The sequence below is a fragment of the Mesoplodon densirostris genome, chromosome 12 (genome assembly GCF_025265405.1).
Source record: "Mesoplodon densirostris isolate mMesDen1 chromosome 12, mMesDen1 primary haplotype, whole genome shotgun sequence".
NCBI classification, from domain to species: Eukaryota; Metazoa; Chordata; class Mammalia; order Artiodactyla; family Ziphiidae; genus Mesoplodon; species Mesoplodon densirostris.
Genome location: NC_082672.1, coordinates 43,605,416 through 43,666,363, shown reverse-complemented (window position 1 = coordinate 43,666,363; position 60,948 = coordinate 43,605,416). Strand labels below are relative to the sequence as shown.

Below are 60,948 nucleotides of genomic sequence, written 5' to 3'. Positions count from 1 at the left end.
TTTTCCCTACAAACACCTTGAATTTCACAAAGTATAATACGGCTGAACATTTAAGTCAAGTCTCTGAAGCTTTGTGACTGTAACAATTAGATCCTCAGCCTGAATCTCGGCTGTTTCAATCCTTCCATTGCAGGAGAAAAGGCCTCCTTATAAGCTCCCCAGAGGTCTTTTGGCTCTCACATTTCAGTATTAACAGCTTGATAACATCCCTCAGTCTCTCATTATCCTTCTCTAGGTCATCAATACAACCAAGCAGTAACCAGCCAATTCTGCTGTTTTTGTAGACACTGTCCTTTCTGTATTTATCAAACGCCTGCCTCATTGAACTTCTAGAGAATTCCTCTCCATGGGGATATTTGCCTAAGTTACCACCTGTTTCTGGGGTCTCTAAGACTGCCCCCAGGTTGAGTGACTTGCTAGAAGGGCCCACAGGACTAAGCATAGACCTGTACTCACAACTGTGATTTATTACAGAGAAAGAACACCAAGCAAAATCAGCAAAGGAAAAAGGCACATGAACAAAGTCCAGATGAAATGAGCATGAGCTCCAGGAGTCTTCTCCCAATGGAGTCACACAGGATGAGCTTAATTCCTCCAGCAATGATGTATAATATGTATAAAGTACTGTCCACCAGGAAGCTGGCCTGAGCCTGGGCATAGGAGGAGTCCAGGGTTTTTATTGTGCCGTCAAGTAGGCACTCTTTGCCTAGCATGTACCAAATTCATGATTCCCAGAAGGAAAGCAGGTGTTCAACATAAACCCTATTGTCTGTACAAACATTTCAGGCACAGTAAACCACTCTTATCAATTAGGGAATGGGGGGAACACCCGTGAAATCCAAACTGCTGGACAGTAGCCACAGGTGAACCTCAAAAGCAGGCCTTTCTAAGGATAACAGGTTCAGGCCTGCTTTGGTAACTCTTTTCTGCACACCATCTGTGAAATATCTAGTAATTGAGCCATAACCTTGTGCCAAGGCCTATATGTATACCACTTACCAGCCAGGATGTCATCCTCTTCATCCTTTGGGAGGGAGATGAACCATCTCCTAAAATCCTATTAACCTGTTTTCTCAGATCTCACTCCTGGTCCACTTGTGATAGTCTGGGTCCTCCAAGAAGCAGACACCAAGACCAAGAAGGGATCAGCTACAGAACAGACTTACTAGGGGCAGTGCTGGTGAGGAAAAGCAGGGTGAGAGCTGGGGTTGGTGGGAGGCTGGGAGGCAACCAGCCCCTGATGCAGGCATGACCCCAGGTAAATGAAAGAAGGAAGGTTGGGTGAAAGTGACTTAGAGACTATAACGCAATCCTAAAGGAGTCTGGCAAGACCGTCAGGTAGTCTTCAAGCCCAAGTGAAGGAGTCAACTCTCTGCCATGCTCAGTCCCTGGTTGGCAGCAGCATGAGGCAGAGCCTGTGCATTAATGTGGGGATGACCAGAGTGCAGAGGCCGGAGAGCCTTCAGTCCCTTATGTTCCTTCCTGCTGGAGAGCTGAGGGGAGCATTTTCCTGGCTGCCACGACCATGACTGTAGCTCTCAAAATACACCTGAAAAAGATTTGTGATCAGACAAATATTCAGCACCAACAACACATGGTAATTTGCAATAATACCTTTCAGCTAAAAACTTTTTAAAAAGGTTAATTATAAAACCCCTTAAATAAAATAATCTTTTTAATTTAATAAAAAGAACAATATCCTATGTGGGTGAATTCTGGGGAAAAGACTTTTCCAAATTGCTTGGTGAATTGGAAGCTGACACACAGCATATTGTATTAGGACTAAATCAAAGTTACTCAATGACAAAAAAATAAATACTTCTAACTGTTCATAACTCAAGTAATTTTCTGAAATATGGTTTACATTAATTAATACTTAGAGTAAAATACCATTTGTGAGTTCTTCCTCCTGACTGACCTCAGATACCCTTGATAAAGAAAAAGCATTCCTACACATTCTACACCTAGTTCTTAGGTTGACTATAAATGGCCACATGTAGAACTTCTGAGGCAAACAAACTGAACAATGTTTATAGATATTTCTAAAATTATTTTATATACAATTTGGGAACTTCTAAATCATATATGCTTAGGTGATAAAATGGATAAATACCTTCTTACATAGTATCTAATAGGATTTGTTTTCTAATTTTTATCAATGTTATCCTCAAAGGCAACATTCACCATCAATATTTGTAACATAAAACTCACCCAAGTAGACTAGAGTTTTTGCATCTGCTACGATTCGACAGAAAACTGGCCCCACAGCTGCTCTGGCAGCTCCTTCCAACCAATATGCTTTTAACTAATTCAGATTAAATAGTTCCTAAAATCAAACAGTTAATTCCTACTAAAAAAAAACTGTTCCACCATAGTAACTAGATTCAGCCTTTGCATGGACTTTATGACTTGCTGGTACAAATAACAGAAGCTACTAGAAATAAATAATAAGTAAAATATATAACATGAAAGAATTGCAAAATGTTTATTTTTTTAATGCAATTAATACCATTTTAATGTAGGAGAGGCCATCTTTATTTACAGGCTAATAAAAAAATACTAAATTCATCACAACTAGATATAATACATTTGTCAAAAATCCTATAGATTTGAGGCGGACCCTATGTGGAAGACTGGATAGGTGGGATAGTGATTACGTAATAAGGATGTCAGAAATGTGCAACTTACACATGAAATCAATATACTGTTTCTAAACATGAAAACAAAATAAGTCCACGGTGGAGGGAACAGAACCAGCACCAATGACAAGCTGGGCTAACTTCTGACAACTGTTCAGCTAAAACCATTCAGTTATATTACCAAGGATCAAAAAATTATCATCTCTTTTCCATCTGTTTTAAGTCTCATAACCCAAATGTTGTCTGCCATCATATTCACAACAGACACTTAGAATTTTAGAAGTTAAATGTAAATATATACACACATACATACAACCCTCACACTCTTGAAAATTTTTTCTCAGCTATTCTGTTTGTGTGTGCATATGTATATTCTTCTTTTTCCTTTTTAATTGTAATGGCTTTGCAACAGTTCTCTCCTTATCTGTTTGGTTTTGTCCTTGAAACTCGTTATGAGTTTCTTTCCTGTAAATGTGAAAACATAAAAACTTTCTCATTCAGTCCTTTGGGAAAAGTCTGTAATTCTTAGTTCATCCCCCAAAGACTACATATTCTAAAATGAACTTTTAACTGAGTACTTTCTAAACACCTGATGGGAATCTCATAGTAGCATCTGAGCAACAGTGCTCTCACATAGGCCTGCAAAACCAAGGTGAGGCAGGAATGAAATGGGAACTGACCTTTGTAATTTTAAACTACCTGGGAAGTTTTTCATTCTGCTTATCAGCCCAAGAAAGTTTGTATCACAACCATCTCATACAATTCTTCATATTACACGGCGTCCTCATAGAAATGCCAATTCAAGGCTCTAAAAAAAAAAAACCCTTTATAGACATATTAGTTCTTGAAAATCAAAAGGTGTTAGCTAATATTTCCTAAGGAATCAGTCTTAGTAGATAAAGGATACTCTCTGAAAAACTGCCATGGCCATCCTATCCCAGGCTGTGTTTTAAGAAGGTAAGATAACATGGTTTCAAGTCAAAACAAAAAGTTTTCATGTACGTGACAATGGAAATTTTTTTGACTAAATGAATAAATACACTGGCTAAAATCCAGTTTGCAGATCTCATGTCATGCATGGGGGCATGTGTTAAGAGTAGGGGATGCATAAGGAGAAGACTTTTTTTCTTTTAAGAGGCCTAGCCTGCCAGGAGCAAACAATAACATGTAGCTTGCTTATTCAATTATACAATTAAATACTAGCTTCTGCTTAGAGGCAACGCTATGCTACAAGGTATTTTAATATCAGTAACCATATATACTATGAAGTGCATTTCTATTACAAATTAACATGGTGATATACAGATGAACAAAACCACCCAAAACAAACCATAAATGAGCAACAGTTAAAACATAAAGTTTATAAATAGCAAAACCACCAAATAAAGTATATACATTTTATAGATTTACCTATGAACAAATATACAGTGCATCTAGGAAAGATAAAAGAACATGTTTTATATCACATAACATTTGAATATTAGAAAGAGATACTGATAACACTCTAAAAGCCTTCTCCCAATCAATATTCCCTTCAACGTATGTCCTTTAAAACAATGATACTGGCAAAACTATCATCTCTTTAAATGCAATGTTTTCACTTTCCCCTGCCCAGTACAGTGGCCTGCGGAACAGTAAATAAGAGAGCAGGCACTCCATGCTTATTCCTGGGATAAGCAAAGTAGCAAATCTAGTTTGCATATGAAAAGCACTTTAGTCAAACAAACACAAACAAGAAAAGCCAACCAAAACAATTACCATATCAAAACATTTTCACCTTATCTTACCCTCCAGTGCCTCAGCTTTTTGGATGATTGGCAAATCAGTTAGGTACTTTCAGAGAAAACTGCTTTGGAATGTATCTCATTGACATGGTAATAAATTTGAGCTTTTACTGACAGAAAAGATGTATCTTTAAGGCCAGGACTATCATAAGACAAACATTATGAACAACTCAAAATGCATAAAACTGTCTTGTGGATTCCAGAAAAAAAGCATTTGTGACTAAACATTAATAACGTAATACTCCAATACCATGCACACAAGATCAACATAATTGAGAACAGATATTTTACACTCATCTGCATTTCTTCTAAAAAACCTAAAATGTACAATGTACAATAACTTTTCTGAAACTATTTCTAGTGCAGCATTGATTGATAAAGGATGCTTAAAGAAAACTATTTTGTACTGAATGAATAACACTGAAAAGCAAACTCATAATAAATGATCATTAAGAACTGATTTAGATATCAGGAAGCATATTAAATTAAAAAAAAGAAAACACTAAAACCATTCTTTCAGTTAAAAAAAAAAGTTAAGTCAAGCCTACGTTTCTGCAATTCAAGTTCTGTCCTTTGAAACACACTTAACATTCTGGAATATACAATATGAATTCATTTATTCTCTTATATTTAAAGGCTATTTCTTAAAAAAATTCCAGTTAGCACTGTCCTTCTACTAAATGGAAAAGGAATCAAATAAAACAGTAGTGCTTCATTTAGTACTTAAGAGCCTAGTACTATCCTTTTGGGAAACACATGCTTTGGTGCTTTACAATATTAAGAAAATCAAAATTACTTTACATGCAATAGCTAATTATGGTATACCACAGAAAATAGGGAGTTTTATGCATTTATAATTGTTCATGTGAAGCCCTGAGGTACCTGCCTTTCATTTAGGCAACAGCCTCCCTTGATCTTGTACAGTCTTTGTCACCGTCTTCCCTAGTGCCCCAAATTCAGAATAGTCTGATTAACAATCTTGTCTGGAGATAGTCAGTTTAGTAAGATTTTTTATGATACAGACTGTGCAGATCATCTAATTTAGAAGCACCATCTTCGAGTGGAGTTTCACTTGAAGTTCCTAGGTCTCCATTTTCATGTCCATCAGTTACTGCTTTCTTATTAAATCCTGAAAGAAAGAGAAAAAAAACAGATACTTTCTAGTTAAAAAAAAAAAAGTCATACTTTTATTGAGCTATAACAAAGGAATGCCCACTGTAATTAATAATAATAATATGGAGCAAATAATGGGACCCTAGATTAATCAAGTCAGCAATCTCTGACAAAGGAATTCTTCCTTCTTATAGCAGATATCAAACACTGTACAGATTTTTTAATATTATCTATTGGATCTATCTAAAAATTATATAAAATTTCCTACCAAATTTTCTATGAAACTTAGAACTGATACACACAATCCCAAAATTCAGTAAGTTCTACTCACACAAATACCTGTTGAACTGTAAAGTGTATTTTTCTTTTACATTTTGCTTTCATATTATTTAACTTCAGTTCACTGAGGCACATACTAGTTTATCATTACATCTAATTTGTCCAATGTCCAGATAAAATTTAAAACTAATTTTGGTTAATCTACATTTGAGTCACATTTTAAGTGGTTTGCAATTTACACAGGTGATAGAGAACCTTTTAGCCTCAGCTGCAAAAAGAAAGGGACAAGACCTCTAATCCTGACAAAAAATAGAAGAAAGGGTGAAAGACAACAAAAGCAAAGGAAAAGCAGCTCAACAGCGCAAGGTTTTGACATGGTGCCACAATCGTTTTGTTCAAGATGCACGGGGAGAACGACACTGGGGAGACAGCTACTGCTGTCTTTGTATAGATAATTCACAACATATAGATTTACCAAAAGGGCAACAGTTCATCAGTTCACTATAAAACTCTATGCCAGAAGTTCTCAAACTTTTTGGTCTCAGGATGCCTTTACACTCTTAATAAGTACTGAGAATTGCAAAGAGCTTTTGTTCATGTGGGTTATTAATGTTATGTGAGGTACTGAGGTTTACCATATTAGTGATTAAAACTGAGAAATCTAAAAAAAAATTACCACTTTATTAAATATGATAAACTCCATAAATGTTAACATAAATAACATATTTGCTAAGTGGAAATAATTCTACTTTCCAAAAAATTTAGTCAGAAGAATATCATTATTTTACAATTTTGCAAATATCCTTAATGTCTGGCTTTACAGCAGATAGCTGGATTCTCATATTTGCTTCTACTCAATGAGTTACAAGTATATGAAGAAAGTTCACCCTCACATAGATATATAGTTAGAAGAGGGAAGAGTAACTTAGCTTTTTCAGATAACTGTCAATATTCTTCTTTGATCATATACCAAAATTTTACAGTATAGAATCTAAAACCATATCAATGAACTTTCACACTCTGCTACATTAAAATCATTTGTCTATCTTGCACTTTGAATGGCTCTTTTACCCATGCAGGATTTAGTAACATCACGCACTGGTCATTTGAAAACTATTAGATCACTGAGTTATGTAGCAATTGCAAAAGCTGACACACTTCATTTTACTATATCAAAAAAATCACATTCGTTAATACCACCACCAATCTTATTAGAAAAGTTCTTTAAGTGTCAGGAAGCTGTTGAGCTCATGGTGGTTGATGCGTGTTTTACAAAATTCTAATTTTCACTTGAAAGCTCACGTTTTATCACTGGCAATAAATAGTCAGTTGTTCTCTTTGAAGTGATGGATTCACTTTGTTCATTTTAAAGAAAATGGCTGCCAAATAGTCTGAACAACCATAATTTGTCAGTCATTCTCTCAAGTAAAAATTGTCATGTTGTCATCCATGAAAAAAATGACTAGTTCAGCTAGCAAATTAATCATTTAAGTACTTTTCCTCAAGACCAGCATCTTTGTTCAGCATACACTCAGTAATACAATGCATACTTCCCATTTCATCACACAGAGTATTAAAAAGTCATATACTCAAGATTTAATAAAATTAGCAGTTTTTACTATTTCATCAAGGATATTCTTAAGAGAAACTGGCATTTTCTTCTTCTTCTTTTTCATTCTGAGTGGATGGCAAGGGAGAACACAGTGATCACTAGTAAAGTGGTGCTACTGCTTTGACTTGCACTAAACTATCAATAGTTTTACCCCCATTGCTTTTGTACCATCAGCGCAAATATCAACACAGCAAAAAAAGACAACAATGCCTTAGTATTATTATGAAAAGTTTTGACCTCAAGAACCCCTTGAGGGCCTCCCTGGTGGCGCAGTGGTTGGGAGTCCGCCTGCCGATGCAGGGGATACGGGTTCGTGCCCCGGTCTGGGAGGATCCCATATGCCGCGGAGCGGCTGGGCCCGTGAGCCATGGCCGCTGGGCCTGTGCGTCCGGAGCCTGTGCTCCGCAACGGGAGAGGCCACAACAGTGAGAGGCCCACATACCGCAAAAAGAAAAAAAAAAAAAAAAAAAAAGAACCCCTTGAAAGGTCTCAGGGTCCCCCAAAGATCCATGTATCACAATTTAAGAACCACTGCTCCATATAAAAGAAAGTGCTAGAATTTTTCTTCAAAATATGTATAAATGATAGCAAAGGAACTAAACCAAAAATCCTCAAGATCACATACCCTATTCTATTAATAACAACCATAAGATAACAGTCTAATCACTTATTCATATTTAGCCTGTAAAATCATTGCATTATGAGAGAAGAAAGCACATTAAAACAGCAAGATGGGGCCTCCCTGGTGGCGCAAGTGGTTGAGAGTCCGCCTGCCGATGCAGGGGATACGGGTTCGTGCCCCGGTCTGGGAGGATCCCATATGCCGCGGAGCGGCTGGGCCCGTGGGCCATGGCCGCTGAGCCTGCGCGTCCGGAGCCTGCGCGTCCGGAGCCTGTGCTCCGCAACGGGGGAGGCCACAACAGTGAGAGGCCCGCATACCGCAAAAAAAAAAAAAAAAAAAACAGCAAGATGACATTAAGATTTATCTACTCTAAAAGGCATGTTGGTCTTTGTCTGAGTCTAGAAAACTTGAATTTTATTTATCTTTCAAGGATCAGTTATAGTTTAGTAATTGGTCACGTACTTGTCCAAGATGACTCCAGAACAACTTACATGTAAATAAAATTTTGGCATAGTTACTGGTGTACAATAAAACTATAATTTAGCAAGGGAAAGCTATCTATTTTGTTAATGATGGTTTCCCCATCATTAAAACAGTGTTACTAAAGAACAGCTAAGGCTTTTATATTTTTAAAGTTTATTAATAATAAATACATTAATTATAACTTTTAGAGTAATTTTTACCTTGTAACACTTTGATTTCCCCACTTGTGTCTTTGCAACTAGCACCAGGATTACTACTTCCCTCTAACTCATCAAGGTACAAACGGTAACGATGTCCACTCTCATCTTCATATTCCACATTTTCATCATCAGAATCCACTTCAGGAGCCACATAAACTACTTCAAATTCAATCTCTCCTCTCTAAAATGGGGAAAGAAAATGAGGAAACCAAGTTACTGTAATTATCATTTTAAAAGATTTCCAAATTCTTTGGGGTGAGAAGTAGTAGTTGGACCTCAGATGTATCTCCTTTCAAGGCAACAAATAATGAAATTATAGAATCTCAAGAGGTAAAAGTAATTTCCTTTTAATATTATAGATGTTTCTACTGATCAAAATATTTTCGTTAACAGACCTAAAATAAAAAAGGATGTTTATTCAATTTACAGAATTTTGGAACAAATGTTCAGTTTAAAAGTCATTTTGCCATTTTATACTTTCCATAATAGCAATTCAGCAAATCCATCTAAATAGTCAGATATTAAAGTTGCACCTAAGGGTACCACACAAACTTTTCTCTAATTCAAGAAACCTCTACACAATGATTTCTTGTTTCTTACTGAATAGGTCTTGAGCCTTTCCTTAACTTTCACCCAGTGCCAAAGTGTTAAGGTATTCTGTTCAGTAGTAATAGTAATTACTGTATTTATTGTACAAAATTATTATCTTTCAATCCTCAAAATAACACTATTATAGTCCCTTGTACATGAATGAGAAACCTGAGTTAGTCCTGGAGAGAGCAGGTAACTCTCTCAATAAGATGAACAAGTAAAACAGAAAAACAGAAATTTGACTCCAAAGTCCTTGCTCTTTCTACTATACTAGACTAAATGTGTAGTATTTATATTGTAATTCTTTAATAACAACTTTATGTTCAGGTAAAAAGTTACAGATTATTTCATGTTAAAAAAATTACAAGCTACAACTGTCATTTAATAAGAGACTACAATCACTATACCCAAGTCTGGTATTTATAATTCTCTGAAAATTATAGCCTGCCTTTGCTCAAAAGAAAGCATGCCATTTTTTTTTTTATTGCTACTCACTAAGTTAGTCTCTGCTGCTCCTCTTTCCCAGCAGTTTAAGGTTATACTTCAGAATTTCAACATGCGCTTAGTGTTTCCATACAACTTTGTATCTCATGAACTGCATCTCATGAACTGCCTGTTTACATCTCCTTTACCACAGCTGCTGTTCATCTCACTCTTATGCTACTGGATGACAGCCAAGTTGGGCTGAGAAAACACCAACTTAAAGAGACTAGCACTGCATTCTTAGATCTCCCTCATCAGGCAATGCTTTAAAAATACCATTTTGGGGGAGATGGTAAATGCAGTGGCCTTCAGTAAAGTTCTCTAGATGACAGAATCCGGTCTGTGGGTAGCTGTCATGAAGAAACAGATTTTGCGCTTAATATGAGGAAGAGCTTTCTAAAAATCAGCAACGTACAACAATGAAATGGACTGTTTTATCACCAACAAATCCTCCCTTTAATACAATTATTTAATTAGTGATATTGTAGATATTTATGCATCATGTAAAGTTAAACTAAATGAGCTATAAATTCACTTGCAACTCTTGAGATTCAATTCTACCCTGGCATACTACGCTGATGATCCAACAAATATCTCAACGTACTAACCAACACCTCTCTAATTCCCTCAACCTTATTCTTGAAGGAAAAAAACAAAATAAAACAAAACAAAAAAACATTGTTAAGTACTCTGGATAACAAATATGACTCCTGGATATGACTCTCAACTCTTTATATGTTCTGCAACCTTAAGCAAATCATTTAATTTCTAAGAACCTTAGTTCACTCATTTTAAATAAGGGGGTTGGGCTAAATGATTTCTAAGGACCCTTGAGTGCTAATATTTATGACTGTAAAATCAATCCACTTCTAACATTGTTTTTTCTATAGTACTTCATATTTGTATAGCGTTTTAGTCATGAATAATGTTTTGCCTTCTAAGAGCCAAGTCCTGTTCTGAACACTTTATATGTATTAACATACTTAATCCTTACAGCTCTCAGATGAGGACACTGCAGCATAAAGGACTTAAGTAACTTGCTCAAAACTATACAGCTGTGAAGAAGAGCAAATCTTTTTCAGTAAATCTGGCTGAATGTCTTCTATAATAGGAAACTATATATATATATACACTTTACTACTTGAGAAACCTCCTAGGGAAGTATAAAATATTCAACAGATTCAAAAAGGAACAATCAACAGATCCAATTTTAGTTACATAAGGGGAACTTACCTGCTGGGAAAGAATGGTTACAGCTTCTTTATGCTTTGTGTCCCTTAGGTTAACTCCATTAACAGCCAGAATAGCGTCTCCAACATGCAGCCCTCCACATCTATCAGCAGGTTGCCCTGGGTGGATCTCAGAAATGAGGATTGGAACACCATGTTCCTTTCCACCCTAACCGAAAAAAGCAGTAAATTAGTTTACCTTTGTATAGTCACAGACTATTCTACTGGTATTTTCCTAAAAACATTTCAGTAAGCACCTGTACTATCTCTTATTATAAATACTGAGTGAAATCTTATTTGCTATTATATTTAGGTAATGGTAAATCAAATTATTATGAGTATCAAAGTTACTTCTAAATAAAACAATTAATAATATACATGTGCTTTTTCTTTTTCTTTTTCTTTTTTTTTTTGCAGCACGCGGGCCTCTCACTGTGGTGGCCTCTCCCACTGCAGAGCACAGGCTCTGGACGCGCAGGCTCAGTGGCCATGGCTCACAGGCCCAGCCACTCCACGGCACGTGGGATCCTCCCAGACCGGGGCACGATCCCGTGTCCCCTGCATCGGCAGGCAGACTCTCAACCACTGCGCCACCAGGGAAGCCCTACATGTGCTTTTTAAAACGCATTCCAGAGCCAAAAAAAAAAAAAAAAAAGAACCCTAAAAAACCAAAAAAACAACAATTAGCTACTCTCATAAATAAATAAATAAATAAATAAAAATATTTTATGTATTAGTAGTCCACAGCACTATTAGATTTTATCAAATCAGAGTCACCATGAACAGTAAGACAAACCATTATTTTATGTTCCACAAAAATAATTATAAGATGAATCTCAATTTCACAGATGTTAAAATGTGAAAAAATATGCAACACAAAGTTGATGAAATGCAATATTTGGTACATTTCACCTTCTAGCTTTTAATCATAATTGTGTGTGTGCTGTTACCCATGGGGATAAATTTAGTTATTTAGAAAATATATTCAGAATACTTTATTTCCCAATGATGTCCAACAAAGGAGGATGATTATACTAGACAACTGTAGAAAAGAAGACTGGAAGCACTACTTCTTACTGTAATTGAAATGCCAAGGCCTTCATGATCTTCCTTAAGGAGGAGAACTTTTCTAATTGGACCAACACCTTGGCTTTTCTTTAAAGAGTCTTGATCCTTATTGAAGGAAAAAAAGAAGAAAAATTAGTACTACTTAAATAATATACCATATAGAATAAACCCATACTATTATAACTTGCTTTTAGGAATCTTTATTAGTTGCCTGTAATGGATACACAGTATAGTGTTAAGAAACTAATTAATAAATAGATAAAATGGGAAAGCAAAAATAGCTCTTCTGTTAACATGGTGAAATACAGATGATTTTTCTCACGCTCTTATTAACTTCTTTAATACATCTGGTACATCTCTTTTTAAATTGTAGGAGATTACAAAAGAAATCACTGCCAGGAATTGATAAACAAATATCTTCAAAAAATGAAAGGAGGTACCTTTATCTTAACTGGAAAAATACCTTAAAGATCTATATCCACTTTAACTGATTTGTAGAACTGAAAAACATAATGCCAACTGGATCATTAATTACTTTTTCATTTCTTTGCGTTCTGGAGTCTACCTCTTAACTAAAGGACCTTGTTCCATTAATAATTCTTTTTCTGGTACCTTTACTCTTTCCCTCTCTCTACAAGCTCCTTCCCTAATTCAGCACATGAAAAAACTCCAGGTCTCATCCAGCTTTAAAATACTGACCATGTACAAACACAAAACAACACAGATAAAAACCCTTCAATCACCCACTATCTTCTTTACCTACTATCCTCCCTCCACCTTTCCTGAACCAGCACACACAGTTAATCCTAACTGTAGTTACTTCCTTGCCTCCTACATTCAGTACTCCAACCACCATAATTAGGGTTTTGCCCCCACTTGCTCCAATGAAACTGTCTTCTCTACAGTCACTGGTAACGAATGTGGCTACTTCCAATGAATACGTTTGTTAGTCACTGCCCTTCTGAGCCTTGCAGAAAGTTGATACTGTTCACTATCCCCTCCTTGAAACCTTCTCTTTTCTTTGTTGTCTATTATACTAGTACTTTCCTAGATGGCCTATATCTGACAGCTCCACCTCAGGCTCCTTCCTTTGGTGATCCATTTCCGTCCCTCACTCCATAAAAGTCTCCTTCCATCTTTTTACTTTCTATATATTTTCCCTGGGTGACTTAATCAATTCCATGGTTCAAAGGATGATTTACCTAATAATCTTCAACTCAGAATTCTCTCTATAATTCCAGAGCCATATGTCTAATTGGATATAACTTGGCCGTCCCACTGGCACCTCAAACACTACATGTCTAAAACTGATCTCGTCATCTTTCTGCCAATATCTTCCTTTCCCTCTATTTGCTTTATCAATGCATGCCATCTCACTCAGTTTCCCAAACCAAAAATCCACACTTCCTTCTCACCTACTTAACCAAAAGCAGTTAGTCACCAAATCCTCTTGACTGTACTTCTCTCAAACCTGTTCTTCCTCTAACCACTTTCTCCTTATTTTATTATCTTTCTAAATGTAACTCTCCAACTTCAATTAGGCCCTCTTCCAATATATCCTCTTCACTATACCAAAGTAATTGTCAAACAAATATTAAATCTTATTAGTCCACTATTTTATTGAAAAACCTCATGATTATCAGGTTAAGGTTCAAATTCCTTTATTTAGCATAAAATAACATTTATGATCTGGCCACTGCCTAGAAGTTAATGGGGACCAACAGTGTCCCAAAGAAGACAATGGTATAAGTGCTTATTGCAATCGCCACTCCTCTCCCACCAACTAGACGTACATATCAATTTTTCTTGCAGTAATCTTTTCAGAGGCAACAAATAATTTTACTATTCAAGGTCAGGCTTTATGTGATACTAAGATATGTGATCCACTGGGTAGGAGTTAGATATGATTTTATTATATTAAGGTTTCTATCATTAGGCTGCTGTTGTAGTGAAATTTAATAAATTTTTATCCAGGTAGAAAGAAAACCTCCTGTACGGTGGTGGCTACAGAAGCAGATAGTTGGACACAGATCTCAAATTCCATCTTAATGCAAGACCAAACTGTTATAAATGTTAGTTCAGAAACTACAAATAAATCTAGTTACTAAAAGTCCCCCTGAAAAGAACTATCTAAAAATATTTGCCAATTTATCAATAGAATCACACACTCTCTGCTTAGCTTAAAATATTTGTAAACATGCCTAATCAAGATTCAGGAAAATTCTGAAATATGAGCCAAAGCAACATGCATTTGCTAGCAATAGTTCACTGTCTTCAGAAATATCATTTTCGGGCATTAGTAAATCTGTAAAGAGCTATATGGGTTGCTGAAACTTTAAATATGTACCTATTTTAAATAAGTTTAATTCACTTCTAAATAAAGGTTTTAAATACTAGTAGAATTTTTTTAAATGCAAAGGACTTGTGATTAAAGAAAGGGCAAGGTTGAGTGAGAAACAGCAGCGAAGCAAACATACATGGCCTGGTGGTGCATGCATTGGTCGCTTCAGGTCATTACGCCCTCTACAGGCTCTGATAACAGTTTTGTGACGATGCAAATGTATTTCAGCTTCCAACTGGTTCCAAAGCTTATCATGAGCAGGTCCCTTCATATCTCGTCCTAGTAATTGTATTTGTTGGACCCTTCATATTGGGAAAAGAATTAATTCAGTTAGTTTTTCATTATACATACTATAGAAAGAATTCAGAAGAATTACTGAACACAAGTAGTTTTTGCATAAATCTAATTCAGTAATAAAACTAATACTCAGGAACCTCCTGATGTGTCTCAGATTTAGAGACATGAAAATTCTGAAAGAGACAGGTGTCTTCAAGGGAAAAGCAGTTTTAAAAAAAAAAAGGATGACTGAGACCTTCTTTAGTCACATACTTAATTTATATACATCTTAGAAACAATTTATGAGACTAATGTCAATTAACATGCTTCATGTCTTGCATGCAATCACACTAGCCTTTAGGTGAGGCTAACCATACAAAACATTTTTTCCAATGACAGTATCTTTTTACAAAATGATTATTTCTTTAAATGTGGTAAAATTATTAGAAAATGTGCACTTCAAGATGATATAAATTATTTTTATTTGTTCCACATCAGTCCTTAATATGACATTAGAACAATAAGCAGAAAATTATTTAGTAATAATGAATCACCAAAGTTTGTGAATAATTTACCATAAAAAATTAATGCAAGCAGAACTCTGTATTATTATGATAAAATCACTGTCATTCCAACATGTTTTTGAGGGGCAAGAAAGACTGGGTTTCAATGATTACAGAAAGAATTCCAACGGAAGTCCTGCCGTACATGGGAACATCATCTGTTACGGTGTCAAGGCAGGAAATGGTAAAAAGTGCAGCTCTAAAAGTTGTTAGCATTTCACAGTAATTTACTAGCAGTGTGTGTGTGTAAACTGGAAATACTTATTTAGTATAGCTAAATAAATCTGCAATATGTAATGCTATCAATATTAAGTTAACAGTAAGCTACAGTCAATGATAAAATCACTCTTAGGACAAAGACTAATATTTCATTTACCAAAAGAGATAAGAGTCAACCTCTTTAACTATGCAGTTGGTCACCTAAGAGCACAGGGGTACCCATTTTCCACGCACCTTCCTGCCAGTTCCTTATCCAAGTACTTGGCAGCTAGTCTTGCCCCATAAACTTCAGCCTGGAGAACAGCTATATGTCTACGAAGGGCTTCATTCTCTTTTCTCAGCAACTTCACTTCAGCTTCAAGTTGAGCTTCTTTCATTTTCTCTTTTTTGTTTGCTTCAAGCTCTCTTTCCTGTTGCAATTTAAAAAATAATAATAATGCAATGAATACATTTTTAAGACTCTTTAGCAATAGACCATCTTCCTTAAAATACACAAAAGCACACAATCTATGATACCAACAATGAAAGCATATGATAAAAATTACCACTTCGTTTCTATAAAATGGAACACAAAGATTTGGATCCAGTTTTTTTTAACTAGTACCAGAAGGTGTTGAAACCACTTCTAGGTAAGATAATAACATGGCTTGGGGCACCTTGATCCTGAGGATACGAAGATTAGTAGCCTTCTCTAAGCTCATGTTATCACATACTAATAGTAACAGCTTCAATGGATAATTAAATCTACTCCCTACTTCCTAAAAATGACTCTAAAACTAGACCAAGGTAATCACTCTGGTGGTTGTGCCAAAACATTTAATGAACTTTAATGCAGCAATTCTATAAACAGGTCAAAGCCATTCAGTGACACAGAGATACATTCTATGACCAATTTATCTTACAGCATTGTAAGAAACTGACAATGCTTAAATTAGAACAGATATCCCAATTCTTTTAAAACATTTTATGATCATGGAGAAATGCTGGTAACAACTGCATTAAAATATTTACACATTAAAAAATGTCTAATCAGAGAACAGACTTGTGGTTGCCAAGTGGGAGGGAGGGAGAGGGATGGAATGGGAGTTTGGGGTTAGTAGATGCAAACTATCATGTACAGGATGGATAAACAACAAGGTCCTACTGCAGAGCACAGGGAACTATATCCAATCTCCTGGGATAAACCATAATGGAAAAGAATATAAAAAAAGAAGATATATGTGTATATAAGTGAGTCACTTTGCTGTACACCAGAAATTAGCACATTGTAAATCAACTATACTTCAATTAAAAAAATATGGCTTATGGTAAAAAATATCTATAGCATAGATATCTATAGTATAGTATCTATGTATATATATCTATGGTACAGATTATCACTGAACTTTGGGATCTGGATCATCTATTTGTCCGTATGTTAAAGTGACTGAAGAACTGTTTTCTGAGGAAAAATACTGGCCTCACTTGCCTACTATGAGGTTGGATGGATATCCATTTTTACTCTCGAAAAAGGATGCCATCCTATGCTCCACTTGATAACCCATATATATGAATTTATAGGTGTTAGCCAGAGAATATAATATAACTTTAAGATCTTTGCCATCAAATTTTTATTACCAGCTCAAATGTGAGAGAAATAATTTTCAATATACCTTCAAAGTGTAAAGTACAGTGTACCTATACATCAAGGGTTACAAATGTAAATACCTTTGGAATTCAAGCACAGAACAGACAGGCAGATACAAGACAAAGTGGAGGTGAAAACAGAAGGTACAAAATCCTGCCTAAAGGGAGTCAAATTCAAATTCAAACACACACACACACACACACACACACACACACACACACACACACACACACTGTGTGGCAAAATAAAACCCTTCTGAGAGTTGGACAAGGGTCCTGAAAGATCTTTTAAGTGTTATTTTTGGATCAAGAGAACCACCCCAGGTTTGAATGGAAGTGTTTTTACTGACTTAGAGAACTGCTTTTACTGACTCACTAATTTACAGAATCTATAAATCCTGTGAAAATACAGTTATATTTATTGATGAGATGTGGATGACACTGTTCACTACACCATGTCCCCTTCAGGAGATTTAAATAAAGATCTACATCTCAGCACAAGAAGAATGTTTCTCTTGAGTGAATGGCAAATGATATTGTTTCTAATGTATGAGTAGTGATTATTATAATTATTTCCCTTTTTATCGTGACTATTAAGCTGAGAAACAAATGTAAGCAAACTTTTAACAATTAATGGAATGTATTTGGTAGTAATTTCAATGTCTGCTTTGATCTACTGTTTTGACAACAGCATATCAATATACGACATATTTAAACATCAATATATGATATACTCAAATACAAGGCAGTGAGTACCACAATCGTAAAAACAATAACAAAAAAAATACAAACCAAAATGAATGATAACTACCAAATGTTGAATATATTTATCACTTCCTTGATTAAAATATCTGTCATTATATATGTGATAAACAAAAGGAAGATTAATTAGCACACTTTTTCAACTTCTGTAAAAAAACAAATATAACCATTAGAACACAATTTGTAGATTTTTTTTTTTTTTTTTTTTTTTTTTTTTTTTTGCCGTATGCGGGCCTCTCACTGTTGTGGCCTCCCCCGTTGTGGAGCACAGGCTCCGGACGCACAGGCTCCGGACGCGTAGGCTCAGCGGCCATGGCTCAAGGGCCCAGCTGCTCCGCGGCATATGGGATCCTCCCAGACCGGGGCACGAACCCGTATCCCCTGCATCGGCAGGCGGACTCTCAACCACTTGCGCCACCAGGGAGGCCCAATTTGTAGATTTTTTAAACAATTATTTTATTTTACTTTTTTTGGCTGCAACCCACAGCCTGTGGGATCTCAGTGCCCCGACCAGGGATCGAACCCATGCCCCCTGCACTGGAAGCACGGAGTCTTAACCACTGGACTACCAGGGAAGTCCCTAGATTTTTTTTTTTTTTAATCTGAAGAACTAATCATCTAGAATCCTCTTTTTACAACAACTTTGGAATTCTTAACTTCTCAATTTACTTCAGAATCTCTTTCCTAAAAGGGCAGGTATCAGTTCCAAAAGAAACCACAGTTTGGACAACATGAACAAAAATCCTTTTTTATGACATTTACTGGGGTTAATGCTGTTTGTTTCATAAAAAGAGTTCCTAGAAGACCAAGAATTTTTTCTTTATGGGCTAAATAAATTTTATGTTGAGGATTATCTACTTACAATCACTTTAATGAGCTATTTATATAATATTTATGAAATCTGAGAAACATATTAAGACACTACTTTGCTTTAATGATTTAAACCCCTAATGAATCTGACAAACTTGCAGACCTGAAATTAACAGATGCAAGCAAGAATAGGACTAAGAACACTGAAGTTAATCACTTTTAGATTTTTTTTTTTTTTTTGCAGTACGCGGGCCTCTCACCGCTGCGGCCTCTCCCGTTGCGGAGCACAGGCTCCGGACACGCAGGCTCAGCGGCTATGGCTCACGGGCCCAGCCGCTCCGCGGCATGTGGGATCTTCCCGGACCGGGGAATGAACCCATGTCCCCTGCATGAGCAGGCGGACCCTCAACCACTACGCCACCAGGGAAGCCCTCACTTTTAGATTTAAAGGAAAAAACCTTTTTGTTTTAGTTAACCTGTTCATCATTAGGTAACAACAAAGAAGTTAATTTTGTATTCCGATATCCAAACAGCGTATTTCCAAAGAAGAAAAGTCATATGACAACTTAGAACCTGATTAGGTTGAGGTAGTGGGAAAAATATTAAGAATTTATATATTGTTATTTTCCAAAATAAATTCTAATAAAGGGTTTCAAAATTCAATTGTTTCAAAGGCCACACAATTATTCTCAAGACTGATGAAAAGTTATAACACATGCAGTGGATAAATAAGAAACCAACATGCACATTCTTTCTCTGGGAATAAATTCAAACAGAAAAGGAGGAAAGAGCTAGGCCTGCATAAGGAAAACCAATTGTTCTTTTGAAGTAGCGTGTGAGCAAGTTACAAAGCTCAGAAGCTGTCAAACACTGATGGGTTCTGCAAATAATGGCAACAAATCACAAACAAAAGAAAAATCTTTTAACAGCACAAGGTGAGAAAAGAGCAATGGGCTACTCACTGAACTCTTCACGTATTGGCACATTAAAAAATTACCATCATAATATCACTTTCAAATACATACAAAGTGACAACATGTACTATGCAAATAAAGCACTAAGAACATTTCAGCATAACATATTAAAGCAAAACGGAAATGGCATACTTACCAGCTCCTCCACAGAGGGGACAGACTTAAGATATAAGAAAAAAGTTGTATAATTAGAAAAACATCAAACAAATGAATTTATTTAGTGGTACAATCATTACAAGGAAAATTCCCATATGTTGAATATCACTTGGGTAAAGTTCATTAGAACAAATATATTTGCAAATCCATAAGCAATAGTAACTGCACAGGATTAGATTAAAAATGTTTGTTTTATCCAAATTAGTTAACACACCTGGTTCAGTGCCTTTCCACTACAGCACCATGTTTCAAATCTAATGTTAAAATGTCAGGTGAATTCTTTTCTAGTGAAAATGTACATTGTTTCTCAATGTTAGTATCAAACATTCCAAAGAAGCAGTTATGAATCTGACTCATTTCAGTTAAATAAAACAACACTAATAATTTATATTTATAGAATTTCAGAAATTAAAAGGACTTTAGGAGAATGTAAATATTCATTTAAATAAATTCTAACATATCCATATTAGAAACTAACCAATCAAACAGAATTAACTGAAAAGGAGTAAAACTTTGAACTGTATTACTCTCATCATCAACATCATTTCATCTTCTGCCTCTCCCAAACTTTATCTGTCTTATTTACTGCTGTGTCCCCTATAGTTAACAAAGTACCTGGTACATAGTACACAATACATATGAGGTTAAACAGAAATGAGACTTAAAAAAAATTCTATTTAAACAACCTACATTGATTAAGAGGTCAATAGTTAATTATGGAACATTTATACAATGAACATTATGCAAACATGACAAAGCACTCAGTGGCAGGGAAAATACTTATATTAAGAGCAAAAGAAAAAATGTGCCACCGGTTGGCACCTCATTCCATTTTCCTCTTCTTCCTTATTAACAGAACTCCAATTTTACTGGAGGTGGTCATGTGACCAACTAAGGGCCTGACATGCAGCTAGGAATAGCCAGTGAGACGGCTAAATGATTGGCAAAAAGCTGAGGAGGATTTCGTGAAAAGGTCTTTAAAGAAAACTAATGCAGCTGGGAAGCATCGTTTTGCCCTTAGATCTTCCTTCTTCCTACCTGGAATGCAGATATGAAGAAGTCCTGAAGACAGAAACCATGAGCTAAAGACGGCAGAGCAGAACAACAAAAGGAAACTGGATCCCTGATATCTGTGGAGCTGCCATATCAGCTCTGAATGCCTGTCTCAGGGCTTCTTTAACTAGGAGAAAATAATTTGTACTATTTAAGAACAATTCCAGTGTTACTTGGGATTTCTGTTACATGTAACTGAACTTAATCTTAACTGATACAGTAGGGCAAAAAAAATGTTTATATGTTATAATCACGAGTATCTTTTAAGTGTATTTATATAGATCTTTTTAAATAGGAAGAAGATCCTATTCTAAGTACCAACTGGTTATTGATGTTATCACTGACCATCTCCAGGTGATAAGATTGTGGATGATTATGATGACCTTCACATTTCCTGTATTTTCTAAATTTCCCAGGAGCACATATTAATTTTTATAATTAAAAAGACTCATTAAAGATTGTCCTTTTCACCTTCTAAAACACATATAAATATATGTTACCCTCTAAACTACTTACCAATTTTGCCTTAATGGTACCAGAGTCAACACTTTGACCAGTTTTAGCATGAAGCTGAAGCTGAATAGAGTGCAATTGTAAAAGCTGATCATGTACTTCTTTCTCCAATACAACTTTCTCTGCTTGGGTCTCTGTCAGTTCAGATTTCAGATCCACCAACTGTGCCTTATAAAAACAGCAACAATAGCAGAAATTAACACAGCGTTGTAAATCAACTATACATCAATAAAAAAATTTTTTTAATAAAACAGCTACAATAAAAAACATTAAGCATGCTTAATTTTCTTTATTTTGACTCTAATAATTATTATTCAAGAATGACATAGGTTATCTTTGAAATGAATAGATGAACACTAGAAGTCCATTATTAAACTGTAAGCTACAGCTAACTGTTACACTGTAGCAGAACAGCTCATCAGAGCCACTCAGCCATTCAATCTGAAGCTTTTCATTTTTCACAATCAATACATTGTTTTACAATTGCAAACAGGACATATCCCTTGTGTGTTTGATCTTCCCAACTAACAAGTGGGTTAAAGACCAAGGCAAGGTCTTAGTTTTCTACTGAACATAATTTTACTAATAAGCATCTATGGAGCCAACAAGTATGCTGGTTCAATGAGGGGGAAAAAATTGTGGAGAATAGTTTCTAAATTATAGGTGATAATTATTTATGCCCTTGAGAAGCTTTCTTATCAACTGAGGTAATAAATATGCATTCGAACCAACTAAAGAAAAATGTGTGGCAAGTTACAGATATATTTAGAATTGGTCAGGTCCCAAGAAATTCAAAGTAAAGGAAGGTTTAAAGAAGGTTAGTGAGGAAAAGAGAGTTTAGAAGGGCTTTGAAGTTAAATGACAACAAGGACAAATAGGAGCAGTAAAGCAGTCAAGAGATGAGAAGACTAGCAAGGGCAGACAGAGCCTAGAAGCAACGTAGGTAAATTCCTTGAGTAGAGAGACCAGAGAATTAGAATCTACCTAAATCTCCCAACTGCACCAACTAGTGCCTACTACATAAAAGATTCTCAATAAGTATCTTGAAGTTGAAACAAATTCTAATACTAGCCCTGTGATTCCAGATAAATCACTCTGTGTCCATTCAAGTTTCCCTGATTTTAAAATAGGATAGTATCTACCAGGTATAAAATAAATAAGATACAAGGATGTAATATACAGCAACAAGGAATATAGATAATATTTTATAACTTCATATGGAGTATAATCTATAAAAATATCAAGTCACTCTGTTGTTCATCTGAAATTAATGTAATGTTGTAAGTCAACTATACTTCAAATAAGATTTTTTAAATAAATAAAATAGGGATAATACCCATGGCTTTGACTATTTTCATTATTAATCTTATATATGAAAGCACTTACTAGAATATGAAGATGTTATTAGCAAGGAGATTAGACTACTGAGAGGGGCTGTACATTGACAGACTGCACAAGACTGGATAGGAAAGTGAGGCTAGATACAACAAATGGCTTTGGATGATAAACCAAAACTGAGATTAAATCTGGTAGGAAATCACTACATGCTCTCAATGACATTTTTGTTTTTGTTTTTAATAACAGCTTTATTGAGATATAATTCACATACCATTAAAATTCACTCTTTGAAAGTGTACCGTTCAGTGACTTTTAGTATAATCATAGAATTGTGCAACCACCAACACCATATAACCGTGGAACATTTTCTCTCAATGACATTTTAGCCACATGATATGTGCAGGTAAGGAGGTGAAGACAGGTATACTAGCAACACCCTACATAGCTTTCTATGGAATACAGTTCTGGTGAGCATATATCTAGGAAGGAAACTTCTGGTTTACAGAGTATATGTTAAACCTCAGCAGAAAAGGCCAGTTTTCCAAATGATTGTAGCAACCAACATGCCCACCATATATGAGAACTCTGATCGTTTCACAACCTTGCCTTCATTTGGTATTGTGAGTTTTTTAAATTTTAGCCATTCTGGTAGGAATGTAGTGGCATTTCATTGTGGTTTTTTTTTTTTTTCTTTTTGCGGTATGTGGGCCTCTCACTGTTGTGGCCTCTCCCGTTGCGGAGCACAGGCTCCGGATGCGCAGGCCCAGCGGCCATGGCTCACGGGCCCAGCCGCTCCGCGGCATATGGGATCCTCCCAGACCGGGGCACGAACCCGTATCCCCTGCATCGGCAGGCGGACTCTTAACCACTTGCGCCACCAGGGAGGCCCCTCATTGTGGTTTTAATGAAAACTTCTTGATTACTAATAAGGTTGTCCATCTTTTCATATGTTTATTGACCATTTGGATATTCTCTTTTGTGAACTGCCTATTCAAGTCTCTTGCCTATTTTTCTACAGCATTATATACATTTTTTCTTATTGATTTATAGTTCTCTCTCTCTCTCGACACACACATACACACACAGATATACACACATATTATTATGAATATAAAGTCCTTTATTGGGTATGAGTTACAATTGCTTTCTTCCATTCTGTGGCTTGTCTTTTAACTTTCTGAAAGGTGTCTTTTGATGAACAGAGTGCTTAACTTCAATGTAGCTCAGTGTTTCCTCCCCCCACATTAAATGCTTTTTGACCTGAATTCTACCTTATCTGTTATCAAGTTTGCAACTCCTACTTTCATTTTATTTGCATTTACCTGGTATAATTTTGTCTATTTTAACCTTTTATCATATTTTTCATTTTATAGTTGTAAACAGCACATACACATGTAAGGTCTTAACTGCTCATTGCTAGATTTTAAAATATATATATTTTTTAGTATTCTGGAAGCTCTGTAACTTTGTTTTAATAATTACTTTTAGATAATATCCTTAATTTCCTCTTTAGATTATATTTAAAATAACATCCTTGCTATGAACAGTCACGAAACTATTAGCATTTTCTTCCCCCTTTTCTTACTCTTCTCCAGCATCTTAATAAAGCGTTATCTTGCTATTTCAGCTAATAACTATGAGCAATCATCAAGCTTATACTACTTTCAAGATACTCTTTTCTCCCATTTTCGGTACTTGCACTATATTTATATTGCAGAGCATACAATATGTAATGTTTAAATATTTTCTCATCCTTAACACTGATAGTCTTAGTTCCACTATTAAATAAATTCTATACTGACCCCTTGACCTTTTACCAGAGCTGCTCCTATGAATTCAACTCATTCTCTAGCCTTGTAGATTTCTCAGAAAGCTCTCATAACAGTATTCCCTGATTTCTGGCATGTTCATAACTATTTATTTGTGGTCTTTATATCTGAAGTCAGTTTAGCTGGATACAAAATCTTTGGCTCATATTTTCTTTCCTTGAGTATTTTAAATATGTTGCTCCTTTGGCTTCTGGTATGAAACACTTCTATTCAAATGTCCAAAATCCTAATCTTTTCTGTCTCTTATAAGTGACTTGATCTTGTGTCTGCTTTATTTTTAGTCCCATATTTTACTAAAATGTTGCATGGTGTTAATCATTCTAGGTCCATGTGTACTCTTCTCAACATGCAGATTCAATGCTCTGTTATAGTTTTTAAGAGTGAATTGGTTGGTAATTTGTTTTTTATTGAGGCAAAATTCATATAACATTAAATTAACCATTTCAAGTGAACAATTCAGTGGCATTTATTATAATCACAATGTTGTGCAGTCACCATCTGTATCTAGTTCCAAAACATTTTCATCACGCCCAAAGAAAGCCTCGTACCTGTTAAGCAGTCACTCCCCACTCTCTCTGTCCCCAGCTTCTGGAAACCACCAATCCACATTTTGTCTCTATGGATTTAACTATTCCAGATATTTCATATAAATGAAAGCATTCAATATGCGACCTTTTGTGTCTGCCTTCTTTCACTCGGCATGTTTTCAAGGTTTATCCATATTATAGCATGTATCAGTATTTCTTCACTCCTTTTTAGAGCTGAATAATATATTTAACTATAAAAATTCAGCTATAATATATTCAGCTATATAGTCAGTCCACTGTATGTATATACCACAACTTGTTTATCCATTCGTCAGTTGATGGACATTGGGCTATTTCCATCTTTTGGCAATTATGTTCAGTGCTGCTATGAACATATGTGTACATATATTTGTTTGTGTATGTGTGTTCAATTCTTTTCGGTATATACCTAGGAGTGGAATTGCTGAGTCATATGATAATTCTATGTTTAACTTTTTAAGGAACCATCAAACAGTTTTCCACAATGGCTGAACCATTTTACATTCCTACCAGCAATAAATGAGAGATTGGTGATAGAAGTTTTAAATATTTGTTTTGTTTCATGCTTCTTCAGGGACTCCAATTATACTAATATTAATTATTCTTTCCCTATCTTTTATATTCGCAATTTCTTCTCAAATCCTTTGTTTTCCCCTTGTATATCCTCTTTCTCTTGCTGTACTTACTGCATTGCCTATTTTTTATGCTTCCTCCAAATTAGGCTCCATTCTGAAATGATTTTTTTCCTATTTTTTCCCCAAAGTTCTGCAAATATTCTTTTTATTTTTACTTATTATTCTATTTCTGAGTTTTCCTATCTCCGAATTATTCTGTTTTATTCAGAGGTGAATAACATTATTAATTTCCTTTATTTTATAATACAGTTTACAGTTTCCAACTGCTTTGCAGCCTTATTTTTCTGATATGCCTTCGTTGTCTGTTGTCACATTATTCTATTAATTTTTACCTTTTCTGATTACAGTACATTTATATGGAGTTTAAATGAAATCCTTTTCTGTTACTCATGTTTAAATGAAATGGGTTTTCATGTAGTACATGTTAGGTAGGAGGAGACTTCCATGGAGGGGTTTGAGGTGAGCATAGGGAGCTTTCCTAGCTTCAGGCTAGCGGGCTCCCACCCCTGGCCTTAAACTGAACTATTTAAAACAATGGCCTGTCTGTAGGCAGAACTACTGTTTTGCAATCAACCTCCTATGTATGTATTCCTCCCCTATCTTGAATACAAACTCTCCTCACTTCAAACTTCATGTTTCTACCCTGCTGAATTTGGATTCTATTTCTAGCGGTGTTTCTTTAGAATTGGACTGTCTTTCTCAAAAGCAGTTTTGTTAGAAATTTCTGAGATTCTGAAAGTCCACCCCCAGTACTTTCTAATCTTCCTGCTGCTGCTTAGTGTGTCCCCATGGTTGTTTTGCATTCTCCTGCAACCTGGCGGCAGTTTTGCCAGTTGTTCTTAGATTGCTTGCTCGTTTCCCATCCAAAGTGATGTCTTCTCCTTTGGGGCTCTGTTAGTGATTTCTGTGCCTGGGTCCCCTTGTTATTATTTATTTCTTCTGCCCCGCAGGTGCTCATCCACATGCAATCTGTGTTGGTCCTGCTACCCTGACCAACCCATGTTCTGGGGTGAGGATATGCCCTCCTCATCTAGTTTTGCTGAAGAGGCTATCACTGGGTTTTGTGGGGTGTTTTTGTTATTCTAGTTTTTCTGTTTTTACAAAAGATTTTTTAAAATTTAAAACTATCAATCCACTGTGATCCTTCTCAGACCAGAAATCCTCAGCTCATGTTTTCATTGCAATAGAAAAGCTGTGATATTCTAGTATAGCGCTCTGCCTAACAGAAATTCAATATGAACCACATATGTAACTAAAAATTTTCTAGTAGCCACATTTTATTTATTTATTATTTTATTTTGCTTTATTGTTTTGGCTGTGCCACGCAGCATGCAGAATCTTAGTTTCCCCACCAGGGACTGAACCCATGCCCCCTGCAATGGAAGCACAGAGACTTAACCACTGGACCTCCAGGGAAGTCCCCTAGCAGCCACATTTTAAAAAGTTAAATTAGGGACCTCCCTGGTGGTCCAGTGGTTAAGACTCCGTGCTCCCAATGCAGGGGAACTGGGTTCAATCCCTGGTCAGTCCTGCATGCCACAGCTGAAGATCCCGCACACCACAAAAAGATCCCGCCTGCTGCAACTAAGACTTGGCACAGCCAAATAAATAAATAAATATTTTTAAAGTGAAATTAAACAGGTGAAATCAATTTTTATAATATATTCTACTTAAGCCAACACATCTAAAATATCATTCAAGCATATAATAATATAAAACAATGATTAAAATATTACATTCTTTTTTTGATACTCAGGCTTCAAACCCATTATGTATATTACACATACAGCACATCTGAATTTGGACCAGCCATATTTCAAACACACAATAGCCACATAAGGCTAGTAGCTGATGTATTGGGCTGGCCCTTTTATTATGAATCTGAAGCAGTAACAAATTTCATTAAGATTTAAATGCTAAAATAAATAATAATACTAGTACTTGACTCTGTTCTTTAAATATAATAAACATATGCAAGAGATTAAATAAAGTAGAACTTCACTTCTATTGCCTTCCAGAAAAGAATGTTAGTTTAACAGTTTTTACACATCTTTCACAAATACTCCTAACCAAAAACCTTAGGAAAAAAAAAAAAGTTACATGTATGATAAAAATGTATTATAGACATGCATCAATTTAACAAATTGCCCACCAAAAAAAAATTATAAAAATTTAAAATCACCTATTACTAGAATGTTCAGTATTCCCTGAAGACTGCACCTTTAAAGTACAAATGAGCCTGGTCTAGACAGTCCTTCTTAGTCAAAAAAACACCTATTGAGTTTTATAATCTTTGAAATAAAATAATCACAAAAGGAAAATACATATTTGAATAATATGTACTTTTTGAGCAATATGAAGCTTATACTAAAGTAAACCTACCCAGAAATAGTTTAAAATAAGCCATTTAATCTATAACAACCCTTATCTTTTTTTTTCATTACATTGACTTTCATTCTGTATCTGTCTTACTGTTTCTTTGTAGTGTTGTCTAATATATTCCTCTATTCCTTATATTTCCTATAAACTAGAAGTAGATCTAAAGGTTTAGTTAGATTTACAGTCAGCCCCTCCATACCTATGCAATCTGCATCCACAGATTCAACCAACTGTGGATCAAAAATATTCAGAAGAGAAAACTCCAGAAAGTTCCAAAAGGCAAAACTTAATTTGCCTCACGCTGGCAACTATTTACATAGCATTTACATTGTATTAGGTATTATAAGTTATCTAGGGATGATTTAAAATATACGGGAAGACGTTTGTTGCTTATATGCAAACACTACGCCATTTTATAAAGGGGACTTTAGCTTCCATGGATTTTGGCATCTGCAGGGGTATGGGTGGGGAGGCCCAGAACCAATCCCCTGCAAATACTGAGGAACTATGGTACTTAAATGTCTGTGGCAAGAAGTACACTGTGTGTTTCAAGAGGTATATATTGTCTGGTTGTCCCACTATGATTTATGTTTCAAACCAAAAATCTCATGATTTACTTACTAATAACTGAGTAAAACTGGCACTAAGAAAGATGCTAAAGAGGCACAAGTGGTATTCATTAATTAATTTGGCAGACTAATATTCAAATCAGAAGTGACTGTATTCTAAAAAGGCAAGGAGGGCCTCCCTGGTGGCGCAAGTGGTTGAGAGTCCGCCTGCCGATGCAGGGGATACGGGTTCGTGCCCCGGTCTGGGAGGATCCCATATGCCGCGGAGCGGCTGGGCCCGTGAGCCATGGCCGCTGAGCCTGCGCGTCCGGAGCCTGCGCGTCCGGAGCCTGTGCTCCGCAACGGGGGAGGCCACGACAGTGAGAGGCCCGCATACCGCAAAAAAAAAAAAAAAAAAAAAAAAAAAAAAAAGGCAAGGAAAAACAGGGTAGTATGGAGGTTTTCTGAAAGTGGCCTACTAGAAACAGGGACTCTTCATTAAGTGAAATGATTTCTCAAGAGGTCGCTCAAATTTTAAAAACTTAAGTAAAAATTCTTTACAAAGCAAGGATGCAGGTATCAAAATTCAAAGCCCAATTTAGTTATTTTGGAACAAAACAAGTGTTTCAAGTTTACTCTAAACTTCATAATATTTAAATAACTCTTTTCTTGTCTATGATATAAGCAGTTTAGCTGCTAAGAAAAGTTAGTTAATGGTAAATTTTATGTGAAGATTAGAAATTTCCATATTTTATTCAATGGATAACCTCCTAATATCACAGAATTTTATAATCAAAGAGATCTTAGAGAACATAAAAACTATGATTATGACGATTACTATTTAGATAATAAAACCAAGGCCCATCAAAGCTGCTTTTATTTCTAGGGCTATGCAAATGGTCAGTAGCAAAACAGCACTTTGAACCCAATTCTTACTCCCAGGGCAAGGTAGTAAAAGTATTATCAAGCAGTTAGCCATAAGGAAAAATGTGTTTCTACAGCTACAATACCTATGTTTGACTTACTAGCAATATTCACAGCTACCATAAAGCAAGCATTTACCTACCATATGGCAAGCATTCACATACCATGCGCCATCTGTTAATTCTTATCATCATACTCTCTTTTTTTTTAATAGCTAAGGAAACTGGAAATCAGAGTTTAAGCAATTTGCCCAAGATCACACAGCTAGTAAATAACAGACTAAAAACTAGCTTGACCATAAAAAAAGGCGAGCATCTTTCACCTCACTGTCTTACCTTGGCAACACTATAATGAGCAAAGAGTGAAAATTAATAAACAGTTAATTTCAACCTTCAACTCTTAAATTTTCAAGTGATATCCAAAAAAATCTTTTAAAAAGCAAAATCAAAACCAGTTAATCAACCAGTTAACCCAATCTCTTCACTTTCCTACATTTGATCGTGGATTCATTTACAGAAAAAATAAAATAAAATAAAATAAAACAAAGCTGACCATCAGGATATTCTTTCCCTAGAATTCATCAAGGACAAAATGACCTCACTCTAGGAGGATCTCTGAGCCTTAAGACCATGGCCATCATTTAAAGGCCATTAAACAACCAATGGTGAGATTTTCTAAGGTAGTGACTCTCAAAATGTGGTCCCTGGGGACCTCCCTGGTGGTCCAGTGGGTAAGACTCTGTGCTCCCAATGCAGGGGGCCCTGGTTCGATCCCTGGTCAGGGAACTAGATCCCATGTGCATGCTGCAACTAAGAGTCCGTATGCCACAACTAAGAGTCCGCATGCCACAACTAAGAGTCTGCATGCTGCAACTAAGACCCGGCACAGCCTAAGTAAAGTAAATAAATTTTTTTTTAAATTAGTTAAAAAAAAAAATGTGGTCTCTGGATCTCCACCATCAGCTGGAATGGAGTGGGGAGATATATGAAACTTCAGGGCATATTCTGCAACATAGGAATGAAGTATTCCCAGGAATGAAAAAGACAGATAGAGAGGCAGTGTATTTAAACAAATTTTGAGGATTACCATTACCATTTATTTGTAAATGCAGTCATTACTATTCTATTTCTTCTCTCAAACTCTTTTCCATCAGGATAATTCCTTTCTAATATAATTCTTAACTTCTGGATTCCACTCTGTGGCACCAAAATCTAAGTAATTTTTTTTTTTTTTTGCGGTATGCGGGCCTCTCACTGCTGTGGCCTCCCCCGCTGCGGAGCACAGGCTCCGGACGCGCAGGCTCCGGACGCGCAGGCTCAGCGGCCATGGCTCACGGGCCCAGCCGCCCCGCGGCATATGGGATCCTCCCAGAACGGGGCACGAACCCGTATCCCCTGCATCGGCAGGCGGACCCCCAACCACTTGCGCCACCAGGGAGGCCCTAAGTAATTTTTTATTCAGAGTTTCCTATTATTCTACTCTGTCTAGACCTTAATCCTCTGTCCATATAATCTTCTAAAAATACACAACAGGACTTCCCTGGTGGTGCAGTGGTTAAAGGTCCACCTGCCAATGCAGGGGACACGGGTTCGAGCCCTGGTTTGGGAAGATCCCACATGCCACAGAGCAGCTAAGCCCGTGTGCCACAATTACTGAGCTCGCGTGCCACAACTACTGAAGCCCACATGCCTCCGAAACAAGAGAGGCCACGGCAATGAGAAGCATGCGCGCCACAACGAAGAGTAGCCCCCGCTCGCTGCAACTAGAGAAAACCCGCGCATAGCAACAAAGACCCAACACAGCCAAAAATAAAATATAAATAAATTTATTTAAAAAACTACACAACAGCTGCATTTTTTCTTTCTAAACGAAGGCTAGTTTTTTTTTCTCCCATTGCGGAGCACAGGCTCCAGATGCGCAGGCTCAGTGGCCATGGCTCACTGGCCCAGCTGCTCCGCGGCATGTGGGATCTTCCCGGACCGGGGCACGAACCCGTGTCCCCTGCATCGGCAGGTGGACTCTCAACCACTGCGCCACCAGGGAAGTCCGAAGGCTAGTTTTTATTTAACTGTCGTATAGATAAAAATGCCAATTACTTTATGTTAAGCACCCCTCAGAAACCTCTTGTTCTGGGGAGGATTAAACTAAGACAAGAAATTAGCAAACATCATACAGCAGGGAACTTGGATCTAGCTCACTCATTGGTTTTGGCATTTCATATAGCTCTTTTGATAACATTTTAGAAGATCTAAGAACCTAAATTAAAAATCTGGTAAAACACCTTTATTTTGCACATGAAGAATTGAGGCCCAAAGAGATTAGGTGAGTTGTCCTAAATTACAAATTGCATGGGATTAAAACTCAGACCTCCTGACATCCTTTATAATTCTGGCAGTAATAGGAAAAATGGAAAGGAAGGTGTCCATGAGTTCTGAATGATATCACATTCCCAAATCTCAGAACTAGACAGGGCTCTAAGCAAGAGACTACTCTGAACATCACTCACCTAGCCAGCCCCACCCTTCACACACCCAAATGCATGCACATACACATACACACACACACACACACACACTGGAACTCACGTGCATACACAGACACACGTGTAGGCATGCACACGCATGCACACAAAAGCACACATACTCCAAGTTGTATTCTCTGTAAGAATTACAAAGAAAATAGTTGACTTCAAATAGCAGTTTAACTGTTATGAACCATAGCATAGAAAGCTGCTGATAAAGATGTAAATATTATCTCACATTTACCTACAAACTGCTTCCACACCTTTTGTTTTAAAATAGTGTACAGGGCTTCCCTGGTGGCGCAGTGGTTGAGAATCTGCCTGCCAATGCAGGGGACACGGGTTCAAGCCCTGGTCTGGGAGGATCCCACATGCCACGGAGCAACTAGGCCCGTGAGCCACAACTACTGAGCCTGTGCGTCTGGAGCCTGTGCTCCGCAACAAGAGGGGCCGCAAAAGTGAGAGGCCCGCGCACCGCGATGAAGAGTGGCCCCCACTTGCCACAACTAGAGAAAGCCCTCATACAGAAATGAAGACGCAACGTAGCAAAAATAAATAAATAAATAAATAAATAAACTCCTATCCCCAACATCTTCTAAAAATAAATAAAATAAAATAAAATAGTGTACAAAAGGTAATCACATCATTAAAAAGAAACAATTATGCTTTTAAATGTCTGTATGTTATTAATATTTGCAAATGCAGTTTAGGATGAAAAGTACAGACTGGAATTTAATCTCTAGCAATTATACCATTTAATGCCAATACCTAAAATTTATCATCTACACCCACCTACTTACCAAAAGGCTTTAAAGCTCATAAGAGCAATAAAACAAATGTAAAAAATAAAAATCATACAGAGATGGCAAGATATGACTGTAAAAAAAAAAAAACATCTTATTACAGTTGAGTATTAAATACGGAGTCTCCTATTAATAGGAGAACCTTTACAGATTATAGAATTCTCCTTGCCTCATTTAAAGAAGCAACGCCATTTTACCTGGTGAGACTGTCTTTTTTTTCTTCGATCGAAACTTTTAAATGAATCTATTATAGAGATTCTTATATAAAAGATCCTAAGCTATTTATACCTGACAGACAGCAGAACCATTCTGCAAGGTGATAAAGTAACTAATGAAAGCATTTTGATCCATTCTCTTTCTTTTCGTCTACTTCTTCAAAATAGCTGAACAAAGTCTTGGAGCTCATTTAATTTAACCAACTCCTTTATAAAGAATCTCCCTCGGGCTTCCCTGGTGGCGCAGTGGTTGAGGGTCCGCCTGCCGATGCAGGTGACATGGGTTTGTGCCCCGGTCCAGGAAGATCCCACATGCCGCGGAGCAGCTGGGCCCATGAGCCATAGCCGCTGAGCCTGCGCGTCCGGAGCCTGTGCTCCGCAACGGGAGAGGCCACAACAGTGAGAGGCCCGCATACCGCAAAAAAAAAAAAAAAAAAAAAAAAAAAAAAAAGAATCTTCCTCTATTTTGTCTTTTCTTCCTGTGCCCAGGATGGTTAGTGCTGCCCTACTATCGAAGATCATAAAAAGCCAATGAGCCTGTTCTAAAGCAAAGACTGCGACCAACCAGAAAATATATTCAAAGGTCAAAGATAAAAATCTCTGTCATCCCTCAAGATAAGAAATAATATTCTTTTTTATTACATGTCAGCTCTTGAAACAGTCTGTTCATTTGGCTTATGAAAGTTCTGTGAGAAAACTCCACCTATTTGCTCCAATTTCCAATCCGAGCATAAAGACCGCAAACTTCATCTGTCATTATTTCTCCCCAAAGTGTTCTACAGTTCAAGACAAGCAAACATATTTTTAGTTTTAGTCTCCCACACTATCACACATTCATTCAACATGTATTTATTAAGCACCAATGTATGCCAAGCAGGGTTCTGCGTTCTAGGGTTCTAGGCTGGGTTCTAGGGATACACTGGTAGACAAAACAAATGTGGATCCTGCCCTGCAGAGCTTCAGTGGCCTTGTGCAGGAGGCAGCTCATAAAGAAAATGAATGGCATATATAATAATAGTATTAACCGTGTGCCAGGCACTGTTTTGAACATATTCATGTTTTAATTGTCCTAATCCTCGCAATAATCCTCAAAGATACTTTTTGTATTGAGAAGGAAAGTGAAGCACAGAGGTTAGGTAACTTGCCCGAGGTCATTACAAAGCCAGTAGTAATATACATAACTACAAACCATAATAAGCTATAGGAAAGCAAAGAGAATCAGAATTAGTGGGGTGGGAGTGTATGGCTATTCTTCTGGGAAGTGTTTCGGTTATTATCAGAGCAGCAGTTCTCACAGGTCTATGGGACAATTTCAGGGCATCCACAAGGTCAAAACTATTTTCATAATAATAAAATATTAATTGCCTTTTCCATTATAATAAAATATTAATTGCCTTTTTCATTGTGTTGACATTGTACTGAAGGTACAAAAGCAACTATGAATAGAATGCTTACAACACAAGTCAATGCAGTGGCACCAAACTACCAGCAGTCACTGTACTCTTCACTCTCATGCACTCGCAGTCAAAACAAAACAAAGACAAAAAACAAGGACTTCCCTGGTGGCACTGTGGTTAAGAATCCACCTGCCAATGCAGGGGACATGGGTTTGAGCCCTAGTCCGGGAAGATCCCACATGCCGCGGAGCAACTAAGCCCTTGCACCACAGCTACTGAGCCTGCACTCTAGAGCCCATGCGCCACAACTACTGAGCCCACGTGCTGCAACTACTGAAGTGCGTGCCTAAAGCCCGTGCTCCACAACAAGAGAAGCCACTGCAATGAGAAGCCCGCCCACCGCAACGAAGAGTAGCCCCTGTTCACCACAACTAGAGAAAGCCCAAGCGCAGCACTGAAGACCCAACAGAGCCAAAAATAAATAAATAAATAAATTTATTAAAAACAAATAAACAAAAACAAACCCCAAAAAATCACTTAAGAATGTCCTTGATAAAGCAATAAAGTTATTAATTTCTAAAAATCTCAACCTTGAGTCTTTTTAATGTTCTGTGTGATGAAATGGGAAGCATACATAAAGCATACCTGCTGCATATCAAACTATGTTGTCTCAGGAAAAGCACTTATGCAACTGCTTGAGATGCAAAACGGAACATTTTTTTCTTGGAACACCATAATTATTTGAAAGAAGAACAAACTGTGGTTATTAAGATTAATATATTTGGCAGACATGTTCTTGAGAATAAAGTGAATCTGTTATTTCAAGGAAAACAACTGACAGCATTTGTTGGCAATGATAAGAACTTATACTTTCAAAGTGAAAATTAGAATTTTGGAAAATTGGAATCCATCACCATAAGCTTGACAGCTTCTTAATACTTACAGATTTTTCTCATGAGACTGCAGATATTAACAAATGTGGTTTTTTGATATTGCATAATGCGATGTGTCCACATTTGGAAGATCTGGATAACTCAGAAAACCAATATTTTCAAAATGACCAATGCACAATGTTAAAATCATGCCTTGGTAAAAGATCCATTCAAAGGCTACAAAGATAGACCAATGTATTTTAATGTAACGGTGTATGAAAAGTTCATTGATAGGGTTTCAGACTCCACATTGTAACTAACCTTTAAGAAACTACCTTTTACTATCAAAGAAGAATATCCACAGTTATCTGAAATGGCTACTAAAATACTCCTCCCTGATAGAGCTACTTCTCTGTGAGGTCAAATTTTCTTCCTATAACCAAAACCACATACCATAACTGTTTGAAAGCAGATGTGAGAGTCCAGCTATCTTCTATTAAACCAGATATATATTTTTAAATTTTTAATATAAAATACTACTACTCAGGGGCTTCCCTGGTGGCGCAGTGGTTGAGAGTCCGCCTGCCGATCCAGGGGACGCAGGTTCATGCCCCGTTCTGGGAAGATCCCACGTGCCGCGGAGCGGCTAGCCCCATGAGCCCTGGCTGCTGAGCCTGCATGTCCGGAGCCTGTGCTCCGCAACGGGAGAGGCCTGTGTACCACAAAATAAATAAATAAATAAATAAATAAATAAATAAATAATAATACTCCTCATAATTTTTTGGAAAGTGTAGTTATTTTTTCATTAATAATGATATTAACATGTAATGGGTTTATTGGGTTTATTTATGGGTTTATTGTTGCTTTTTTTTTTTTTTTTGCGGTACACGGGCCTCTCACTGTTGTGGCCTCTCTCGTTGCAGAACACAGGCTCCGGACGCGCAGGCTCAGCGGCCATGGCTCACAGGCCTAGCCGCTCCGCGGCACGTGGTATCTTCCCGGACCGGGGCACGAACCCGTGTCCCCTGCATCAGCAGGCGGACTCTCAACCACTGCGCCACCAGGGAAGCCCTACTGTTGCTATTTTTAACTGATGTAATATTTACAGTTTTCTCATTTGTAATTTCTAACACAGTAAATACCAGTAGATATAACCCATATTTAGAAAAGAAAAAAAAAAAGCTCTTTGGGGATCTTATAATTTGTAGAATGTAAAGGGGTCCTAAGACCAAAAAGTTTAAGAATTATTGTCTTAGAGTTTCTGAAAGGAGACCCATGTGGCCTGGGCCATACAGAATAAGAGGAAATAAGATATGTCATTGGAGGGCTATCCAGAGGTCAGATTACACAGAGCTCATCAGTGATAAGGAGCCTGAATTTATTCAAAGTACAATTGAGGAATTTAAAGCAGAATGACACGATCAACTTTATGTTTTAAAAACGGCAGCTGGACTTCCCTGCTGGCGCAGTGGTTAAGAATCCGCCTGCCAATGCAGGGGACACAGGTTTGAGCCCTGGTCCGGGAAGATCCCAGATGCCACGGAGCAACTAAGCCCGTGTGCCACAACTACTGAGCCTGCGCTCTACAGCCCGTGAGCCACAACTACTGAGCCCACGTGCTGCAACTACTGAAGCCGTGCTCTGCAACGAGAAGCCACAGCAATGAGAAGCCCGCGTGCCGCAACGAAGAGTAGCCCCCACTCACAGCAACTAGAGGAAAGCCCACGTACAGCAATGAAGACCCAACACAGCCAAAAAAAAAAAGGCAGCTGTGTGTAACATGGGAGACAATGTGGCTGAACTAGAGTTGGGGAAGTTGAAATGGAGACAAGTAGATAAGTCTATGATGTATTTTTAAAAGTTAAAGTACTTTAAACCTCAAAATGAAGTTCCAAACAAGATAAAATGTTTTCTGTTTTCATTTTAATGTTAAAGAATTCAGCTGCTCTATAATCAAACTCGAGGTGGGATGAGGAGAATCAACCTACCAAATGTACTAGAAATGTCAAAAGTACACTAAATCCATACTCAATACTCTAATGTAATGATGTTTAAAGTTATTTTTAGTCAGTTTCAAATTTTTCTTAAAATGGAATACCATGAATATTAACTAACAAACCATATCTTTGTGATTGATTCAGTCTTTCACTAATATGGTGGGCCCTATGTTAGACAAAATGGATAGTAGAGTCAACAAGACAGACACCATCCCAGCTCTCATGAAACTTGTATTACAGAATGATTATTGATAAACTTTGAGGACTCATGGCAGAATGAGGCAACTAAAGTTGTTTCAAATAATTTATTCATTCAAATAAACATTTATTGAATATACACAGTGTGCCAGGATCTGGAGACAAAATGATGAATAAGACATGGATTCTGCCCTTGAGGATTTTACTGTCTAGTAGAAAGAGATAAAAAATAAATTTCCAATTATGATGTAAAGTGTTGTAAACACTAGCGTACAGGCATGTGTGATGTACCAATTCAAAAAGAAACAAAGGCAGTCAGAAAGGAGAAGTCTACCTGAATGTTGAACGGAGATCAGCTAATACATGGAGTAGGGAAAGGGAAAGGTCTGAGATGTGAAAACCCCTAGCAAGTGAGATAAGAATGTAAGTGGGTCAAAAAGGTTGGTGTTTAATGTGTGAGTTCCAAATTTCCAAAAATTGGCCCCTTTTTAAAAGGGGCCAAACACCAATTCTGTAATCCACGTATAAATCAACTTGATATCATGGAGAAAAAAACTACCAACCAATTCTTAGAAAACAAAATGGGTTCACAGATAATGCTACCACCAAAAGTCAGCTTTCACAAGCACTTGATAGTTCAGATTATTTCACTTATGACAAAGTCTTGGCCTTCAAAGAGCTTACCTTCTAGATGTAGAGAAATGTGGCAACCACAAGTTATAGTACAATGTATAATAACAAATCTTGTAACAGCCCAAGCAAGTTCAAGGTGTTAAGACAGCCTCTGCCTATAGAGAGCAGAGAGGAGTTGGGTGAGGAAAGCCTTCACAGAGATGGTGATGTAAGTGGTGTGCTGAAAGATGAGTGGGTGTTTGACACTGTAGACAAAGGGGACAGAGAAGCCTGTGCCAAAGTAGAGATGCCATGAAAGAGCAGGCCTATTTAGAGAAATGCAAATAAACCAGTTTTATTTGAGGCAAAAGCAGCTAAGAAGGGGTGACAAGAGATGAGGACAGACAGACTGGACACTGATCAACACACTACAGAGTTTGAATTTTAGCCAGTAAGTAATAGGGAGGTATACAAAGAAGAGTGACGTGACTGACTTGCCTTTTGATATGAACCATTAATATGAATCACTTTAGAATGATTTTGGCAATGAGAGGATGATTTGGAGGGGTTAAGAAGCAATTAGGAAGCTATGTTAGGAATATGCAAAAAAGGGATAAGGACCTTAACCATGCCCAACCTCCTAAACTCAACCCATTATCTTTCCTGCCAGACCCACTCCTTCTCCTGGATTCCTTACTTCAGTGAATGGTGTAAGTCTCCTAGGGTTGTCATAACAAATTACCACAAACTTGGTGGCTTAAAAGAACAAAAATTTACTCTCTCACAGTTCAGGATGCAGGAGCCCCAAATCAAGGCACTGGCAGGGTTGGTGCCTTCTGGAGACCCTGAAAGACAACTGTCCCATGCCTGTCTCCTAACACTGTGGTTGCCAGCAATCCTTGGCATTTCTTGGCTTGTAGACATGTCACTCTAATCTCTTATTCCATCCTCACAGAGCCTTCCTCTCTGTGTCCCTGTGTATCCTCGGAGGACACGCTCACTGGATTTAGGACCCACTGTAATCTGCTATGACCTCATCTCCATCCTTATATTAATTACATTTGTAAAGACCCTATTTCCAAATAAGGTCACATTCTGAGGTTCTGTGTAGACACAAATTTGGGCGGGGGAGCACTATTCAAGCCACTGTAGGTATCAACCAACATATTTCGCAAACAGAAATGTGGTGTCATCCTTAACCATTCCTCTTCCTTTGCATCTAGATAATAATCAAATACTATTTCTACTCCTTTAAAGATTATCTCCTTTTCTTCATCCCCAATACCATTTTCATTTCAATAACACTCTTGTCTATATAGCAAACTCCTTGCCACAGCACTGGTTGAACTCAATTATTACTCTCATTACTGTGCCTGTATTGCCAGAGAAAGTCATACAACAGGGCAGACTGGTTGTACCATGAATTTATGATAACTCCAAATTAGTCCTCAGCATTGTCTGGCAGTCCTTCTATTTCTCTGGCTGACTTGCTCTCCCACTCTTCCATTACTATTTCAAATCTTTTTCACTCTCCTCGAGCTCTTACTTTCACCCACTTTCAGCAGTTGTCCCAGGCTCCTATTCTACAGAGAATAAAGAAGCCGTCACACAAAACACTCCCGCTTCTGTGCTTATCATCTCTCCTTTCCCTTTAAGTATAATAGCTGTCCTTTCAATATAAAGCCATTCTCTCTACACGTATTTTGGATTTCATCTTCACTCAGAAATCTTACTAATTATCCTCTCTTTCTCTAGAATATTCAGATTTTCCCTCAACTAGATGCTTCTCATTGGCTTGTAAACATGTTTAAGTTTATTTTTCCATTAAAAAAAAAGAAGAAAACAATACCTCACTTGAACTCCCCCTCCCCCTCCTGGCTATCCAGCCACACTCAACTTTTCCTGCTTGTTTTTTTTCTCTCCACCTCCTCCTTCCCCAGCCAGACATAAATGTGTTTTTGGAGAGCTTGGTTTCTCTAGTTCTGTAGTCTTGGGCCCCTTACTTAATCCCTGTAAAATGGGAATAACAATACTAAACCTACCCCACAGGACTATTTTGAGAATTGGGTGAATCAATATATATAAAAGACCTAGCACAGAGCCTGGCCCATAGTAATTGATCAACAGTTAGCGATATAGTATTGCTAGCAATATATAATATCCATCCATTTATCCAGCCAACTGACACCTTGGAGTCATCCTGAATTCCCTCATCCCTCTGTTCCAACCCATCCCTAGATTTTATTTTTACTTCTCAAATCTCTCTTGTTCTGAACACTTTCCTCCACCTCTGCTATCCTACTCCCCTCATCTCACATGGATCAGAATTAAGAGCCCCCTAAATGGTTTTCTGCATTTATTCTTGTTATTTCCCCAAATTCTCCTTATCATAGCCAGAGTAAACTATTCTAATCTCCTATCTGAGGTTACCACCTAATTTAAAACATTTCCCATTGTTATGATAAAGCCCTCAAATCTACTACATGGTCTAGAAAATCATGTAGATATTGTCCCTACCTACCTGTTCAAACTTATTTTGCATCTCACTTCTTTTGCCCTATGCTCTTATAACACATACCAACTCTCAGTTCTTCAAATGCATTAGCACTCGCCCATCACAGGTGCCTTCTACATCGTGTTCTCTCTACCAGAATGTTGAACGATGCTCCTATTTCTCTTGGCCTAATTAATTCCTACTCATCCTTTATGTCTTAACTCAATAGTCTTCCTCAAAGAAGACTTTCTTGATGCCCCAGAATAGGTTCTCATTACTCTATGTACCTCAAAGTTGGAATTTCACATTTATATGATAATTATTTCAACAAATTCCAATAAAATCCAAGTTCCATAACAGTGATGATTATGTCCGTTTTTGCTCTCCATTGTAACTCAAGTGTCCAACACAGCATATGGTGCATAATTAGCACTCAATAAATATATATTGGAGCAATATTAAACTTCAAGTTCAATGCTGCAAAACAGCCTCATCGCTTGTTTAAAAACAGAATAGCTTTCCTATACTAGTCTAGAATGCTGCCCAGTTCATCCAAGTACGAAACTAAATATGAATAGCCTTGGTATAAGTAAGTAAGTAGAAGGGCAAAGGGAAATTGATGTAGTAATTATTGAAAAAGAGCAAGGATGGGGAATTCCCTGGCGGTTCAGTGGTTAGGATTAGGAGCTGTTACTGCCAGGGGCCCAGGTTCGATCGATCCCTGGTCGGGGAACTAATATCCCACAAACCGAGTGGCCAAGAAAAAAAAAAAAAAAAGAAGACCAAGGATGGACAGGTGAGAATGGGGGCAGATTATGGGGGGGGAAATACTATTTTTGAAACCTACCATTTTATGGCACTGAAACTGTTCAATGAGCGGTTAACAGCCAATGTTAAACAAATTGCAATAAAACTGATACACTAAAAAAAAAAAAAAACCGAAATCAGAATAGCTTTAAAGCAGTAAAAGGGTAGTATATCATTAGTTCTTTTTCAATGTGGCTCTAGATGGCTGTGAACAGTAAATCACTTTAAAAAAAGATACTTATTCAGCAATTGCTGAGGGAAAGGAGGACATGACAGAAGATATATTGTTTTGCTGTTATTTTAAAGAAGGGGTGAACAGGCAGAAAAAAACGTACTTCAAGGCAGAGAGGTGAGTTTTTCTAAAGCACTGGTTCTCATCCTTTGTTCTACTCCAACACACCTACTACTGCTACTATTACTATTACTGCTACTACTTTCCCAATCAGTACCTGTGGCTCCAGCACAGCTATCACCAAGTGGCTCATCATAGCAGGGATTCTCAAGCAGGTGGGAAGTATAAAAGAGATGTGAGTAATTTGAAATGCACTACCTCAAAACATTCTGAATTCTCTGCCTTCCCCTTCCCCTTATAGATATCCTTCTCCCAAAATATAATTTATGGAAAAAAGCAGTCACATAGATGTCACTTATATGTAATTTTTTAATGTAACCTTTGACTTTTTTTGTAGCGAAATTGTTTTCCTAAATACTATATTAATATTAAACTAACTACCTAAAGACAATGAGCAGAAGAAGGGCAATCTGGAAGGATACTCAAGACCAATTTAAATATATCATAAGTTACTCATACTGGAGGTACCTCTCTTGATTATAAAAATATTTTATTATGGTAATATGGTTTAAGGTATTAATCTCTAAAACCACCAAACTGGTGCACATCTGCTATATCAAACTGTAAGTGACCTCAAATATTATGTCAATGTCCATATCCTTAAAACAACAGAACTAATTCAATTCACTTACTAAGAAATAAAACAGGGCAAGAAAGTATGGAAATCTTTTCTAAAATTTCAAGATCTCAAAAGATTGCTAACAGTACACAGGGCAACCTCTGAAATTCTGCAGATGATACAATGGCAGATCTACTTTGAAAAGCACTACTGACAATGAACCTCTCTCCTCAGCAATACACACAAATTCCATGAAAACTGTAGAAACTGCTAAATATAGAAAGAATAACCCCACAAACAGAGAAGTCAACTGTAACTGAAAAAACACACAAACAATCCCCATTTCCTAAGATCTTTAAATCAAAGGCTTCAAGCATGTTGAAAAAACATGCTCACATTGTGATAGGCTAGCATTTCTTATTTTGAGAAATAATGCCACCTTCTAAGCCAGGACATGGAATCAGAATATGTAATTATAATTTCTAAAAAAGAACATGCATAATTTATTATAGCTCTGAGTACTCATTTAAAATATTTAAAGATGATAAAAACTGAGCATCACCTCCTGCTCATAGAACAATCATTTCTCCAAAATTAGGTTTTATATCTGACATCCAAATAGCACTTTAAAGTTTCCTTAAGTCATTTAAAAAATGAATTAGATCTTGTTTCACTTTTTAAAATCTGTTTATCTCCGTAAATACTCTCAGTTGTAGAGTAGCAAAAGCTACTCTTGCTCTGTTATTTAAAGCTGAAGTACTATTTCTAAAGACCAACAAATGCAATTTCACTACATGAATAACCATCTTCTAGAAACTACCACTAAAGCAAGAATTCAAGAGGCATTTTCATATACCTAGATTAAGAAGTGACTAGCTTCGTATCAACACTTCCAACCTTTTCAGAAAGGATGAAAGAAATTAAGTCCTTTCAGTGAACAAAAGTCACAAAATCTCCCATATGCAATTCTATGCTAATCAAAGCTAAATTATACCACCTTTTTCAGGACTGACAGGAAAGAGAAAGAATGCTACCCACTAAGCAAGGAGAGGATGCATTTCTGATATTCATATTGATTTGGATCCAATGGGCATTCTCAATCACCACAACTGATAGTAACGATGATTTCTCACAAAATCTAATGTTCAAAGAGCTGTGCACATCATTTATTATCCTATTTTTACCTACTTTAAAATGAAAGACCCATTCTCTTATTTAAATTATCTAGTTAGAAAATGATCTTTATGTAATAATGGTAATCTATCATGATTTCTAAATATTGTAAAAATTTAATTTTCTGCAAAAATGGTAGGTTTGGGGTTTTTTTTTTGGAAGCACCACCACTGCACTCACACCCACAACCAAGATTAGAGACTAAAGCAAATGATCATCCTTCACACACTCTCAAAAATAAACCCAGACTTTGGGAAAGATAGTAAAGTACAGACAAAATCTCAATGTTAGAAGTCAGCTGAATAATTGTAGGGCGCTCTGGAGGGATGTGCCTGTAACTTAAGGACCAACTAACTGTAAACTGAAATAGACACTGATACCGTCTTGCTTATCCCACTAACTTTTCTTAAGAGCTTTGATCATATTCCCCTAAATAGTTCGTGCAGGCAAGGAACAGTACGTCTGTGTGCAACAACAGAAATTGACCTGAAGTAGTTAAAAATAATCAGGACTGTGTCTATCTGGTGACATACAAACCTAGTTTATCAATGTGAAAGTAGATCTAAAAACTCAAATGTTAAAAGGTGAGCTGAAGTATTCTTATGACAGAATCTCTGAGCTTCAGTTAAGTCTGAGATCTGTTAACGTAACAGGCACAAGTAGGCTGGAGTAATTAGTTCCTGCTTCCTCCTCACAGAGATATAAGGAAGGTGGACGACAGGGTCCCGGGAGACCCACACGTCAGTCCACACACCTTTTTCTGCTCTAACCTCACCTCACTCCTTTCCTGTGCGCGCGCGCACTCCCCCGTCACGTAGGAAGCCCAGGTGCGCCGGCTGGCAGTTTTCTAGGGTCGTTTCACAGGTGCGTTAAATAAGGTCTGATGACTGGAGTTGAATGCCACCCCCTCCAGCGCCCACAGCTCACCTCTAGCTTGTGGTTGATTTGGGACACAGTCTGGGCTTTGTGGCAAAGCTGCGCAAAGCAGGAGCTCAGGCTGGTCATCTTCTGTCTCCCCTCATAAGTGATGTCCGCCTGGTCCGGATCGATCTCGCCCAGGAGCAGATCCACATCCACGAAGGCCTTGTCGAACTCCTTCTCCAGCACCTCCAGCCACCGGAACATGGATACCCCGCCGGGGGAGACCCCCACGGCGCAGGAGGCGCCTCCTGGGCCCCCGCCGGCTCCTGCCGGGCATGGGCCGCCCGCCGACATGGCGCCGTCTATGGCCTCCCCCGACTGCTGCTGACCTCGCAGTCCACCCGCGAGAGTAACTGATGGGCCTGCGGGAACCCCCGCGCACGCACGCTCCGTCGGTCCCCTCTCTTAACCCTTGCGCGGTTAACGCCGGCTATGCAGCCCCGGAGGGGAAGGAGCGGCGAAGCTGAGGCGTCGGCGGTGGCGGCGGCACACGGAAGACGCGGGGCGTCCCACCTCTCGGCCCGCCTTCGCCGCGCATGCGTATCGAAGGCCTCGGCGGACGCAGCCTGGAGGGATGAAATGGGCGGGGCTGGGGTGCGACCTTGGCCTATGAAAAGCCTCTGCTTGGGACCGCCTGTCAGCGGCCATGTTGACATCTGGCAAACTCCTGCTTAAATCCCCGGGAAACCGAGGCGCGTGGTGTTGGGTTTCAAGTTGGAAAGGCCCTAGGAAGAGAAGGTTGTCCACGTCGCAGAGAGGAACAGCTTCCACCCGTTTGACTTAATAGTGGGTGGGAGCCGTTCTAGAGTCGTCCGGGAAAGTTGCCGCGGTGACGTCCCGGAGCAGGGAAGGAAGAGTGAGGAACGGACGTTTGAGCCTGCGCAGTGGCCACGTTTTACCTTTTCCAGTCCAGTTCTTGTTTAGGGTGAGGTGCGTAGGGTGTGTGGACACACTCGTTCTTCTCGGTAAACCAGGCCTTAAATTCCGGGTGGAACCTGCCTAGAACTGCAAGTTGAAGGGCAGCGGCTCACCAAGTTTTGCTGAATTAATCCGAGGCCTTTTCTCTTGTGATTAAAAGTCAGGCAGCCTTGGGTTCAAGTTTTAAACTCTGTCCCCTATTAGCTGTGCCATCTTAGTTGTATTCTTTTTGTGTGTGTGTGGTACGCGGGTCTCTCCGTTGCGGAGCACAGGCTCCGGACGCGCAGGCTCAGTGGCCATGGCTTACGGGCCCAGCCGCTCCGCGGCATGTGGGCTCTTCCCGGACCGGGGCACGAACCCGTGTCCCCTGCATCGGCAGACGGACTCTCAACCACTGCGCCACCAGGGAAGCCCCCTAGTTGTATTCTTTAATGTCGAAGCCTCAGTTTCTAAAATTTACTTCACTCAGTAGTAAGGTAAAATGCTTAGCTCCAGTGATTGGCACTTGGTGTGCCTTATTATTCACACCACAGGTCATACATTTCCAAAACAACTACCTAAAAAGGTGTACTTATTTTAAAAACTGGAGTAGTGTTCCTACACGTGACAATTAGGTAAAAAAAATTATGAGGATTCATATATTCATAATTATATTGAATGCAGAACCCTGTTGAGGCATCGGGGGCACAAAAATGAATGAGGCATGACCCTTAGCAGAACTCATAGGCTACTGAGTCTAACCCTTATAGCTGCAACTTTAATTTGAATACTCACTCTCAACCCCCTTCCACTTCAAGAGTAGCCCAGTCTTGAAAACAGAAGGAGAACCCAGTCTGATAGAGTAGAAACTGCCCCTCCTAGGAGACTTGCCTAAGGGAATATTTTACTGGCTGACGACAGGCTCTTCCAGTTAATCTCCACCAAAGCCTGCACTGTGGGCCCCTCACTAATGCTATGCCAATGAGGAATAAGAAATCATAGCTTTAGTTTGCTCTCTGGGTCAGGGCAGACTGTTTAGCATAAAGTCCTTTGGCTTCAACAAACTTAGCTAAGCAAAACTACTCAGAGATCCTTGCCTTGAGCTTAAGTAGGCACATTCACACAGGTTTTACCCAGAAATAATATAAAACTAAGATTTGCATCTTTCCCCTGCTCCCTTCCAAATTAACTTTTTTTTATCTGCAGTATTTGCAAGAACATCATTACTACAGCTACCAAGCTCCCACCACTTTCTCTATTCATAATATAGTTAGCAATCCCATTTTCAGGAATTTAAAGTCCGAAAATAATTTAAAGTTGGGGTTGAGGGGCCCACATACATATGGAATCACAATAATAGCTTTCAGTTATTGAATACATACTATGTGCTAAACATTGTGCTATCTGCTTTACTTCTTTGACTCTCACAAAATCCTGTCAGTTAGCTGTGGTCAGTTTTTTATAGACGAGTCACAGAGAATTTAAGTATCTTGATAAGGTTGGTATACAGCTAAAGATGCACTGAGGTGAGATTTCGATCTAGGTGTCTTTTTCTCCCAAGTCTTAGCTGTTAATCACGGGGTATAGAAGGATGAGGAAATCCATTTCTTCATGTTTAAGTTACCAGTGTAATAAATTGGCAAATTTATTACAAATAAAAGTTTTTTTCAAAAAATAATTTTCCCAGTTATAAGCCATATACAAATCTATTAATATATAAGAACTATTATCCAAAAAATTAACTGTAATACTCATTTTCTATTACTTAGCACTTTCTTTTGTTTATATGAACTACATTTGAAAACAAATTTCATTTCTTTAAAAAAATATGTCATTCAACTTCCTGCTATATTGTGTGGGTACAACTGAAATGCATTTTAAGTGTTTATATGTATCCAGTGCTCTGATCCTTGGTGAATACCCCCATTTTCGGGATTGAAGAGCCCAAGTCCATTTCTGTGTACAATTTTTACAACTCCCAAGTCACACCCTCTATCTCAGAACACTTTCATCTCATATTGTCCCTTCTCATTACCATGCGATATAACAACTTCCGCATCCCTGTGTGCTTGCTGCTTGGTGCTATGTGACTATTTCAAATGCTCATGAGGAACCCTCTAGGTATACATTATCTTTTGCCCACCTTGACTGGGGTTCTGCATTTTTGCAAGTCACAGCCTAACATGGAAGTGAAAGACAGGGTTTGATGTTCTAGTGCTGCCATCTGCTGTCAGTGTGCTCTATCTACACTTATTGCCTTGTTTTGGTCTACTTTGGAATTTGGAATTGTATGTAATCTCAATACTTGTGGGACTTATTTTCCTAGGGATAATAAAATCTTGATACTTCTGTTTGCAATTGCACTGGCAGAAGCCTCCAAAAACTGTTTCATGAATCATGTTTGTGTGATTAAAAATTTCTTGTATAACTTAAATGTGACAGTCTTGTTTTAAGAATTTAAGGGTTTTACCATAAGGTATTACTAAGAATACAGTGGGGGGGCCTCCCTGGTGGCGCAGTGGTTAAGAGTCCGCCTGCCAATGCAGGGGATACGGGTTCGTGCCCCGGTCTGGGAGGATCCCATATGCCGCGGAGCGGCTGGGCCCGTGAGCCATGGCCGCTGGGCCTGCGCATCCGGAGCCTGTGCTCCGCAACGGGAGAGGCCACAACAGTGAGAGGCCCGCATACCGCAAAAAAAGAAAAAAAAAAAAAGAATACAGTGGGGCACTGAGGAAACTGGGAAAAAAAGGAAGATGCTAAAGATTTCTTTGGTGGGTAGTGGTAATTAGCTGTGAGGTTAGTGTAGAGTTCAAACATTTATTAGCACATCGTTAATTGCAAAGGCACTGTAGTGAATGGGCATAGAAGTCTCCCTCTCCTTGGACTGGAGAGGGAGATTATCACTTACTGAATGCTACTGTGTGCCAGGCCCTGCACTAAGCTTCACATGTTTCATTTACTCTCCGGTAATCCTACAAGGAAAAGGAAAAGATATTAAGTAAGAATTATACCATTGGTCACTAGAAACAATTGTATAATGAATAAAGAGGGCCAGGGAAAACCTGCTACCATTTTATTTGGGCAATGTGGGGAAAGTCTTGGAATATCATAGTCATATGTATTATTTATATTTATTCATATTTGCTAACAATCTGAAATTCTGTGATACACATGCTGAAGAAGTTTGGGCATTCCAAGGTGATTTATTAGCTTCATTCTCCTGATTATTTCTCTTGCATACACATATGGAACAACTGTTTGCCCTCTTGTTCTTAGAACTTGAGAATTTTGGTGCAGTGATGTAGGATTAGCTAAGAAACCTCTTCCAAGAGGCTTTCCTTTATTCTCATTTGGAACTATTGACTCCATCCCTGTTCAGTTTCCTGCAAATACCTGCTATAGTATTTATCATACATTTTTTGGAGCCCCTTGGACTGTGAGCTCCTTGGCAATAATAATGGTATCTTGCTTATCTTTGAATCCCAGGTCCTAACACAAGATCTTGAATATAGTAGGAATGCTGAAAATATTTGTGCGGTCAGTTAAAAAATTAAGACATTACAACAGTCTACCTAGGAAATTCTAAAGAATTAGAATTTGCTGCTAGAGAGCATAGCTAAACATTTTTTTATATTGGCTCAAGAGTTAGGAATATCTATAAAATACATGTTAAATATCTATAAAATACATATTCCGTTAAAATCCAAGGAATATTTTTCCCAACCTAAAGAGAAAGGTTCATTTAACAGTGATGGTTGATTTGACCAATAAATCCAGTATAATTTAGGCATCAAAAATTATTTTACCTATTCCATAGTTAAAATTTATAAGATACTACATTTGGTATGGTGTACCCAAACGTAAAAACAAAACACAGCAAAAAACAATTTGAAAAAGTCCTATTACTTATTGTTAAAATTGTCATATTACCCAAAGCAATCTACAGATTTAACGCAATCCCCATCAAATTTCCCACGACATTTTCCCCAGAACTAGAATAAATAATCCTAAAATTTATATGGAACCATAAAAGACCCAGAATTGCCAAAGCAATCTTGAGGAAAAAGAACACAGCAGGAGGTGTAACCCTCCCAGACTTCAGACAATACTACAAAGCTACAATAATCAAAACAGCATGGTATTGGCACAAAAACAGACATATGGATCAATGGAATAGAACAAAGAGCCCAGAAATAAACCCACATGTCTATGGTCAATTAATTTTCAACAAAGGAGGCAAGAATATACAATGTGGAGAAGACAATCTCTTCAGCAAGTGGTGTTGGGAAGTTGGACAGCTGCATGTAAATCAATGAAGTTAGAACACACCCTCACACCATACACAAAAATAAACTCAAAATGGCTTAAAGACTTAAATATAAGACATGACCCCATAAAACTCCTGGAAGAGAACATGAGCAAAAAACATTGTCTGACATAAATTTTGGCAATGTTTTCTTAGGTCAGTCTCCCAAGGCAATAGAAATAAAAGCAAAAGTAAACAAATGGGATCAAATCAAACTTACAAGCTTTTGCACAGCAAAGGAAATCATAAATAAAATGAAAAGACAGCCTACAGACTAGGAGAAAATATCTGCAAATGATGTGACTGACAACGGATTAATCTCCAAAATATACAAACAGCTCATACAATTCAATAACAAAAAAATAACCCAATCAAAAAATGGGCAGAAGATCCACATGAAAAGATGCCCATCATCGCTAATTATTAGAGAAATGCAAATCAAAACTACAATGAGGTACCACCTCACACCACAGGATGGCCATCATTAAAAAGTCTACAAATAATAAATGATGGAGAGGGTGTGGAGAAAAGGGAACCCTCTTACACTGTTCGTGGGAATGTAAATTGGTGCAGTCACTATGGAAAACAGTATGGACAATAATGGAGTTTCCTCAAAAGACTAAAAATAGAGTTGCCGTATGATCCAGCAGTCCCATTCCTGGGCATATATCCAGACAAAACTATAATTTGAAAAGATACTTGCAGCCCTATGTTCATAGCAGCACTATTTACAATAGCCAAGACACGGAAACAATCTAAATGTCCATTGATAGATAAATGGATAAAGAAGATATGGTATATATACACAATGGAATACTACTTAGCCATAAAAAAGAATGAAATCATGCCATTTTACAGCAACATGGGTGGACCTAGAGATTATCATACTAAGTCAGACAGAGAAAGACAAATATCATATAATATCACTTATATGTGGAATCTAAAAAAAGTGATCCAAATGAACATATCTATGAAACAGAAACAGACTCACAGACATAGAGAACAGGCCTATGGTTGACAAGGGGGAAGGGGGATGGGGGAGGGAAGAATTGGGAGTTTGGTATTAGCAGATGCAAACTAATGTACAGGATGGATAAACAACAAGGTCCTACTGTATAGCATAGGGAATTATATTCAATATCCTGTGATAAACCATAATGGAAAAGGATATGAAAAATAATATATATATAGGTATAACTGAATCACTTTGTTGTACAGCAGAAATTAACACAACATTGTAAATAAATTATACTTAAATAAAAATTTTTTTAAATCCCTATTACTGTATTTTTATTCCCTAACACTCTCAGACTGCCTATAACTGCTTTTCCACTGTTACCTGAGCTACATTCTTCATTTACCCTTTCCCACAGCTCCAGGTTTGGGTCAGCACTATCTAAAACCACCATTTATCAACCACACTATCAGAGTTTACTGATCATTGATTCTTCCTCTTTCATCCACTGTCAAGTTACTGTTTACTTCTCAGATTATCAGACCTTACAGATCAAACAGACTCCCCCTCATTAGCCTCTGTCATTTATTATATTTCTTCCACATTAGTTCTAAAAGGGGCCCAAAACAATTGCATTCTGAACGCCATTTAACATTAATTATCTTTTCTTTGCATGTATATTTAAAAGTATAAAAATATTTTAAATGATTGCATTAGAATTTTTGTAGTCTTCTAAATGAACAAATCAGAAAAGTATAGTGAAACAATTACACAAAAAGCCATGTCACAACCATTGTTAGAAATATAATTTGTTTGGTCCTTGGTTGCAACTCGCTCAAATCTCATTTGGCTTTTGTGGTCATGATGAGCAGGAGTGAGGGTGAAAAGATTTCTATAGTGGACATTTGTCACTACAAATAGGGGACTGTCCATATTTGAACCCCTTTCCTTTGTTTAGGGAATTCCCTTCCTTATGTGACTGGAATATCGGAAGTAGTGTCCTCCTCCCATAATGAACTGAAAACATAAGATAATCACTTGCCCAGCTCTGTGACAGATAGAGCACAGGTATACGACCTAGGTTCACCTGACCAAAATCATCCACCTAAAATTTTTAACGTGGAGATAGTGAGGCAGGGATTGAAAGAATTCTTGTTGGTAGGGAGTAGAGAGAGATGCGGTGGGGGTTAGCTGCATCCTTTCTCAGTAGCCAACAGTGCAGAGAACAGTATCCAATTTCCAGTTCAATGGTGGAGGCCAGGGCATCCATGTTGTGCGGTGACACTCACTGAAGTGTGTGATTCTGGCTATACAGCCTTCCTTTATCCTTGTCCATTTCCAAATCTGGTTCTCCAGGTTTTCCTACGATTCTGTGTGCTACCCAATTTTCTTTCAATAATTCCTTTTCTTCTTAAGTTGGCCAGAAATTCGTTTCCATTGCTTGCAACTAATAACCCAAACCCAAACTGATACAGCCATCCTTTTTTTTTTTTTTTTTTTGCCACACCACATGGCTTCCAGGATCTTAGTTCCCCAACCAGGGATGGAACCTGTGCCCCCTGCAGTGGAAGTGCAGAGTCCTAACCACTGGACCACCAGGGAATTCCCACAACTATCATTTACTGAGACCCTATTTTTGCCTATGGACTTGACATGTCTTAGTACATTTCCTCTCTTTCTTCTGTAAAGTTGAAATTATTTCCCCCATTTAATCTTCATTCTACAGAAGAAAACACTGAGGTGTAGAGAGGTTAAGTAGTAGAAAATTTTATTTTTTCTTTTATTTTAAACTTATGCTGTTTTTGCAAAGAAGAAGAAGCAAACAAGTTTAAAAAATCATATTCACGATTATTTTATTCTTTAAAATTTCTTTTATTTTGTCTCAGAAAGAGATTTTAATAAATTAAAGTCTTCCGTTTAGCTCTTGGTTGATCAGTTTTATAATAAGAATCGCAAGCTAATCTAAAGTCAGGGAGAATTTGGGTTAGTCAGTTTCTTCTCTGGAATTCAGTTGCCCTTTGCTTCTAATACACCAAGGAAGGCCAATATCTATTGCATAGAAGCACACATTTGTGTTTATTGCAGGGTTTCTTAACAATGACACTACTGACATTTTGGACCGCATGAGTCTTTGTGGTGCGGGCCGTCCTGTGTGTTGTAGGGTGTTCAGTAGCATCCCGGCCATTACCTTCTAGATGTCAGTAGCACTGCCTACCAACCCACCCCCATCCTTTTATTGTCATCAAAAATGTTTCCAGGGGGCCTCCCTGGTGGCGCAGTGGTTAAGAGTCCGCCTGCCGATGCAGGGGATACGGGTTCGTGCCCCGGTCTGGGAGAATCCCATATGCCGCGGAGCGGCTGGGCCCGTGAGCCATGGCCGCTGGGCCTGCGCATCCGGAGCCTGTGCTCCGCAACGGGAGAGGCCACAACAGTGAGAGGCCCGCATACCGCAAAAAGAAAAAAAAAAAAAAAAAAAAAAGTTTCCAGGGCTTCCCTGGTGGCACAGTGGTTGAGAGTCCGCCTTCCGATGCAGGGGACACGGGTTCTTGCCCCGGTCTGGGAAGATCCCACATGCCGCGGAGCGGCTAGGCCCGTGAGCCATGGCCGCTGAGCCTGCGCGTCCGGAGCCTGTGCTCCGCAACGGGAGAGGCCACAACAGTGAGAGGCCCGCGTACTGCAAAAAAAAAAAAAAAAAAAAAAAAAAAAATGTTTCCAGATATTGCCAAATTGCCCCTGGTTAAGAACCACTGGGTTATAGGAGGGAAGAAAGGATTATAACTATTGGGTTATAGGAGGGAAGAAACCTGACAAAACTATTCACATTGTAAAGGAGTAGTATATTAGAGATAATGCCAAAATTGCAGGAAAGCTATAGAAATACCATGGAAAAGAAGAAAAATATATTACACAGTATAATTTCAAGGATTAATCAAAGACAAGGGAATCCCATGGCTACCAACAGAGGATAGAAAGTGAAATTCATCGCTATGCTGCATAACAGAAAAATTAGCTGTCATTAATGGTAGATGAAAGTTTAGGATTTTATAGGCATTTCATTTCAAGTAACTAAATATGAACTTACCTTCTTAGCAACACAGAAAGTAAGTGTTCAATGAGTATTTCTCTTTGCCGTTTCAAAGCCTAGGCTGAGAAAAAAATTGTCTGATTTGGAGAAAAGGTTTGATTTGGAGACAGGACTGAAGTTTTTTTTTCCCGTCCTTGCTCCTTTTTCCAAATTTTCTTTTATTGAGCATTACTTTGCTATTTGAAAATTCTAAAAACTAAAAAATAATTCTATTAGTGGACAAAAGAAATAAATAATAAAGCTTCTTAAAAATCAGAATATTGACAGAAAAGAAATCTCTTATCACTTCTTGTCTCTGATAGGAAAAGAAAACAGAAGGTAAACAATCAGAAAAGAGGAGTAGACAAGTCTTTTGGGAAAAGCACACAAAAATCCTTTCTCTGGAAATAGAATGAATTGATTACTAAAGTAAAGAAACTTTTGCCTTCAAAATGAAAATTGTAGCAAAGAGAGGTAAGGTTGAAGAGGAGATCTGAGAAGCTTTTCAATATTAGAAAGGGTTTCTTTAGAGCAATCTGCTGAGGCCAACCAGCATGGGGAAATTTAGGTCTTCCATTTACGGGGAAAGAGCTTCTCTATATAATCTTTTGCTTAAAATGCTTTTAAATTCCTTCAGCAGGGATGATCACAGCAAGACAAAAAGCCACAACAAAGGGGCACCCAGGACAAGGGAAACCTTCCCTCGCTGGTAGGAACTCACAGCCAAGTTCCTCTGAAGAAACTAGAATCCTTTTCTTCCATTATTACAAATAAATAAAGATAATAGACCTAGTTTTATGTTTTATTCTCATTTGAGTCAACAATGTTTTTGAATGACAAAATATTTTCTACATATGATATTTGAGTGATCAAGTGACAGATGAATTGAACAAGTTATCTGTGGCTCTAAATATCTCTCCATTGTACCCCCATTGTTTTACTAGCAATAAAATGTTACTGAAACAACAATAATAAATAGAAAACCTGCCTATTTTCCCATACTAGTTAATGTGAGAAGAAAACACCTGCCCGTTGCAGTTCCACAAAAATGGTTTTAATATAGGGTCACAGAAAATTCAAAGGTTTTATAGCCCACTATAAAACAGCCCTTTGTCTTTTCCCACTAATTCCTTAGTGTCACATTTAACAAAACAAGGAAACTACAGATAATAGAGGTGTTTGCAGATTAGCCTTCCAAGCCATAAATAACATAGGGTTTTGCTCACCTACAAATATTAAGGCAGCTTATCAATGTTTAAGCGCTTTCCTCTTTGTAATGGTCGCTAACATTTTAACCCAGGCAAATTGAGAATTTTTTCTTTCCTGTCTTCTTACATTGACAGAGTACACATTCATAAGATTCTATAATCAGATTTCACAGTATAAAGAGTGAGACATCACCTAAACACTCGCCTGCGACCTGAAAGGCCCTGTTTTGGAAGATGTGTCTGCTTTATGCTTTCTTTGTTTTGCTCTCTCTTAGCTATGGTTTCGATCCTAACTGTCCTGGAAGATGCAGCTGTGATTCAGAGCAGTCGGTGCAATGCTACAGGCTAACGGAGGTGCCGTCAGGTATTCCTTCCACCACCAAGAAGCTCTACGTCAGTCATAGCAAAATTCAGCACCTTCAGGTAATTACTCATTCTACACTCAAGTTACTGCAATTTTATTTTGTGAGATAGGGTGAGGGGCAAGTGTGGGTTTGTTAAACTTGATTTAAATAATCAAAACCTAAAGTGATGGTTATGAAGTCAGGTAGTTGCACTAGCTACCTGTTTGCTCTGTATACTGAGATGGGTATATGCTTCTGGATATTGCTTTTTAGGAAACTAGCCCCCCAAAAATCGGAGTCTATAATTATTTTTTTATTTTTGAAAATTCTAATTATGTTGTTGCAGAGTAAAAGTAAAGAAATGACTCTTTCTTAACAAAAAGAGTTTGAGATCATATGGCCCCTTTGTCTCCCCATATTGAAAAGAAGTCCTTTTAGGGGAAAAGTAGTTTTGTATGTGCCATAGAAGGCAGATGATACTTAGAACATTATAAGACTATCAAGGTGAATGCAGCATATGAGAATTATTCATACAAACTCTACAAACCAGCCAGGCATCAGTGTCTTTGTGGAAACCTATACAGAAGAAATACGTGTTTTTGTTTTGCCACATTACTGCAATTCTCATTCTACATGCTTTTAATTATGATGTCTATTTTCATGCTTACCTATTCAGAGGGCACCGAAAAGAGTGCTATAGATTTGTCTGACTTGTATAACACAAAGAAACTTTTTTAAAAAATTTATTTATTTATTTTTGGCTGCGTTGGGTCTTCGTTGCTGCGCGCAGGCTTCCTCTAGTTGCAGCAAGCAGGGGTCGCTCTTTGTTGCGGTGCGTGGGCTTCTCAGTGCGTTGGCTTCTTTTGTTGCCAAGCACAGGCTCTAGGCACGCGGGATTCAGTAGCTGTGGTGCACGGGCTTAGTTGCTCCATGGCATGTGGGATCCTCCAGGACCAGGGTTCAAACCCGTATCCCCTGCATTGGCAGGCGGATTCTTAACCACTGCGCCACCAGGGAAGCCCGAAACTTTTGTTTTTGACCTTTGGTATTTTGAAAGGCATCAAGAGACTAGAGTTCTCATTCTAGTTTTCTCATTAACTAGAGATAGAACTACCTTAGACAAGCAGTTAAAAAAATCTGCAGACCTCATTTGTTACCTTTATGACGTGAGAAGGCTGGATTAGATTGGGGATCCCGGGAACTTTCTAGATGGAAAATTCTATGACTCTGAGTTTGCCTTTACTGGTCACTGCTTCTCCCTCATTGACCCAAATCTTAAGATAAGGAAATGCCTATCTGTGATCCAGGTGCGGAGAGTCAGCTGGTGAATGTACTTTTCCTTCAAACAGAGACACTCCCCCCTCCCTTTTTATTTGGTTAAGAAATTTTAATGTAGGTGCACATAAACACAGGGAGTTTAAAGTATGTGGCATGGTATTTATTTCGAGGCTCAATAAGTACAATTGCCTGGTCATCATCTGTTTACCTTCCTCTTCCAATCCAGTAGTGCCTAATGCCAGAGAGCAGGTCTGACCCTGTCAGTTCTCAGCATTCAAGCAAGACACCTGGTTAAAGGGCAAGATGCTTAAATATTTGTCCTGAGGACTTGAGATACCGAGAGCTGGAGTATCAACTAAGCCTGGTAATGATCCCACACTGCTGCTTTGCAGCCAATAAGATGAAATTATGCCTCTCATCAAATTCACTTATTCGATGAGTTCATTTGTCATTGGTTTAAGTTCACTGAACAGCAATACTGCCACTTCCCTGATTTTAACCCAGTTAATTATCTCTAGGAAGCACAGTTCACAGCAGAAAGGTTGGTGAAAGAGAGGATTGTTTGTGAAGGAAGTAGAAAGCTCTGACCAATAATCCTTCTCTTTTCTCTTTTAAAAATCCTTAGGCTTGCAGAGCACAGGGAGATCAGCTCGGTGCTTTGTGACTGCCTGGAGAGGTGGGATGGGGAGGATGGGAGGGAGGGAGATGCATGAGGGAAGGGATGTGGGAACAGATGTATATGTATGACTGATTCACTTTGTTATAAAGCAGAAACTAATAAAAAAAAAAATCCTTAGGCTTTAAATGATCATAGTTTACTTGCATTTGGTGAATGCAATGTATATTCTGTTTATTTGGTTTGAACTACAGAATTGGGTGCCTATATTTAAAGTAAAAAGTCTTAAAATGGATCTTCAGATTAATAGCAATAGAAATTATATATATATATATACACACACACTTATATGTGCACATATATACACATACATCACATATATGCATATATGCACAACATATATATATATATATATATATATACACACACACATATATGTGTATATACACCACAATTTTAAATGTTTCAGTTACTTGTTCATATAATTCAACTGTCTTTGGGTCTGTGAATGCTGTGTTTGAGACTGGGGATAAAAGATGAAAAATTCAGTTCTAGGAGTTCCCTGGTGGCCTAGTGGTTAGGATTCTGGGCTTTCACTGCCATGGCCCAGGTTCAATCTCTGGTCAGGGAATTAAGATCCTGCAAGCCATGCAGCACAGCTGGAAAAAAAAATAAAAATTCATAGTTCCTACCCTCAAGAGGGACTTTATTTTCCATTTATCTGTAAAAATCCCCACTTCTTTGAGGTGTATGCCATCAGACTGTAACACTCTGTTCCTCTGTGTGTCTTATACTGTGCCCCCGGTCCCTTCCATACTGGCTCCTACTCTTCCTCTCCATCCTAAGTCCTGCATCTTTTGGTGTGCCTTCAGTGCCCAATATCCTAGTCCCATTCCTTGAACTCATAAAAAAGTATCTATCTACATTTCCACTTCACCACAGTTGTCTACTCTCTTGCTTATATCATAATCCTCATTATATCTGAAACTTCTGCACTCAAAAATCTTGAATTCCCATACCCACTCTCTGGTCATCATGTCCTTTCCCTTCAGCTGCCATACTCTGCACTTATCTTTCCACTTCATGGAGACTTCTAATCCTAGATCTACCCACTTTCTCTCAGATAATCAGTTCATTTCTTATCTATCTTCTTTCCCTACCCCTTCCCTCTTTGCATCCCACAATTAATTATCTCAACACCTATTCAGCAAAGCCTCAGTCTTAGGGTGATCATTTTCCTTTGTTTCTCCTATATCTGGACAGCTGGGTGCTGCTGGAGAGGATTACACCTGGTGTCATATCCAAGACAGCTTTTACCAAACCCAAGGTCATGAAAATGTATGCCTATATTTTCTTCTAAGAGTTTTATAGTTTTAGCTCTAATGTTTAGAGGACAAATAGAAATGTCTTTATGGTGGCAGTCAATTAAAATAATTGCACTTTACATCTTTTGTGGAGAAAAGAAGCTACTTCAAATTCCTCTTGGGTAAGAAATATATAGTTTATCAACAAGTGGGGGAGGATTACAGATTCTTTTTATATTCTCTCCATACTTTCCAGATTTTTAAATTGTTTACAGAGAACAAGTGTTGCTTTGATCATCAGGAAAAAAATTCCAACATAGTTTACAAACTCCTTGCTGGCTTGGTTCACACATGTCTGAGGCAGTCACTGTGAGGGTGTGTGAGTTTCCTGTGTGCATTGGACCTATAAGGTGACTAAGAAAGGCAGGTAACCTTCTAATGCTTGAAGTAGGGCCTGCCCAGCATTAAAACCTGAAACAAAGCCTTTTCATGGGGAAACCAGCAGAAGTTGCCCCTCTACTCTATTTCATTTTACTTGGTTTGCTTTTTTTTTTCCTTTTTAAACTTTTCTTATTATATAGTAACTTTTATCTACATAAGTATTAGGCTCACTAAACTGTACAACTGTGATGGCAGGAATTTTACTTAGCTGAGCTTCCTAAGCCTAATTGTTAACACCAAGCCACACTTGCCTTGCTTTTTAAGCAATGTTGAAAAACTGCCAGCAGCCCCAGGGTTAGCTGCAGGGCAAAAGCATCTCTTTCTACATCTCTTGAGTAAAACCCTGCTTAGGCTATGGAAATGGAAAAACAGGTCTGGCAGAATTTTTTTCCCTTTGTCAGCTCTGCAAACTCAACTGATAAGTTGAAAATCATCGGGTGTCTTCCTCACTGTTTGTGGCACCAGAACTCTATACTCTTCAGCTAAATGCATGTTATAAACACTAAGGTTAAAAATATATGTGTTGGGGTAAGGTAAACCTGGGTTGGAAGCCCAACTTTTCCACTTACTAGCAAGACATACTTGGACATTTTGTTTTGCCTTCTTGAGTTTACCTCACTGAAAAGGGAATAATCATGCTTACACATAGATCTTTGTAAAGATAAGCATAGTAAATACTTAGAAAATGGTGGCCATTTTAACTAATAATAATCAAAAGTAATCTGCATTGACCTGATAAAGAGCAAAGGTTCTCTATGCTTAATAATAGGAAACAACTATTCACTGGATTCAGTTAAGAAAATGACCTACATTTACTATTAGCCAGTCTATATACTTTACAAATAGAAATGAAGACCAACTGAAGCTCTGACACCACTCTTTGTCTAGTCCCCATAGAAACTGCCCATTCAGATCCATGTCTTCTCTGAGACTTGCTACATAGTCAGCAATCTTTTAGGGTCTGTGGTCACTCAGACAGAAGTAGAAGCATGTGCAACACCAAGGTCTTTTTTGGGGGAGATCAACAGTGCCAAAGGTGAAGAGCTATGTGTAGAGTCAAATATGACTTTACATGAAAGAAAGCCTAGAAAAAGGTACTTCAGAATGAAGAATAGATTAAACAACACTGAATCTTGGACAGGTCATTTAATTTTTTTTTTTTTTTTTTTGGCCTCATTCCTTGTATGGAAGATTTGGACTAGATAATCTCTAAAATTTCTGCTTTTCTAAAACTCTATGATCTGTGTCCAGATCTTGAGTCTTTTTTGAAAAACATTAATGATAGACCACAGGCAATGGAAAATGTATTAGAAAATGAGGAGTTGAGGAAGAAAGGGCTTTGGAGTCCAATGGACTTTGTTGAAATTCTCAACTCTTTCAAGTTTGACGATACCAAACTTTCAGGGTTATTAGGAGAATTAATGATAACACATAAAAAAAGTACTTGGAACTTGTAGATGCTCAACAAATGCAAAAAAAAAAAAAGCTATTGATCTTGGGATTAAGACTAATTAATACATCTGATTAATCATTAAGAAAATATCAAATGTTAGTAGCAATATATAAGCCAAGGCAGCTATCAAAACTATTATAATTAAAAACATCTGTTTATGGAGTTTTTAACATGAGATTCTTCAACTAGAATATCATATATAGGAGGTACTTTAAAATATACCATAATTTACATCACGTGTCTTCCCAGAATATAAATACCTGTAACAAATATGTGATGCAAAATTAACCCACTTTTAAGGTATTAATCATGTATTGATGTTACAAAAGAGCTCAACTTCACAATTAAATCAAACATTTAGAAACTGTAGATAGTAAGACATAAAAGTGTGCACTGAAAATTCCAGCTTAATTGAATTCTAAAGCAGGTTGAAAGTTTTGTGAAGATTTATCAAGCTCAGGAAAATCTGGAACAATTCCTCTTTTTGCCTAAACATGATTTTATTCTGAGAACCAAATACCAAATTACATCATCCTAGAAAAGAGG

At 37.8% G+C, this 60,948-nt stretch overlaps 2 protein-coding genes across 2 annotated transcripts in view; one reads left to right on the top strand and one right to left on the bottom strand.

Annotated features, from left to right (window-relative positions):
- Positions 1 to 2,461: 2,461 nt before the first annotated feature.
- On the bottom strand, positions 2,462 to 45,056 carry GOPC (golgi associated PDZ and coiled-coil motif containing). The gene is made up of 8 exons (XM_060115253.1): positions 44,543 to 45,056; positions 21,400 to 21,564; positions 15,737 to 15,912; positions 14,581 to 14,746; positions 12,113 to 12,208; positions 11,040 to 11,204; positions 8,733 to 8,913; positions 2,462 to 5,552 (listed from the first exon to the last, which is right to left on the bottom strand). The coding sequence occupies exons 1-8, from the start codon at positions 44,828 to 44,830 to the stop codon at positions 5,422 to 5,424; spliced, it is 1,368 nt and encodes a 455-aa protein (XP_059971236.1). The 5' UTR covers positions 44,831 to 45,056; the 3' UTR covers positions 2,462 to 5,421.
- A 10,144-nt stretch (positions 45,057 to 55,200) lies between these two features.
- LOC132499741 (nephrocan-like) overlaps positions 55,201 to 60,948 on the top strand; it is a 17,268-nt gene continuing 11,520 nt past the window's right edge. Inside the window, exon 1 of the mRNA XM_060114296.1 lies at positions 55,201 to 55,389. Coding sequence (XP_059970279.1) covers positions 55,201 to 55,389 — 189 coding nt within the window. The remainder of the gene's footprint in view (positions 55,390 to 60,948) is intronic.

Coding starts and splice junctions, on each gene's coding strand:
- GOPC (XM_060115253.1), bottom strand. CDS start 44,830: ATGTCGGCGGGCGGCCCATGCCCGGCAGGAGCCGGCGGGGGCCCAGGA. Junction 12,209..14,580: donor TGCATGCACCACCAGGCCAT/GTATGTTTGCTT, acceptor TCCTTCAATAAG/GATCAAGACTCTTTAAAGAA. Junction 11,205..12,112: donor GCCTTGGCATTTCAATTACA/GTAAGAAGTAGT, acceptor TTTTTCGGTTAG/GGTGGAAAGGAACATGGTGT.